Here is a 71,446-nt window from a genome sequence, read left to right as displayed (position 1 = left end):
ATTCTGTTAAAATAGAGTACTGTAGAGTACTGTTAAAATTCTATAATCGTTTAGAAAGGTAATTCCTATTTCATATAATCTTTTCCTCTGAAGATCACATATGGAATAATTTAGGTACTGCCTAGAAAATTATTTTTAGGGTGCCTTCCAACTCTAATTCTTTGAGTTCAGATTCTTATACGGGTATCTGTAAGAACAAGTTTCTGAAAATAATGTTTTATCACCCTGTCACAAATTACAAGTTTACCTCCGGTCAAGCACATTATCTCAACTCAATCTAAAGTAGACACAGAAACAGAAGAGAGGGAAGAAGTAGCTTATGAATAGCACCAAAGAGAAAAGAAACAAGGAAAAGAAGCATGAAGCCTTCAGATAGTATTGGATATTGGACAATTAACTAAACAAATCCATACTGGCATATTCATTTTAAAAATCCCTCCATAATGCTAAAATCGGCATGCAATCTGCTATTGGGTTAGTTGAGAAAAAAATTCAAAATAATATAAATGTATTATTTGTTTTAACACTGAACCCTTCTATGAATAAGAAATTAGCACCCCATGAATTATAATTTAAAGAAAACAAATAGCATGCTAAAATCCACTGGCAACATGTTTTAATTCTTAGGTACGTTCCATGTTTTTAAAACTTAAAGGATATAAAAGGATAAATCACAAGAAAGAAGAAAACTGTGAGATGTACTTAAAGTTCTTCGCTTATTAAAAAATTTGACAATAGACTCCGGATTTAACAAATGTTATAACATATTTTTAAAATACATTTTTTAACAACTTACTCTGGTTCAGGATTGTATTAGTCAGCTAGGGCCATAACAAAATACTAGATGGGGTGGCTTAAACAACAGAAATTTATTTTCTCACCATTCTGGAGGTTAAAAGTCCAAGATCAAGGTGCCATCAGGGTTGGTTTCTGGTCAGACCTCTCTTCCTTGCTTGTAGCCTGCGCCTTCTTGTTGTGTCCTCATGTGGCCTTTCCTCTGTGCTCACGTGGAAAGGGAGGAGGGGAGAGGCAGAGAGAGAGAGAGAGAGAGAATTCTGGTATCTCTTCCTCTTCATATAAGGACACCAGTCCTATTAGGGTCCCATCCTTATGACCTCATTTAACCTTGATTACCTCCTTAAAGGGCCCTATTGCCAAATATGCCTCACTTTGAGGGTTAGGGCTTCAACATATGAATTTTGGAGGGACATAATTCAGTCTATAACAAGGATTCTTTGGAGAATGTCCTCATACTTAAGGATTTCCCAGTTCTCCAATCCTCTCCCACTTACTCTCCCAGAAGATATAGGCATGTAAATTATAACTCAATGGCTGAATTGTTTTATATATATATAAAATAAAATTCAAGAGGACCAGTTAAGTCCTATTTTCCCTTTATGTTTTAAACTTAAATTAATAAAAACTTGGTTTAAATGTAAACTCAACAGTTAGGATCTGATGTTCTGATAGCACTATCAAACGGTACAGATTACAGACAGCCTGAGCAGCTGGGCTAGAAATGCAGCCTGGGAGGCTGTCAAGTGCATCCCTTCTGCTGCACGCATGACATAGCTCCTAATTGCTCATTTCACCTTCTCTAGTATGTGACAAACAGTTTTACATTTGCAAATAACTTCATTTGTTTACACATATTTATGAAAGGAAAAGGAATTCTGTTTCAATTTGGTTAAAACTTTAGTTTTCAGAAATCTAGGAATTAGTAAAGACAATGTAAAAAAACTGAAGCACTAAAAGAAGTAGAAAATAAAGGGAGCTCTGAAAAGAAAAGTTCTATATGACAAAAGTTGTATTCAGTGAGATTCAGGGTTTGTTCTGTCTCTCTGTTTTCCCTTTAGTTCCTTTGTGAAAAAGGAATACATTGTCTATCTGCTCTTTGGAGGACACTAAAAATTTTTTTTGTTTTATTATAATGTTTATCATTTATTCTGTTTTAATTTTTGCTGTTACTCATAAACTGGAAAAAAAAAAAACAACAACTAACAGAGGCTCAATTCCCCAAAGTTTAGCTGCTTATATCTCTATTTGTTTTTTTTAAAAAAATCCTTACAAAATAAATATATTTGGTTTCATTATTTGAATAAATTATTTTTTACATCTTTATTGAGGGGAAATGGTATTACAACTATGCAGAGTTGGACTCAGAGGGTCTCCTACTTCAAGAAGCAGACAATCTAAAAGTAAACATACAAATAACAATTCTTGGAATATATAAGTATAGGGCCAATTATGCCTGCCAGACTGTAAAGACACACAGTCCTTGTGGTGTAAAGCCTAAAATTAAGGCCCAATATTGTTACCAAACCAGGTTCGTTTTTGCCCATTGCCTGGAAAGCCAAACGCAAGATGATGAGATTGCAGCAGAGAGAGGGTTTTAATCACAAGGCAGCCAAGCGAGGAAGAGGGAGAATGAGTCTCAAATCCACCTCCTTGAAAATGGGGGCTCAGGGATATTTACGAGGTAGGGGGCAAGGCGGTCTAAAATGTGGAGATAGATGACTGGAGGTGAGGTAATTGATGATCTGTGCAAGCGTAGTCAAACTTCATGCCCCGTCATAGGACGCATGTTTGCAAAATGGTGGTGTTAGCATGATCTGAGGGTGGAGTTTTTAGCCTCTTGACGTCAAAAGGTCACTTATCCAGCATCTGCACAAGCCCACTTGATGGGTTGGTGGTCTCAACTAGCCTGAACTGGACAAGGGGGTCCTAATTCCTGAGAAACAGCTCAAGCGCCCATTACCATGGTGATCCAGGTGCCAGGGGGATGTTATCTATGGGAACCTAGTGGCAGTCAGATAGCATATTGCCTAAGCAGCACAGTTAACAATCAGCGGGTGAACAACTAAAAGCTACAATCAGTAATTGCAAAAAGGAAAAAAAAAAAAAAACTTTAGTTACTAGCTACTTAATCATCAATGGCTACCTGTTGACCAGTTTCAATATTATGTGCTGCCTTCACATCTGCGGAAACCAGTAGGGCCTCCAATGGCCTAACTGCAAATTCCCCTCCTCACTCTGCTCCTGCAGATAAAGTCCCTTAGGCAAACAACCCTCTTTATTAAAGGGACCAGGCATAGTTCCAGATGATCCCCTGGTAGTGGGTCTCAGGACCCTGCCAGCCTGTGGATCTCATCTGTCCACTATCAGGTGTCCTGCATTCAGCTGCCCCATAACCCTAGGGAGGGAATTCCTCCCTCACCAACAGAGTTGAACAGGAGACCATTAAAACAGTCCCTGCTGCTATCTGGTTTCATGTGTTCTCTTAAGATAAATTATATTCTACATGCACAAGTGCAAATTTCATCCAAGCTATTCTCACATCTTTTGGTTAGGATTCTAAAATAAGAAGCTGTTTGTTTTTTGACTAACACAGACTGGGGGAGAATCTTTGTGAAACATTTAACTTGGAGAGGTGGGTCTCCAATGTAACTCAGGGCTATTTTTTACTGTTTCTGCTCCCAGGCATGAAACCCTAATAGCTAACACGGAGTATGTATTATGTTCCAGGCATTAAACCATTACAACAACCCTAAAAATGTCAGCACTGTTTTTATCCCCTTTTTACAGGTGAAAAAATGATGCTTAGAGAGGTTAAGTAACTTGCCCAATGTTTTGACTTGGTTAAATTAACATTTGTTAAGTGGAGCACAGGATGCCAGATGGTGAGCTCAAGTTCAACAACAGGCCACAAGAGAAATTGAAATAGAGTAGTTTATTACTCACAGGTCCTGGAGGAAGTACACAGCACGCATCAAGGGGCCACACCGGAAGGTCAAGGCAGACTGCAGACAGAGGCAGGAGCTGGGGCACCTGCCTTTGTTAGGGTCTGTGAGTGGAGTACTTTGGAGTTCCCAGGCTAGGGCCAGATGAGTTAACTTAAACCAAAAGAGTGGGGTTTTGGTAAGCCCCACGAGGGTCTTATCTAAGGGGCCCACAAGGCATACAGGTGCTAGGAGGCAGGGGAGACTGTTGATCACGAGGGCTGTTGGGGAAGTCATAACAGGAACTTACAGTTGCTTGTGACTCTGAGGGTTGCTAGCTAGGGCATGTACTTGCATGAGGGGGCTAGTGTCAGTTTAAGGTCCCTGCAAGCCACTTGGGCAAACAAAATGGATGCCAAGGCAGCAATACCATGTAGTGGCTTAGCTAAACTCGAGACATCCAAGGTCACACAGGTATTAAGTGGCAAAGCAGTCTGAATCCAGCAACTATCCTCCTCCTCCATACCTTATTACCTCCCACTGGTGGAAGAAAAAGACTCAAGACATCTCCCAACTGCTGTAATTTCAACCTACCCCTCAATGCCTGTAATGTTTTTAAATTTTTCATTTTATAACACATTCAAGGCACTCAGTATGCTACTTGACACATTCAATAAACATTAGATATGAATACTCCCACAGCAATAACTATAACTCTTTTTCTTCTCCTTATTTTCCCACTCCAATACTCACTTTCATTAGAGGAAAACTGATCTCATCCTCCCCTCATTCCTCAAGATCAAGATTGAGACCACTTAATAAGACCTTTCTCAAGGTAGCATCATCTGCAGTTTGGCACAGCACTTTTCCTACATTCATCCAATTATGTCTTGGAGGAAGGTTTTCCTTCTTTCCAATTTAAACCCTTAATCTCAACCCTTTCCAACTCCCTACAAAGAATTTCCACTTACACATCCTGTCATCATCGAAAACTGATCTGTTCGTTCATTTGACACACAATGGTTGAGCTCTTACTAAGTGCCAGGCACTATGAATTCTGTGATGAATAAAATCGGGCTCCTCCTTTCCACGAACTCAGAGTAGTGGAGAATAAAAACACGCTCACAAATGAAAGGACAAAGCCAAAACTTGCTATACACAGGTCTGCGACCCTATACACATGTCCGCTACAAGACCAGAGGTGGAAACAGGTGGAGGGAGACCAAGACACTGTACTAAGGGGCCCAAGAATGAGTGAGCATGTAAGGGAGGAAAAGGGTGAATAAGGGGCTGCCATGGATAGACCGAAGAAAAAGATGGAAATGGGCGCGAGGAAGGTAGAAGGGAGTGAAATGCGAACGGTGAGAAAGCGGGACGCAAGATGAAGCGGATTTGGAAGGCACGCGGGCTCCTCAGAGCCAAGGGGCCCTCCCTCTCACTCACCTTCTCCCTCTCCTTGTCCAGGAGTCTACGCCGCGGCCTGTCACTCCCGTAGGGGCCGCAACAAGCAGACGAGGAGGCAGAAGGCAGGGGGTGCCCCGCGGCGCAGAGGGCCGCTGTCGCGAACGATGCCACAAGCAGGAGCGGTAGGGCTCGTCTGGGGAGCCTGGGCTGAGGCCGTTCCGGTCCCCGGACCGAGAGCAAGAGTGCGGGGGGAGCGGGCGGATTCGCTGGGCTCGGAGCTCTCGGACCAACTGCGACGCTTCCCCGGAACCCGAGGCCTCCCGCTCCGGGCTGCGGGAGCCAGACCCCGGAGCCATCCCTGCCGCGACAACAGAGAACACTCTCACGAGCCTGGGAAGATTTCGGTCGCTTTGACGACCAGAACCCGCCGCTGCGCAACTCCTAGAGCTGAGGAACCCCTGGAAACCGTCACCGGTACGTCGGCAAAACCCTTCCCCAGGCCTACGTGGCATCCAGCCGAAGTGAAAGGAGTGTGTGTATCCGTGTACATAAGCCGCCGCTGCAATCGGTTCCGCGCATCCTTCCGGTTCCGCATGAGGCTCACCAGATCTAACTTGGATCGGAGACAATGTCTTTCTTAGCCTCGTACTTGAAATAGCTGAAAGGAAGGATGACAGACCACAGGATACATTTCACAGAGTGGCCGTATTAACAACACAGTCAAGTCTGCTTCTGTTTCAGGTGCCTTCTGTGCGTGCGTGTGTGTTACATATTCTATAATATTGGGTGCTTACTGTCTCATATGTGTATATGTATATATGTATGTATACATAATATATGCACAGATATGTGCATATATATGTACATATAGAATATATAGGAATGGCTCAAATCGAATTACATATTTTTTATGAGTCTATCTTGAATTAAAAGAAAAATCTAAAGAAAAGGCACAAAGTATTTCCTAAGCAGCTGACTGTGTTTGTTTTCAGTTGTCAGATATAGCAAAAAGAAAAAATACAGTAGGCCCACTTACATTTGAATTTCAGATAAATAACGGATAATGTTTTAGTATAATACATCATACAATAATCATACAATAATAATGCAGTATTAAATTACTACTTTCTATTAAAGATGAGGAGAAGGCCACCATTGTACCTCCTCCCTCCTCTCCACCACCTCTAAAATTTATTCCTTATATTCTAAGGCTTTTCACTTGCTGTTTGAGAAGCTGGCATAGCACTCAGTTAGGCCATGTTCTTCTGTTAGACATAAACTCACAGAACATCAGCTTAAGACAAGGTCACGAGGAGACTGATGACGTGAGACGAAACAAGACCACTTCATAATTTCATCTAAGCACAGACAAAAAAAAGGTCACTGTGCCACCCAGAAGACACCAAACACCCCCTCTTTTGGCCAAAATGGGTGACTGTTACTTTACTAATTACAGCTTTTTTCTTGCTCTACTCTGCCCTCAGCATAGATAAGATTTATTGAGATGCCCAATCATACAATTGCCCTGCTTTCTGACAGCATCTGATTCAGAGGAAACCCCGCCTTCCTTAGCCCTGTCCCCCCACATCACCTAAATACTACAATAGGTTATTTCTAACATCCTCTTACTGGAACCCCACAGTTCTCTATGGCGTGCATTCCCCCTCCCTGCAAAGAATAATAAACCCAACTTGTCACCTATGGGTATGTTCCTGGTGGTCTTTGGTTAAAGGGCACTGACATATTCTACTGCCTAGAGAGCTCTTCCCCAGATATTTGCATGGCTCTTTCCCTTAGTTCATTCCGTTCTTTGCTCATACATCATCTTTTCAGAGAGATCATCCCTGACCACGCTATTTACAATAGCACCCTCATCATTCTCTATCCCTTTGCATTATTTTTCTTTATAGCATTCATGACTATCTGATATTATATATTTAGATAATATATACACTTGTTTATTGTATCTCTCTCCCATTAGAATCTAAGTTACATGAAGACTGAGACTTCATCTTGATAATGGCTTTATCCACAGTGCCTAGAACATTGCCTGGCACAGAGTTAGGTACTAAATGATATGTATTTAATGAAAAAATGAATGAATGGATTTTTATCATGTCAGGGTTTATAATAGTTTCATTTTGTCACATATTCATAATCAACCTTGTTGTTTGGTCTTAGTCCTCCATTTAAGTAGATTGGCTCACTGCAAAATGTCCATTCGTTTTTTTTTTGTTTTTTTTTTTTTTGCCGAGGAAGATTCACCCTGAGCTAACATCCATTGCCAATCTTCCTCTTTTTTGCTGAGGAAGATCTGCCCTGAGCTAACATCCATTGCCAATCCTCCTCTTTTTTGCTGAAGAAGATTCGCCCTGAGCTAACATCTGTGGCCAATCTTCCTCTATTTTGTATGTGAGCCGCAACCACAGCATGGCCACTGAGGAGTAGTGGATGTCCGTGCCCGAGAACGGAACCCGGGCCACTGAAGCAGAGCACTCCGAACTTAACCACTAGGCCACCGGGGCTGGCCCCAAAATGTCCATTCTTAGTTCTTTGTTTTGATTCATTTTTTATTTGATTTGATTTCATATTGCCAAGTAATTTTTCACAAAGGACTCATGGGTAGTATATTCCCTCAATTTTTTCTCATATTTGATATAAGCTACCTGTTGCATTTTTTTTGGTAGATTGTATTATTGTTAGCAATTATCCACTCCCTCTTCCCAGTAGGAGGGTTATATAGCCCTATCCAATTGACTCTGGAAGGTTTTAAGAAAAAAAAGAGAATCAGCAGTATCAAACCAGTCACTTAAAGAAAGAATTGGGATTAAACAGAAAAGGGGATAGTGATGAAAAAGCAAACATATATTTAGCACTTATTGGGTTCCAGACATTCATTCAACAGTAGTAACCATATCTATTTACCATTTACTAGGTCAAATCAGGCTTTACAAATAAGTTAGTGCTTGAGTTTCATCTTTCTGGAAGATCAGGCACTTGCCAAACACCAGGAGAGGCAAAGCGTGGATACAAATGGAATGGTTATTCCAGGCTCAGGGTTCTAGGCATAGACATGGAAGCAGTAAACAGCATGTCACAGTTTGACACTACAGGTAGTTAATTCATTTAATCTTCAAAACAACTCTATGGGAAGGTATTATTATCCTGATCTTACAGGTGAAGATTCAGGCTCAAGGTCATACAGCTATTAAGTGGCAGTACCAGAATCCCAACCCACCCGCATCTGCTCCTCCAGTCTTTGTTCTTTCCACTATAACTTACTGTGTTTTCTTCTTATGCTGGTGTCTTCTCATACCTAACTGGTTTCTTCTTGTACCTTATTATACCTGTTAAGCTAAGAATAACTCAGAGGAAGGGCTGTAGGAGTGAATAAATATCATTTTTTATCTTTTATCATCATCAGTTAATATATATTAAGCACCCACAAGATTTTTGGCATTGTAATACAGGAGAGGACAGTTGCTGCCTTCATCGAATTCATAATCAAGTTCAAACAAGGCAAGCAAGCACTCACAAAGTGGTTATAAAACCTAACTGATTCCATTATCAGCCAATCAAAAACCTGTCCAGAGCGTGAAACAATTGATACTCCAAATCCATTTGATATAGGTTCTTCTCTTTAAAATCTAGTGGGTTGTTTGAAGTAGGATTAAGCCTGCAGATAAAAAGAAAGTGAAAGGTGAAATAACTTGTTGAGAAACAGAATTTTAATGAAACTTTCCAATGGTCTTGTCCCAAAGGCAATTATTACGGCCACTCAAGTTTCTTGGGCTGCTGTGTTCCTACAAAAAAAATTCCTTTCCTGATCATTGGATCCCCTTTAATTATAGGTAGCTTTTTAATTTTAGTTTAGTTTTTGCTGGGTTAGGGGGAGAGGGACATGGACAAAAGGGAAGAGGAGGTTTCCTGCACTTTGATATAACAGGTTTTCATCAGACCTCAGTTAGGGCTCCACACATTTTTTTTTTATTGAGATCATATTGGCTTTTAACATGGTGTGAATTTCAGGTGTACATTATTATATTTCAGTTTCTGTATAGATTGCATCGTGTTCACCACCGATAGTCTAGTTTTTATCTATCATTATACACATGTGTGGGGCTCCACACTTTTAAAGCCCTTTTGGGAAAGGGACAAAGGCAAGGCAATCCTGTTAGCAGCCTTGGTGCTGTTATTGCTGCTGCAAAGAAATTGTATCGAGTCTTCCAGTTTACTGAGAGGTAACCAGCAAACCTTTGATTGATATCAAGAGTGGCATCTACTGCCACTGTGATCTGTATTTCAAAGATGTGTCTCATTTTAGTTTTAGTCAACTAAGCTACTGACAGAGAAATAGATCCTAAACTTTCAAGATATACTTTGTCTTATTTACTAAATTTTTTTTTTTGCTACTAAATTTTGGGGGAGGATGACTCAGAAAAATGGTCATTAATCTGCTAATTAGTTTTGTTAAGTGCTCAGTTGCCAGGAATATACTACCATCTGCTTTAGTTTCTTTTACAACAGAGCACACCTATTTCCCATGAAATGTCTTTATATTAAACAATGAAACTTTCATAATTTTAAGTCCTAAGCAAAAACCAATAATGCAGTAATTCCCACTAAGTTTGTTTTCCCACAATACAAAATCTTGAAGAAGAACCTAAGGAATTTCGTGTGAATTTCTTATTTCCATGTGCTAATACAACTGTATTATACGTCTTTGATGTTTTACTATGTGGCTTCACTTTATTGAGGAGAATGTAGAATACATTAGGGATGGATAGATGAACACACCCATGTCTGATTTCATGTTGAGGAAAATTAGATATAGTTAGATCTGTTTTCATTCTGAAATATCCTGATGAACATTTTCAGCGAGATTTTTATCGGAAGGAAGCACAGGGATTCTGACTGAAAGGTAAAGAAGTACAAATTCAAGGTTTTGGAAACTTATGCAATATTACCCTGTACATATTTTTAAAAATAAAATGAAGGTAGTGAATGGCTTTAATTGTTGAAGAAAAAAGCTACTTTTTTGGTTCCTTAGTTGAATCTTATCAATAACCAGCCTAAAGGGAAATATTTTGTTCTCCAAACACCCTTTCTGTTGCTTCATTCATCATGGTAGTCAGTTGGAAGTGTATTACACGAGGATTTTAAAAATTACCACAACTCATTCATTTATTCATTCATTAAACAATTATTGAACACCTACTGTGTCAGACACCAAAGTCCTCTGAGGAAATGCTATGTAAATAAAAATAGTAAATTAACAATGCACGTGTTAATATTATTCATCTTTCAAGATACAGCTCAAATGGTAACATGTGGTTTGCTATTCCCTTCTCTGTGTTCTATACCTTATACAAATATTTTTTCCATGTTTGTGTACCTATCTACTGAGATTTTTGAAAAGGTAGAGACCTTAGCTTATTCATTTTTGTATTCCACAGAACCCCACGTAAGATTTGGTACAGATCAAACAGGTGTTCAGTAAACGATAGTTGAAATGAAGGAATTAGCATACTGCATCATTTAGTATTCGATTAAGTAGATAGTACTTGTCTAAACACTAGATTTATTTCTTAAAAGTAGTTACTGTAATGTAGTTGTCATCTTGCTCTCCTAGAACTTGAATTATCATATATCATAATGAGTCGATAACTTTTATTTGATTATATATATTCTGATTCTATTTCAAGGTGGTTTATCATCTCACAAGCTAATAGAGCGGTTTCAAACTTGCAAAAGAAATGAAACTGGTATAGTCTCTCAAAGTTTTTACGCCTTAGAAGCTTACACCGAATTGAGATGGAAGCGACTAGCTTCCCTTCCCTCCCAACCGCTTGTGACTGCATTACCCCATCTTTCCCTTTCCTTTTTCCCACCCTTTCGCCCTCCGGAAAGGGCCGAACAAGCCAGGAGCTTCCCAGTCTTCCTCCGCCCCCTTGCGGAAGGAGCCGAAGGCAGAGTAGGGCGCCGAAGCGAGGCCGCCTGGCGCTCGGGCCCTTCCGGAAAGACCCGAACTGCGCTCGGAAGAGGAGGGCGCCTTTGACTTCAGCGCTTCGCCCCCGCGCTGTGCCCTCTGTCGGCGGCGTGGGGCAGCTGTAGCAGCGGTGGCGGCAGCCGCGTCGACGTCGACCAAGACTGGAGCGACGTTTAAAGAAGGAGCCGAATCGCGGTGGAGTCCGGCTTCTTCTTGTTGGAAGACTCCCACCCTTCTGCGCGGCCCGACGAGGAGCAGCGGCGGCGCCGGGAAGCAGGTGAGGACCCGGCCCCGATCCGGGAGGGGGCGAGGGAGCGCGCCTGCTTCCTCCGTCCCTGGGCCGCGCCTGCGTTTGCATTCTCCTCACTTGAACCAGGAAGCGGCGGAGTCGGAGACTCCGCTCCTCTGGCCCTTTCTTTGTGTGGGCCCGGGAGTGAAGGAGGGGATGAACCGGGAGGGCCGCCGCGCGATCCCCTTCGCGGTCAGGGGCTGAGGGGCTGTCGGTGCCCGCGGTAGGCCCGGAGCGTGGGGAGCCCACCACAGAGACCCCCTTGGCTTTTTCCGCGCCTCTCTGCCTTCCTTTTTGTGCATCTTTTTCGCCTCCTAGCCCCTACTTTGATTTAGAGCTTTTCTGCCGGGCCCATCCTCCCCTTCTGTCCCCTTCCCAGGGCATAACAATGCCGCCTGCTTGGCTTCATCCCCTCCCAACACCCCACCCTGCTGTTCGCCACCTTGTACTTTCCCTGGCTCCTCTTATTACCCCCGCCCTCGCTCGGCCGTTTGTACCTCCATCTGTATTGGCAAGAAGCTGCCTTTTCCCGTGAATCGGGGGTTAAAAACCTCGGTTGCAGCCGGCTGGGTGCAAATGGGGAAGAGGGGTGGAGGAAGGAAGATGGGGTTCAGCTGCCGCAGGGAGCCGCGTGTCGGTTTGTTTCACTCCCTCGCGGATGGCGTTTATCTCTTTTTCCACCTTCACCTGCCCTCAATCGAGGTTTGTCTCACAATGATGCGGAATGGCTTTTCCACAGTCAGGTCACAAATCTTGGAGTGGATTCAGACCGATTTGTGCTGTTCCTGGGCCCACCCTAACGGGGAGGAGGAGGAAACCTAAACAAAATGAAACCAAGTCCCAGTGTCACCTGGACACGTACATTTAACGCATTCTCCCATTGGAAAAGCCCATTTGCAAACGACAAAAATTGTGAGATGGTATTCAGTAAGCCTATCTATCCACTTAAAAGTGACTTCTGTCAAAACCCCCATATTTCGGAAGCCCTGGTTGCTGGCTCCCTGTCCAAAGGTCACCCTTTCTGATGAATGCCGTTATGGTAACCTGAAATTCCTTGGTACTGTTAAAGAGCAACACCTTAGAACGGAGGATGTTTAAAATCCTTGGTTTCTAGACTTTGCCTACTTTTTGTTTTGATAATTTTGAAAAATTGAGAAGATATTTGAGAGGCCCTGCCTTCCACGTGTATATAACTTAAGCACTGTGACAGTGGTATTATTTTGGTAACTTTAAAGGGAAAGAATATTAGCAATAAAACTGTTTCTTTACCAAAAGTACTTGTCAGCTAATTGTTATTCTCTCTCTATATATATGTATATGTTTGTTTGTTTTTTAACAACTCAGCATCATTGATACTGGGGGTATCTTCTGTGCAGTGCCAAGAAAATGTTTTAGGGGTGGTACACAGCAATGCTGTATACTAACATCCTCCCACTTTTCTAGAGTAATGTCTGCACTGTACCAATAAATTCATGTTTTCATTTTCACTAACACATTTGGTGTCAAAAAATTCTAATACCAATGCACATAAATCTTTACCAACAAAATGAAATATTTCGTGCAAATAAGCATTAAGAACTGGTAAACTTTCCTTTTCCTTTGTTGTGTTTTTTTTACAATAGCATCTGTTGACTTTGTTTGGCACTCTGTTTAACATTCTGCCTCTGGAGATTGTAAGGGTAGAGGCGTGAGGGGAAGGGGCAGGTGGATGAAGAAGGAGGAGAGGGTAAGAAAGGTGTTTCATAGTTTATCTAGATGAGGCACCTCAATTTAAATAAGAACAGAAAATAATGGGAAGTGTAGAGGTAATAATTGTCAGTGTTTAAATGTTGATTCAGTCATTGGCTGCAGGGAGTAGCCTTTGAGAATGTTCTTAAAGATAACTTAAAATTTAGGCAGAATATATATTTCGGACTCAGTATGGCACGCACCAAGCTTTTCTGACATGTAAATCATTGATTTACAAGTGAAATAACTTTTATGTGTTCACGATGAAGATTTTTCTTCAAAAAGTTTTAAGACAGTTAAAAATTAAGTCTTAGGGGCCAGCCCCATGGTGTAGTGGTTAATTTGGGCACGCTCTGCTTCAGCTTTGTGGGTTTGGATCCCAGATGCAGACCTACACCACTCGTCAGCCATGCTGAGGTGGGGACCCACATACAAAATAGAGGAAGATTGGCACAGATGTTAGCTCAGGGTTAATCGTCCTAAAGCAAAAAAAAAAAAAAAAAAAAAAACATTGGCAACAGATCTTAGCTCAGGGTGAATCTTCCTCACCAAAAAAAAAAAATAATAACTCTTCTTGCAGAGAAAACCCAAAATTGGAACTAAGAAAATTAATTCTAACCTTTAAAAATTGCTTAGTGGTGATGCATGAATCTGAGATTCAAAGGAAGACATATAGTGTTCAAATCTGTAGATCAGTTTAAAACTTGCTTATCTCTTAGGGGGAAGTCATGAGATTTGACACATGGTCCAAAAACCAGCCTGTATGAACAGTTGATATAAAAGCCAAAAGGTTATGACAAACTTTGGTTAAAACTTGAATCAACTATTTAATGGTGCGGTAGCTTAAATTCTGAATGATCAAGTACTTTTATTTTTCTTTCCTAATCTTCTCCCATCCCCTCCTCCTCCCTTTCTCTTATAGGCATGGAGAGTAGAAAACTGATTTCTGCTACAGACATTCAGTACTCTGGCAGTCTATTGAACTCCTTGAACGAGCAACGTGGCCATGGACTCTTCTGTGATGTTACCGTTATTGTGGAAGACCGAAAATTCCGGGCCCACAGGAATATTCTTTCAGCTTCTAGTACTTACTTCCATCAGCTCTTCTTAGTTGCCGGGCAAGTTGTTGAACTGAGCTTTATAAGAGCAGAGATTTTTGCAGAAATTCTCAATTATATCTATAGTTCTAAAATTGTTCGTGTTCGATCAGATTTACTTGATGAGTTAATTAAATCAGGGCAGTTATTAGGAGTTAAGTTTATAGCAGAGCTTGGTGTCCCATTGTCACAGGTTAAAAGCATCTCAGGTACAGCTCAGGATGGTAATGCAGAAACCTTACCTCCTGGTTCTAGTGACAAGAACCTTCAAATACAAAAATCAAAAGATGAAGCCCAAGATAATGGGGCCACTATAATGCCTATTATAACAGAGTCTTTTTCCTTATCTGCTGAAGATTATGAGACAAAAAAGATCATTGTTACCGATTCAGATGATGATGATGATGACGTCATTTTCTGCTCTGAGATTCTCCCTGCAAAGGAGACTTTGCCGAGTACCGATGCAGTGGCGCAGGTCCAGCCTACCCCAGGTGCTGTTGCTATTTCAGATGTTGCACCTTGTGTTAGCAATAACTCTCCCCCTTTAACAAATATCACACCTACTCAGAAACTTCCTACTTCTGTGAATCAGGCAACTCTGAGCCAAACACAAGGAAGTGAAAAATTGCTGGTATCTTCAGCCCCGACACATCTGACTCCCAACATTATTTTGTTAAATCAGACACCACTTACTACACCACCAACTGTCAGTTCTTCACTTCCGAATCATATGTCTCCTTCAATCAATTTACTTGTGCAGGATCAGCAGACACCAGACAGTGCTGTTTTAACAGGAAACAAGGCCAATGAAGAGGAGGAGGAGGAAATTATAGATGATGATGATGACACTATTAGCTCCAGTCCAGATTCGGCGGTCAGTAATACATCTTTGGTCCCACAGGCTGATATCCCCCAAAATACCACTTTTGATGGATCTTTGATACAGAAGATGCAGATTCCTACACTTCTGCAAGAGCCACTTTCCAATTCTTTAAAAATTTCAGATATAATTACTAGAAACACTAATGATCCAGGTTTAGGATCAAAACATATAATGGAGGGTCAGAAGATCATTACTTTAGATACAGCTACTGAAATTGAAGGCTTGTCGACGGGTTGCAAGGTTTATGCAAATATCGGTGAAGATACTTACGACATAGTGATCCCTGTCAAAGATGACCCTGACGAAGGGGAGGCCAGACTTGAGAATGATATACCGAAAACATCTAGCAGTGAGACGGCAAACAAACGTATGAAAGTAAAGCATGATGATCACTATGAGTTAATAGTAGATGGAAGGGTCTATTATATCTGTATTGTATGCAAAAGGTCGTATGTCTGTCTGACAAGCTTGCGGAGACATTTTAACATTCATTCTTGGGAGAAGAAGTACCCTTGCCGTTACTGTGAGAAGGTATTTCCTCTTGCAGAATATCGCACAAAGCATGAAATTCATCACACAGGGGAGCGAAGGTATCAATGTTTGGCCTGTGGCAAATCTTTCATCAACTATCAGTTTATGTCTTCACACATAAAGTCAGTTCATAGTCAAGATCCTTCTGGAGACTCAAAGCTTTATCGTTTACATCCATGCAGGTCTTTACAGATCAGACAATATGCATACCTTTCTGATAGGTCAGGCACTATGCCTGTAATGAAGGATGATGGTATTGGGTATAAGGTTGATGCTGGGAAAGAACCTCCAGTAGGGACCACATCTACTCCTCAGAACAAGCCAATGACCTGGGAAGATATTTTTATTCAGCAGGAAAATGATTCAATTTTTAAACAGAATGTAACAGATGGCAGTACTGAGTTTGAATTTATAATACCAGAATCTTATTGAACTCCTTTGAAATAGCAGAAAGTTTTGGTTTGGATTAAGGGGCAGGGCTTTCAGAAGACCTGTAAAACAAATTAAGGTGAAAACAAATTAATTTGATCTGCCACGTCATCTGAAGTTAGTCTAGTTGGATTATTTGTTGATAATTTTTAGAAGCAAATTATTCTGAAAGTTTGAGTAGAGATTGAGAAGTTTTCCCCCCGAGTATCTGTTTATATAGTTAAGCTTTCAGCTCATTTAAAAGAGGCAAAAAAAAAAAAAAAGCTTGGAGAGATAGTTTCCTGAATAGAATTTCAAGCAGTCTGAATGTTCTTTGAAAATAACTGGAGTTATTAGCATACCCTAGTATATCTTACAACTTTCCCCTTCCATGTTAGCACTTTACTGCTGAATTCTCAATTTTCTTAATATTGAGACTATAAATAATATGTGTTGTGTCTTGTATATGACCTAAAAAGTAAACAAGAACTTCTAAAGTTGTTCTGGAAAATTTCAGTGTAAGTTTCTGCTTGGTTGTGTATTCTGCTAGTCCCAATGGATAGCAACCTCCTGCCTTCCTCCCACCATGAGTCTCTCACCTGAAGAATAAATTAGTTTTAGCTAATTAGAATTAAATCTTGCTTTTATTGCCATAGTCTGGAAAAGACTTTGGTGGCTGAACTACTGTATATATACCTTTGCAGTGTGGTCTCTGTGGGCAAAAATACTAACGGAAAACAAATCTCCATAATGCAGACAGGAGGAGGTGAAAAGTTCTGTTGGCATTTGTTTTAAAGTCTGTGCTCTTACATGACAGAGACAGAGTGGAAGTGAATGGAGATTTCTTTTTTGCTCATTATGGTTAAAAATATTCCCATGAAAATTTTCAAATTTTGATTCTGAAAGCCACCAAATAGATATTTAATTATGTATAAATCTTTATAAATGATAGATTCCATAAATGAGACTCCTACATATTTTGGGCAGGAAGCTACTGGCATATATTTTTAAATGTTCATATTACTTAGAATCTCTAATAGGAAGTTTTCATTTGAAATAGTTGAATCAGTGATCTAGTATTTTCCTTTCAGCAAGACCTTTTAGGTTTTCACCCCTTCTAAAATAAGTTCCATTCCATCTGCAAATTGCTGCGATTATAGCAATCAGAAACTACGTATGGAATGTTATATAGGCTTGTGGATTCCCATTTATTTTGAGAACAATAGATATCACCTTTGTTCCTTTTCAAATGACACATATTTAAACACTTAGAAAATAAAGTCAAAACTTATTGAAGTGCTAGTACTAAAAGGAAGTGGGTTGGAAGAAATATATAGCCTAGCATTTATAGCAGGATTAACTTGTCGAACTTCTGTAAATGACTTTTTGCAAAGGAAAAAAATTAATAGATACTGAAAAAGATTGTTGTGCATAGTTATTAGTCATTTGTAACCTTGCTTAAGTATTTCTTAATTCAACATAGATATTTTCTTTCTCCTTAACCATATATTTTTTAAAATAGTCTATTTCTTGACTTTGAACTTAAAGCTTTAATCACAGTTTCTCACGTATACATCATTCTTCTGACGGTAAGCTAGATTGGAAGACAGTGGTTTCAGTGTTTCTTAAGTTGGTAGCCGAGGGTATCAGGCATCAGTATTTGCAATAATACAAGGAGAAGAAAAATAATATAATCCTTTGCTTACCAAGGACTAGAATGATGTGCCTCTGTTTTCTGTTCTGTGAGTCTAGACCTTCAAACCATTTTGTAAACTAATCCTTGGAAAATTTTAAATTACCTTATAACTGCAGTCTCTGGAATCGCAAAATCTGTTTCCTTTCTGTGTAGATATTGATAACATTACTCTTTGACTATAGGGTGCACTCTGAAATATTTTCAGTGGAAATTTGTTTGAGTTTCATTAATGCTATTTCACCAGTTAGACATAATTACTTCTACAAGTGTGAAGGATACTGATGCCAGCAGAGCTTCCAGACCTTTCAGACTTAACTGCTAGGTAAATTAGTTTGTCATAATAAAACTTGGTAATTTCTACAAGGCCATTATGACAAACCAGGAATTCTATAATGGAAAACTATCCATTCTGAATAATATGGGTATAATTATTTGCTGCTGCTGTGCTCTATGTAAATTCTGAGTATGAAATGTAAACTCTGTGCCTACTGAAGGTATCTTCTGGAGTTTTTGGGGGAGGAGGAAAACTGGAAAATCAACTTTAAATCGTATTTTTGCCAGAAGACTCTTACTTGCATGTATGTCAGGGTCTTCCGTTTTTCTAAAATTTTCTATATCCAAAGTTCCGAATTCGTGTGGAATACTCCTTTGGGGCTAAAACCTTTCACTCCCAGTATTTACTGGGTTGGAAATCTGTAGCAAGATGCTGTTTAAAACTTATCATGGGGTTTTCCTATTTTATACATAGCTTTCTGACTGCTGAACTTCCTTTTTTTCTTTCAAGTTGGCTTCAAATTTGTTCCTATGCTAAATCACCTCTAAATATTCTGGATAGGAACTGTTTGAAATAGCAATTTGTTAAAAGAGATGACAGAAAGTGAAAATGCTCGAACCAAGCAAAGATTTTAAATGCCATAGCAATCTTGCAAGATTCACTTTAAAATATATTTTAAGTGGTCATTATCATTTTGGTGGTAATGATCCCCCACATACACTATGAGGAATTGATGCTGCATTATTTCCATTGTACCAAAAAGGTAAAATGAATGGTAAAAATGATCAAGGTATTTTGTATTGTCAAGGCATGCATATTCTACAGAATTAAATGCTAATTCAGTAGCACTGGGTTCCTCACCTCTGTCAGTCATATGAAACCTTGTTCATTTCCACCCAATACTGTAATGTTCATACTTGTACAATCTTCCCTATCATGACTTTAAGTTCTACTTTTTACATTAACCATTACCTGATATTAGTTCGTAGAGCTTCTTATGGCAAAAATAAAATGTTTTAATTCTGATTTTTGAGTGCATTTTTTGTAAGATTATCTTTTAGAAATTATATAGACTTTTATATTCTGTTTTTCAATTTTGGTAGGAGACTGGAGCTGTATTTCTGATGACAGCATGACAGAAGTTCCCCTTAGGTTTTATATGTTGGTTAATTGCATGCCCATTGTATCTTGAACCATAATAGTCAAAAGTGAGTCAGCTGCTGTCCATTGCTTTAGAGCGTTTGTGATACTTTTGTAGATTCAATGAAGAGGCATGTAAGTGGATAAGGAGGAAGATAGGTTTATTAATTTGAAACATCACAAAAGCAGTCTGGGTTTCCAACATGGCAGTGATACAGATTTTAAGCAACATCCAGTTTATATAGGTTCTGGATTAATATTTTAATGTTTCATGCCCAGTTCAATACTTTAAAGCAGAATTAGGAATAGAGCAGTAAATATTACAAAATGCAGTCAAGGTACGTATTGGAAATACAAATTCCTTCATTACAGCAAATGTTTTGCAAAAGAGTAAAGCAGCAAATATTAATTTTTCTAAGGTGACATGCACTTATATATAATTCAATTTAATAAAAAAAAGCTGCTCAAATTAAGTGTTACAAAATCTATACTGTTTCAAGTTATTTTGTAAAGTAAGAAAAATACATAGAAATGAGTCATAGAATCTTAACACTTTAAGAAATGTGATAAATGTAGGATATACTGTGTAATGGTGCCTTTTAAAAAATTAAATATTCACTAAAGCGAAAGGTCAAGTGTAAACAGCAAAAAATTTCATTGAGTATTACAAGTTGATATTTGTATAGTAAGTCAATTGGTTATTAGCCCCTCTTTGAAATCCAATAGAATTTTAATATGCTCAGAACTGTAGAAAATAATTTTATATAACGCAAAAGGGTTATAGTTTTTCACAGTTGAAATCTGGATGAGACATCATTTGTGATGCTGTAAGGTAAACTGAATGTTTTGCAAACTTTTACTGTGAACAATGAGTGCACTTATTGTGCCTTGATAATTCTTGATGGCTGGGTGTCTACAAGGTAGATGGGAGCACCAGCATATGCCTGCTACCTCTAATCCATCAAGTCGGGAGGTAGCGAAATTGGCTGGAAATTTTTCCAGTATGTGTTCTGTGTTTGCAGAACTGTCTAATTAGGTACCCTCCTGTAGCCCTGTATTTTTACATTATGCAAGTGTAGGATTATCAGTCTTCCTTTAAACCAAGTCTCAGGTTAACGTAAGATCACAGTGCAAGTGTTCATTCTGAAGTGAAGGCATGGGTGCCAAAGTGTTAAATTCATCAGGTTGGTGGTTTAAAGCTATGTATAATTAACTGTACAAATGCCTACCACAGTGTGCCAGATGGATTTTAAATCTACGATAACACTTAAGAAGTTGTCAAGTTGGCTACATTTGAGGTTTTGTAGACTTAAAGCGGCATTGTAACACTTTCATAATCTTGAATGCTGTCATGATTGGTCTCAACAGAAAAAAGGACCAATAAGAGCAGTCGCATTAAAATACAGATGATTCTTTTGAGGTGGGGTGCAGGATACGTGCGGTTTGCTGGGGTTGAAGCACAATATTTGAAGATTAAGTAGTCACAAAGATTAGTAACAATTCATATCACGACCCAAGAACCTAATCTAACATTTTTCAACTCTGAATTTTAACCGTATGATTTCTCTCTCCTGTAGCAAATGTATTTTGTAATACTGCAACATGTGGTAGGACCAGTGTCTCCTAAGTTATCAGATGTATAACTGAGATCTGCTTAAAACACCTCACATGTTGCTCTGTGTATTTCAGTGCTTCCTGAACGATCAATCCTGTTCCCCACTACTCGAGGGAATATTGCACTTTTCCCTTTGGGAGGTACCGATCACAAAAGCTGTGCTGGATGATCACAACAGCCATTTTTACAATACTCACAGAGAAGAAAGGATTAAGAGATATGGGCAGCTTTTTTCAACATCCAGACGCAAGCAAACAAAATCTTAGCCAGAACTCTCCGTATTGGAACTACCATGTAGCCCCAGCATCTGGGAAATTTATTCCTTAGGGACTGACTTTAGTGGTAGGGAAAGATAGGGCCTAGAAGCCAGGTGCTTCAACCAAGGTGCTAGGGTGGCAATCTGCCAAGGGCCTGAGGACAGCACTATTTACACGAAGTGAAACAGATGGCAACCACACTTCTGCTGAATACAGAGGTGGAGCCCTAGGGTAACGCAGGTCCAAACGTGACAAGCTTCTTTCTGGGATAGTTCCCCAGCCTTGCTTAGAGAGTGTGCGCTGCCCTTCTTGGAAGTGCTGGGTTTGGCCTAGCCACCCCTACTCTGCACTGGTAACGAATAAGCATCCCTATCTTTCCCTAGCTGGGCAGGCCTTTGTAAAACTTTATGCATAAGAATCACACTTTAAATTTTGCACCCTACACACTTCCACTAAAGCAGAAATACAAAAGCCACGATAATCTCAATAGCCAGCAGGCGTTCCTCTTTAGGGGCTGTAAGGTGGCGGCTTTTCAAAAGGCGGATAGTAGGGTGGGGAATAACGGGGTGGTGCGCTCGAGGACCACATGTAGCTGGGCGAAGGAGAGGCAGACTGGGGCTCGTCAGAAAGTCCAGAGGGAGGAGAGGATGGAAAGACACTGGAATGCTGTGTAATAGAAATAAAACAACATCAGTTTAGGCAATGACGTTGCAATTCCCCAAAGTCAGTCAGTCATTTAAAAATGAATATGGACCAAGTTTCTTTCTGTTTGGAACGACTAAGAGCTCCTAAACCTCACCGAGTTAATGAGGGGCATGAAACTGAGCTGGTCCCACTTTCTCCCAGTCACTTAGGCTGCAAAGCTCACGCAGCGATACCTTGGAATCCTCCTCCCTCTTCCTTTGAGCCCCGCATCCAGTCAGTTACAGAATCCTGTTGCTCCCACCTCTGTGTTGTCTCTTGAATCCATCACTTCCTTTTCCATCTTTATAACTCAAGCCTTCAATACCTCTCCCTTGAAGCTATGGCAACAGCGTCCCAGCTAGTCTTCAAAAAGGTAGTTTGGGCCTTAAGAACATTTGAGGTTAAGCCATTAATACCTGGGGAAGTTTTTGCTACAGGAATATATCACAGAGCCCATCTCATAGGTAAACAAAAACTGAGGTCAGAGAGGTTAAATGGCTTTCTTGGCTCTTCTAACTCTTCTAAGGTCTAACAATTTCTATTTCACCTTAACTGTGGCCCACCACCCCCAAGCGCAGGGTAGGTTGGAGAGCCAAGAGGAAGAAAGGCATGGAGGTGAGAATACCAATGATAAGAATGAGGAGCACTGTGTCAGGTTGCAGAGACACTGAGGATTCAAGTTTACTCTGTGTTGTCTGACTTTTGTAGTCTTTGGGAAGGGAACGGATTTGGATTGAAGGAATATCCAGTGAATCGGCATGTTAGGAGTCATTTGCCACTTCTCTTTCCCAGGCCCATGTATACCCTAATGATTTTACTGCTCAAGGCCAGCTGGCCTGTTTTGTTCATTGCTGTATCACCCCAAGCTCAGAAGAGTGCTTGGCAAGTAGTAGATGCTCAATAAATGTTGAATGAGTGACTATAACTTCAGGAGTACATAAGATGAACTTCGCATGTTTTTTAAAAATAAAACCTACTTTCAAAGAGTATGATCACACCTTGTGGATACCATTGCCTCGCTCAAGTGGTAGAGCATGGCTGAAGCCTGAAGACTGGAGGGGGCTACAGGGATGGCAAGAGAGAGGAGGCCAGTTTTAGGCTCTCAGGAAGAGCAAACATAAGCCAACAAACAGGGGTGGAGAACTGCAATTTTCTGTTGTGTCTTAGCTCTAGGAGGAACTGGTATATTAAAAAAAAAAAGACCCACTTACACCAAAATTTATTAAGAGTTTAAGTGCTTTTTGGAGAGGTCATGCCTTTACTTTGTTCTGCTGGCCTGAGTCCAAGTAGATCATGTCATTTTTCCAGGCCTGGAGCAATCTAGAAGCAGCCTTGACATGAGGTTTCTGGAGCCTGAGACCAGTTGGCTGACTGTCCTTATCCCCAGTCCTGACCTCTGCACTCCTTAGAAAGGGATGTCCAGGTTTCTAGGTCTTGCTTCAGACCCTGAAATATCTGTCCCTTACCACATAATGCTGGGACCGAGAAGAGACTGTAGATGCCATCATCCCCCATCTTCCCCCACCGCATCCATTATTTGGCCCTGAGTGAAGGAATGACAGGGTGGTAGAAACTGCAGGGCCTTTAAAGGCAAAACAACTTGAGGCAGTGACTCCAGACAAGCCAGATTCCTTCCTAAAGTCTCCATTTTTTCTCCTCCCTCCGGGAAGATATGCTTTCTTAAGATATCAGTATCGTGATTTCCTAGTTCTCCACTCCACACCCCAGAACTCTCTTTGTCCTTCTCTCCTTCCCTCCTCTTCTGTTGCTTTCCTCAACTAAGAATGCTCTCCTCTTCACCAGAGAGAAGAGCAAAAACCCAGCAGGGACAAAATCTCTCTGCCCGGGGATGTGGTACTCTGCCCTTCTAAATCCCGCTACAGGATGGTGAGAGTTGGGAAGCCAGTTTTAGGTGTTCCCAGCCACAGAAGGGAGGGGCATGTTTCCTACAGTGGAGCTAAAGGCAGTTCTGTCCTGAGAGGCATCAAAAGGCTTCTGCAGGCAGCAGCTGCTGTGGGTGGCAGTTGTACACTTTGATAATAAAAGGGGTCCTACAACGGCCTTCGGTTTTCACTTCTCAGTTTTGAGTTTGGGACGTATTGGGGGGAAGGGGGTGGGATGATTCTCACTTCCCTTTGAGGATGCTGGGAGTCTTAAGGATAAAATTGAAGGGCTCCTGGCAGAGCTAGGGAGCTAACTGGCTGCAGTCCACACACTCTTGGGGTTTGGGGCAAAAAAAGGCCCACAGTAGCAGTGCATAGTTTCCGAGCAACAGGCAGGCACCTTGGGAAAGATTTGGCTTTGTTGCAGCTGGGGAGCTGGCCTGGTGCGTTTTGGTTCCTGCTTGAGTCGACTTGACTAATGGGACAGGCAGCTCAGAAGAACAGAGCTTTGAATCCTTGCACACCACAAAGCATGAAAAGCATCTAAATAGCCTCCTGCTGGGTCTAGTCAGCTTGAGCTTCCTGAGCTGCTTCTTAGAGGCTGGGGTGGCCTACAGGCTGATGGTTGCTACAAGAGGAGCACCACGTTTTCAGGACACACACAGGTCTCCTCTCCCACCTTAGCCTGCCCCCTCTCTGCCAGATGGCTGACCCACACTCTTCAAGACCAATGTGCATTTCTGTCACAGTGTGCTTCTCTCTTCGAGAGTACTGTGAGGCAGCAACTCTGAAGAGAGCCGTGGAACTGGCCAGGGGATAAAGGTTACCAGCAAAAGATGCCGTGTCCCAAGGGTAAAATCCAGGATCTCTTGCTTCTTAGCATCCCCTTTCTGTTTCTGCCCCAGACAGCAAAGCCAGGGGAGATGGAGAGAAGAGTGGATAAAAGGAAGAGGAAGAAAAAGGGGGGGGGGGATAAGAAACAAGGGAAAGGAGGAGAAGAAAGGAAAAACTTGGCAGGGAGGGGAAATAAAGAGAAAAAATTGAGTGGCAGCAGCAATAGCCTTCTAAGGCTTTCAGTATAACCCGTGCCATACACTGCCTCCCCCAGCACTAAAGCAATCCTTTCATGAAATGGGCTCAATTTATAATGGGTCATTTTTCGTGGCTAGGATGAAACCTGGTGTACCCTCATGTGATTTCATAAGGAGCATAAACAGAGGCGCTTGCATTTTGCATAGGCTGAGACTTTTATTTTAGGCTAAACTTGGCAATTCACCAAATGGACAGGAAAAAGAACCAGTCCATGGTTAGAGTGAAGTAGGGAGACTGGCCTAGTCGATCAGACTGGGAAATATGGCTGGAATCCTTAAGGGGTTTACATAGAGCTACACAGGGTTCAATTTCCCAGTAGAAGTAGAAACTGATGCTTTATACCCTACAGAATTTGGACTACTTGGCTGAAGCTGAGGTACGGGTAGTGAGGGAGGACATGAGTGTGAGGAGCAAGAGAAGTGAGTGTTGGGGAGATGAGCAAGGAGGCAAAGATAGTCTTGGCTTATATCTTTCCTGCCTTGGGGGATGGGGCATTCATTAAAAGCAAGGACACCTTGGAGTCCAATATTTGAAAGAGTCCTGTTTCTCCAAGCTCAGCACTCACAATATTCTTAGGGCCAGCTGACCAGACCCAAGTCCTCGCTCAGGTCTGACCACCAGAGATGTTTCCCAAGCTTCCTACTGGACAGCTACCCAGGGGCATGACTTTGAGGGGTTAAAGAAAACCCTATAAATCTCTTTCCTCTTCCTTCTATCAGCCTCAGGGTAAAAAGGAAACAGAAGTCTTTAAACGGAAAGTCACAGAAATAGTCCTATTTGGAAATGAACAGAATGCGGAAGTCATTCAGAAGAAAGTCTAGAAAGGGCAGTTTTCCTGCTATAATTTGGGTTCTTTTACCATCTGAGAAGAGCATAAGGGAGCTCTGGCTTTTTTTTTTTGGCATGTCTGTGCTTCTGGTGATTTTATTGTCGGAGCTGTTTTGCTGACTGCTTTCTATTTGTCTAGGAACATAAGCAGATGTTCCCCCATCCTCTTGGCTTTCCTTGGTGAAGACTGGTATTTCCTCCTATGAAACTATAAGGGAATGGAAATTGGTAAACAAAAGAAAGCTCAACTCAAATACTAAAACGAAACGCTATTTAAGTTCTAGAGGGAAACAAATCACTTAAAAACACATCCCTCAAAAGCCACACCATACAACTATAAAGTCTCCAAAAAGAAATACAAAAGACAGCTTGCACCTAGGGAAAAAAACAGGAGAGGTATAAGAAGTGTCCCAGTAGCCCCTGGAGTGGGGAGCAATTTAATAATGTAATAAGAGAGAGTAAAGAGACACTATCTGAGTCGATTCGGAAGCCCATAATTTAAACCAGTACAAAGTACAAATATCCTAAAATTAACTGGGAACAGATCTATGCTGTGCTCAGATTTACAGCTTCTCCAAAGACTTCCTCAAGCCAATCTCTGGAGTCAGACAGACCTGGATACAAATGCTTGCTCTTCCCCTTACCATCGCTGTGACTTTGGGGAAGTCAATTTCTCCATGATTTAGTCGTCTCAACTTAAAAACGGCAATGCCAAGAGTATTTCCCTCAAAGGACTAAATGAGATGATATATGTAAAGCACTTAGCATGATGCTTGGTACATAGCAAGTGCTCAATGAATAGGAGCTGTTATTAAAAAGTAGAGGCTTCCACACATCCCTGCAGTCCCTGCGAGAAGCCCACAGTGCAGGTTTGGGCCAGGTGGCTAGACTTGGATCCCTTTGCTGACTTAGGTACCTTGTTTCGGGTTTCCACAGCACTCTGGGTAATAGTCTATTTACTTTTTTGTCCCCACTGCTGTCCCCTGACCACCCTCACTCAAGTCCCAAGACTGTTGTCTTAATGCAGGGCCTATGTCTCATTCAATCTCTATATCCACAGCTCCTAGCACAGAGCCTGGCACATGGGGACACAGAGCAAACATTGATTGAACTGAAACCAACAGCCTGAGTCACCATTGGCACTGTCAGTCTTGTTTTCATCCCTGGGGTAGTGTTTGAATGAGGAATGATGGAAAGAGAGATGGCTCCATACCCTAAAGAGGGGCTTCCTATCTTAGATTTTTCAGCAACCATCACTACTTCAGGAATTCATTTTAAAGGGAAAATTCCTAAAATCAATATAATAAGTATAATTTATTTTGATAGAAAAAAATGGAGGCAGCCTCTTAGGCTGGACCCATGTGTGGTCCCTCTGTCCTAGGATGTTTTTTATTATAGGGGCCCCAAGAGAATGGTGACCCTCCTTGTGTGAGGGTTCAACACTTTTGTTCGTTCAACATCCTTACAGTCTCTTAAAGGATTCCTTTTTGCCTCTGTCACTACTGAAACTATCTATGCCTGTTTGGAACATATTGGTGTTTTCCAGTCTATACCACCTGTTTAGGTAACAAGTTCCCTGAGTTGTCTACCTGTGAATAGAGTAGGCTTTAAAACAAGTTCTAACATTATTTTTTCCAAGCTTTAATGGTCACCTCCTTGTTCTGGTACTGTATTTTATAACAGTGAACAAGTCCATGTTCACACTATATATATTACTATTGCAATATAGAGTCTTCAAGCTCCCCAAACAGTATCCAAACCAAACAAAAATGCACTTCATTCAACTAAATAAGATTTTTCAGTTTCAATTATTTTGTTAATCTGCAGCTGAAATTATGTTGCCCAAGGGCTTTGTACTTCTAAACTGGCTGGTTAATTGGAAGCACACCCAAACAGTCATGCTTTTATGTCCCCTTGGAGCATTCATGGGCTCTTAGTCAATAGAAGCAAATTCATTATGAGCTTCCCTCCCTGCAAAGCTATTTCCTTTGGTCCCCAAATTTTGAATTAACCAGATTTTAGTATGATCCCTCTTTTCCGTGGTCAAGGATTTGTGATCGCTGTAAATACCTAAAAGACCATTTTGTTCGTTTTCCTCAAGTGCCTAGTTCAGCACTCTGCACACGATGAATCTCTTTTAATTAAGTGCCTTTTTTGGTTCTGTTTTTCTGTGCTTAGTGTCAGCTCAAAAGGAAATGGAGAAAGTGCAAATTTGGTAACACTATTTCTGACCGATGTGATAACAAGGCAAGAAAAGAGGACGGGGGTGGTATAAAAAAATATTTTCTCTGTGTAGTCCTAGTTAGGAAGTCTAGAGAAAAGGCAGGGACTTCTTCCTCATCACAGATTTTATTCAAACCCTTGTGTGGCTCAGAATGCCCCAGTGCTACGGAACAGGACTAGGCCTCTCCCTGTGGCAGAGGAATGGAAAAAGCCACTGTTGGACAGGGGTCCATGTGATGTACTAGTGAATAACATCTTCTCTTTAGTGTAGGTCAAGGCAATTTGGGATACCTTGATCCTGTCTCCTTCTTTCCCCTTTTCGTCCATCTCTCTGTTCCTTCTCCTCTTGTGTCTTTCCCACCCTCCACATCTCTCCCATCATTGTCTGCCTACATAGTCCATAAGCTAGTCACTGGTACCCATAGGCTGCTGAAGGCCATCAGGGATAGAGAGCCTGGCTACCTCATACATATTAGTGAAGTTCCACAATTAGGGAGAGAATAAGAAAGCATGAATGAGAGCAAGGGTAATGGAGAGTTCTTTTTCTCTCAAAACCTACCTGAAAGTCATAAGCAGAATACGGTGGCAGGTGAGGAGGGCTATGGTAGTAGGTATTGTAGGATGCCACTTGAGGACGAGCATAGTAAGAAACAGTTGGATGGGCATTTTCAACTGAACAGTTCAGTGCTGGGAGAGTTGGGTTCTGTAGAAAAACACAAATAAGAAACAACATAAACGTTCATCCCTAGGAGAATGGTTAAATAAACTGTGGTACATCCATACTATGGAATACCATGCAGCTATTGATAAATGATGATGTGGGCCTATATTTAGTGAGAGAGAAAGTTGTCCAGGATAAATTGTTAAATTAAAAACAAAAAAACCAATCAGGCCATCCCTGATGGCCTAGTGGTTAAAGTTCAGTGCTCTCCACCTTGGCAGCCCAGGTTCACTTCCTGGTCGCAGAACCACACCACCCATCTGTCAGTTGCCAAGCTGTGGCGGCAGCTCACATAGGAGAACTAGAAGGACTTACAACTAGGATATACAACCATGCACTGGGGCTTTGGGGAGAAGGAACAAAAGAGAGGAAGATTGGCAACAGATGTTAGCTCAGGGCGAATCCTTCCTTGCAAAAAAAAAAAAAAAGAAGTTATCCATTAAAAAAAAAAAAGCCACTGGCAAAACTATGGAGACAATAAAACGATGAGTGGTTGCCAGGGGTTGGGGGGAGGGATGAATAGGTGGAGCACAGAAGACTTTTAGGGTAGTGAAAATACTCTGTATGATATTATAATGATGGCTATATGTCATTATACACTTGTCCAAACCCATAGAATGTGCAACACTAAGAGTGAACCCTAAGGTAAACTATGAACTTTGGGTGATTATGATGTGTGAATATAGGGTAATTCTTGGTAACAAATGTACCACTCTGGGGGGGGATGTTGATAATGAGGGAGGCCATGAGTGTGTGGGGGCAGGGAGTATATGGGACATCTCTGTATCTTCTTCTCAATTTTGTTGTGAACCTAAAACTGCTCTAAAAAAAATAAAGTCTTTAAAAAAATAAGCCACCATGTTATACTAACATAGCATGATCCCAATTTATGTAAAAATAAAGCCCTGAATAATTACATATGTATGTATGTTTGTAAATGAAAAGAAATTAATCTGGAAAGATTTACAACAAACTGTTAACTGTGGTTATCTCTGGGGAGGGGAGTAGTATTAGGAGGTAAATGGGGACTCCTCACTTTCTATTATATAGCCAAAGTTTCTACAACTAATATGTATTACTTGTGTCATTTCCCCCCAACTTATTATTTTGAAAAATTCAAACCTATAGACAAGTTGAAATAATTTATTTACATAATTTTTAAAAACAAAAAAGAAAAAGAAAAAACTAAGATCCAAAATACAAAATGTCAAATAAACAAGGCTGAACACGCTACTGCTCTTGCTGTGGCAGAAATGCGATAAATCACAGTTTGTAAAAGTCGTGAGGACTCTTGCAAATTCCAACCTTGCTAAGGAGCTCTCATGCAAACATGAAGGGTATTTATTCTCATCAGCCCTGCAGGCTGGAGGCAAAACCCTAGTAGTGCATAGAAACCAAGAAAGACCAAGCAGAGTATACTGCTCTTTTTTTTGGCAAATAAAACAATACAGAAAGAATTTAATACCATTTTTACAACATGGTGGTATGTGTAGCCCTTTAAGAGTTAAAGCTAATCTTGTCCAGCATGGGAGTTCTGCTCTCAACAGGGCCAAAGCACTACTAAAGGAAGTCACCACTGCTCATTAGTTCCCAAGCAGGACTGTGCTTTTTACCTTATGAGTGCCACATGGGTCACGATGTGGGCTAAATGTTTTTTCCATTTTCCATGTCATTGATGCGTCCTCCATTCATGTGGATAACCGAGAGCTGTCTGCAAAATCAATGTGTCGTGTTTCTGGTACATATCTACTCTGCATTAACAGAGAGCAGAAGCTTCCTCTCAAGTGATGAAAATGTGTGGGCAGGCTTTGGCAATGGCACAGGCAACCATGTTGGGGTGTTGGCAGGGGAAATTCCCTTCCAGCAAGTTACAACACAGTTCTGTTTCTCTCTTCCTGGGAGTGGGTTACTGTTTACATCTCTAGAAGGTTTGAAGAGCTACAAAACCTCAGTCATTACGATGCAGCTTACAGACAACCAGAGAAATATTTGTCAGCCTCTCTACTGTGTGGGAGAGGACTGAGATCTTGACCATTCCAAGAGCAGTCTCGCTTTACAGAGGAAGAGTGCTCAGAAATGTTCTTACCTCTCTACCAGAATTCTAAGAAAAAATTTCATCCCTGAGGAAGTCCCAGAAATCATGCTCTCTTGGCCTTCTGTCAATTAAAAACACACCCTCCAGCTCTTGCAAAATGAAACCAGTTCTTCTATGCAAATAAACTAAGCCTAACCATAGCTTTGTCACTTTCCCTGTTTTTTCCTTGTAGTTGATTTCTAACTTCATGGCATTATGGTCTGAAAAGATGCTTGTTATGATTTCAATCTTCTTAAATTTATATAAGCAGGCCTTGTTTCCCAACATATGGTCTATTCTTGAGAATGTTCCATGTGCGCTTGAGAAGAATGTGTAATCTGCTGTGTTTGGATGCAGTGCTCTTTATATGTCTGTTAAGTCCATCTCATCTAGTTTTTTGTTTAGGTCCATTATTTCCTCATTTATTTTCTGTCTGGATGATCTGTCCATTGATGAGAGTGGGGTGTTAAGATCCCCTACTATTATTGTGTTGTTGTTAATATCTCCTTTTAGGTTGGTTAATAGTCGCTTTATATACCTTGGTGCTCCTGTATTGGGTGCATATATATTTAAAAGTGATATGTCTTCTTGGTAGAGTGTCCCTTTTATCATTATATATTGCCTCTCTTTGTCTCTCATTACCTGTTTTATCTTGAAATCAACTTTGTCTGATATAAGTATGGCAACGCCTGCTTTCTTTTGTTTGCCATTAGCTTGGAGTATTGTCTTCCATCCTTTCACTCTGAGCCTGTGTTTGTCTTTAGAGCTGAGATGTGTTTCCTGGAGGCAGTTGGGTCTTGTTTTTTAATCCATCCCACCACTCTGTGTCTTTTGATTGGAGAGTTCAGTCCATTTACATTTAGGGTAATTATTGATATATGGAGGCTTGTTGTTGTTATTTTATTGCTCTTTTTCTGGTTCTTTTGCATTTCTTTTGTTTCTCATCCCACATGTTTCGGACTACCAATTTAGTTTGGTATTTTCTGTATGGTGGTTCTCTTAGTTTTCTTTATATTTATCGTGTGACTTTGTTCTGATTATTTGGTTGGTGGTTACCGTGAGGTTTGTATAAAAAAATCTCGTGGATGTGATAGTCCATTTTCTGATGGCCTCTTATTCCCTTAGACTAAGTCGATTCAATCCCTTTCCTCTTCCCCTTCTAAGTTATTGTTGTCACAACTTATTTCATATTGTGTTGTGAGTTTGTGTTTCGTTTCAAGTGATGAGGTTTTATTTATTTTTGGTGTTTTCCTTCCCTTGATCTTTGGTTTTATAATTAAGTGTTTGCTAATCAATTCTGATAGAGAGCCACAATTTTTCTGGTATTGTCAACATGTTTTCCTCCTTGTTCAAAACTTTGAATCCCCTTTCTCTTTTTTTCCTCAGGGATGAGGGCCTTCTTGAGCACTTCTTGTAGTGGGGGTCTTGTGGCAATGAACTCCCTTAGCTTTTGTTTATCTGGGATAGTTATTATTTCTCCATCATATCTGAAGGATATTTTTGCTGAATAGAGTATTCTTGGCTGAAAGTTTTTGTCCTTCATAATTTTGAATATATCGTTCCACTCTCTCACAGCCTGTGAAGTTTCTGTCAAGAAATCGGCTGAAAACCTGATAGGAAATCCTTTGTATGTTATTTTTTTTTTGTCTAGCTCCCCTTAATATTTTTTTCTTTGTTGTTTACTTTTGCCAGCTTTACTACTATATGCCTTGGAGAGGGTCTTTTCGTGTTGATATGTTTAGGAGATCTATTGATTTCATTCACTGGTATTTCCAGCTCCTTCCCCAGGTTTGGGAAGTTCTCAGATATTATTTCTTTGAACAACTTTTCTGCTCCTTTTCCCCTCTCTTCTCCCTCTGGAATACCTGTAATCCTTATGTTGGATTTCCTAATTGAGCCAGATATTTCTCGAAGAGTTTCTTCATTTCTTTTTAGTCTTAGTTCTTTTTCCTCTTCCATCTGAAGCATTTCTGCATTGCTGTCCTCAATATTGCTAATTCTTTCCTCCATATTGTTAGCTCTGATGCTTAAGGCTTCCAGATTTGTATTTATCTCCTCTATTGTGTTTTTCATCTCTAAGATTTCTGATTGGGTTTTTTTAATAGTTTCAATCTCTTTTTTGAAGAAACTCCTGATTTCATTGAATTGTCTGTCTGTGTTTTCTTGTATTTCATTAAGCTTTTTTACGATGGCTATTTTGAATTCTCTGTCATTAAGGTTATACATTTCTATGCTTTCTGGGTTGACTTCTGGAAACTAAGCCTAACCATAGAAAAACAATCATGCAATGTAAATTATATCTACAAAAGTTTTGGTGTATTCAGCAAGGCCTGGGGTCCAGGATAATCTTTGAAAGGAAGTTGACTATTATAGAGAAAGAAACACGAGAGGAAGATTGAATAAGCACAGGAAAGCCACAGAGGAGAAGGGAGTCAAGGGCAGAGGATGTAGAGAAAATGGACAGGGGAACAAGACAGGTCCAGGGAGCAAAGGGAGATGAAGTGAAGAGTTGGGCAGGGAAGGAGCAAGAGAGATGTCCCCAAATAAGGGTCTGGTTATGTCTTAAGTCAATAATTCTGATTTTACAACAAATTTGGGCTCTGTCTCTATTTGTCTGTGTATATAGGAGTGTGTATTTCTGTTAAAATTCTGGGCCTTAAGTTATGAGACACCCCCCATTATTGATCAGTAGAATTCTGAGCTCCAGTGAAACAAAAGGTTACTAGGTAGCACAGAAAATGGTAAAAGCAATCTTGTCTTGACAAAACTGAGTCTATTCTGAGACAATGATTGCATACTTTGGAAAGAATGTCACTTTTATTCCTCCCCATTTTACTCCAAACCAGAGAAACCAATTAGGAGAAAATTGGCAAGATATAATCACTTTTTACAGATTCACCTCAAATCCTTATATTGTTGGTCAATAAACACTTCATCAAACATTTCTTAAAGATCCTTTCACCAAGTGTCTCTGGTTGGGGAATGAAGACGCCCTTGTTCCTTTCAGGATCCCACAATTCTGGAAACAGTGGCTCCTAGCTTACCCTACTGAAGGCTGCCAGCTCACAGCTCTTGGCTCCTGTCCTCACTCACTAGGAATGGCTTTCATCAGCCAGCACCACTGGGCCTCCCTGCAGACCCCAGGGCATTCTACTCAGGGAGGAGGCACACCACAAGTCACCAGCCACATCCGGACCTAGGCCAAAGACTTTATTTAGGCTCACCTGGTTGATGTTCCAGGATTTTCTACACCATGTAGAAATTTTAATAAAATGATCTAAGTAATGGGTCCCCCTTGGAGCCCCCATCTTATACTCCCATTAGTGTTCTCTCGCCTCATGAATCAAATATCTTGCCCCTTGATCTTTGCTTTCATCTTTCATTTTCCCCACTGGTCCTCGATTGAGTTCCCAAGCTTGGCATTTGATGATGCTCAGTGCTTCCCTTGCTCTCCTTCTTTACTTTTAAAGAAGCTCCCAACAGTTGGAAATATCTCACTTTTAATTTTTTTTAACTAAAGCAACTAAACAAAGGAGGTAATGTCTGTTGAGACACTTGTACAACTAGAAAGGGCTATCCAAATGGTAGTTAGGGGCAGCTGGAATGGAGTCAAAAGAGCAAAGGCTCTGGCATCTGACAAACCTGGGCTCCAGTCCCAGCTCTGCTATTTAGCTCTTGGCAAGTGACTTGACCTCTGTTGGCCTGTTTCCTCATCTGTTAAATGCGGGCGGTAATACTTACCTCACAAGGTAGTAGTAGTGGTGAGGACCGAAGAAAGTAATTGTGCAAAAGCCCTTTACAGAGAGTAAAGGGACATTACTGCCACTTCTCAGGACAGATCATCAACAAACCCCTTTTTCCACTAAAGATCAAAGGTCACAGTGAAATTAAGAGTCCAGAAATAAACTTATACATCAATGGTCAACTGATTCTTGATGAGGGTCCTTGCAGGAACCCCATGGAGCCTACCAAGTAGCCACCACCCATTTCATGTGTGCATCCATCTGCCCAAGTCTGAAAGCTCTAGGAACAATTCAGAGAACTCTTAACACCCGTCCTGATGTCCTGTCTCCTCAACTGGCCAACCTGGGAGCTTCTCTTCCAGCCAGAGGGGCTCGGATTCTACATAATGCCTCTGCTTTCACCTGCCCCCCACCCAACATCTCCAAGAACAAAGGGCATTCTTTTCTACAAAGAAGCCTCAACCCAGAAACAGCTTTTCCGAAGTTCTCTCACCCAAAAGCTCCCTCAGGCCCAAACTTACAGGAAATCCTTCTCCCTTTGAGGGCCCCACCTACAGTGATGCTTCCCTCACTCCTCAGTGCTTAGGCTTTCCAGAGGGAGAGGAGGTGCAAGGGAATGAGAAATGTGTGTATGAGAGACGGAAAGAAAAAAGAGAGAGAGAGAGAGACAGACTGGGCCTGAGCAGGGAAGGATTTCTCTTGACTTGGGGTCACCAACAGGAACACTGAATACTTCCAGTCAGCCGGGTTCTGCTGGGGACTTGCTGCCCCAAAATGCAGTTTTTTTCTTTTCCCTTGTCCTGCCCCACCTTTCACTTTCCATTACTCACCCTTTTGACAGTCCAGGGTCAATTTACAAACTGTCTTTCAGGTTTCTGTTCCTCAGGGAACTCAAAATGGGACAGAAACAGCCAAAGGCCTAGGGGCTATCTGCCTCATTTCTAGGGTCAAAGGAAAACCCCTTTTAGGCACAAAATAATTCCCTAAACACATGTGGGACATTCCTTTAAAGCAGCGATGCTTACCCCTGGCTGCAGATCAGAATCACCGGGGCTTCAATTTAGACCAGTTAAATCAGACTCTCTGGAGGAGGGATCCAGGTTTTTTTAAGCACCCCAGGCAATTCTATTCTAATAGGAAGCCAGGTTGATAAACGTAGCTCTAAAGCTATTATCTCCATAATTCAAGTTCAATGTTTATTAAATAAGCAAATAAATGATTAGAAATGCTTTAAAAGCAAAAGAAAGAAGGAGCCCACTATTATGGAGCACCTACTGGGTGCTGACTCCTGGTGTGTCTTCGCAGACAAACACACACAAATATGGAAAAGAGTTGAAAGGGAGGATAGCGAATGTGGGGAGGCTGAGATTGAGGTGGAGGTTGAGGACAAGACCTAGCAAGCTTAGCCTAGAACTGGCCCTTCAAATGCAGGAAAAAAAAAGAGTCCAGATGCTCTTTCTGGAGAAACTCCAGGGTGAAATTCCTAGGGAGAGGGAGACTAGCATTACTTTTACCGGTAGCTAAAAACCCTCTTTCCTTCCATTTCTCCCAAAGTCTGTTAGGGAAAAAGCTATCCAAAAAGGTTTCTACTAAAAGGGTCGGGGTAGGGGGGAGGGAGCATGAAAGGCTATGTTTATATAACCAGCGTGAACAGGAGAATTGAGAACACCCCTCCCTCCCCCACTCGCCCCCAGAATGTGCCTCAAGAACACAAGCAACTCATGGTAACAAGAAATATTTGCAGACTGATGGCATTACCTGGCTCCTTCAACTTGAGATGTTTGAAGACGGCTACATTCTTGAAGCAATTGCTTCTGACTCCTCTCTTCAAAACATGGGTCCCCATTGCTCCCAACCTCCTAGCCTTGCCCCAGACCCCGACAGGGGCCTCTGTGCAATGGGAAGTCACTTCCTTCCTTACCATGTCCTTAAAGCCTCCAAGGACAGCGGCAGTGATGATGCCCAGGAACAGCCCGACGATGTTGAGGATGGTGGCAGACCAGAGCAGGTGGTAGAGGTGGATGATGTCCTGGCAGCTGCTGACGTCGATGTATTCATAGTACCCACCGGTGATCTCCACCCGGCTGGACAGGGAGAAGCACACTCCAGTCAGTCCCCAGGGAGCAGACTGTCCCCTAGGGCTTTGGCTACCATGCAGCTCAGCGATAAGACAGGTGGGCATGTGGGGAGCTATCATAAGGGACATCATAGCCGTGAATGCACTCAGGGAGCAAGACACTATAATAAATCCAAGTGTGATTGCTGTTTATCAAAAAAAAAAAACCCTCCTACCAACCAGAGAAACACTTATCATCACTAACACTAATCCTAGATAACTTTTATTGATACTTGCTATGTGCTAGGCACGGTGCTAAGCATTTTACATATGTGAATTCATTAAATTTACACGGTCTAATAGAGTAGCTACTAGTCACATGTGGCTATTTAAATTTCAATTAATTAAAATTAAGTAAAATAAAAAATTCAGTTCCTCAGTCTCACCAGCAACATGTTAAGTGCTCAACAGCCACACTTCTAAGGGCCACACTAGTGGCTGGTTACTGTACTGCACAGAGCAGATTACAGAACATTGCCATCATCACAGAAAGTTCTATTAGACAGCACGACAAATCCTTACAATAGCCTCTGAAGCAGGTACTATCACCATTCCATTCTACAGATGAAAAATCTGAAGCACAGAGAGGTCAGGAACTTGCTCAAGTCATAAGTGGTAGAGCTGGGATCTAAATTCAGGCTTCAAAGATTTCAGTGTTTCCTCTTGCAAAACAAAACAAAACACAACAGCAACAAACAAAAAACAATGTCCCAATAAAGACCTAAGCTGAGTTGCTGCAAAAAACCTGGATATCGCCTCCTTGGAGAGGTCTTCCCTGACCACTCTGTCAAAGACCCCTCCACCCCCCACCCAGCACAGTCACTCTCTATCACATTGCTTACTATAGACTGAATTGTGTCCCCCTCCAAAATTCATATGTTGAAGCCCTAACTCCCAATGTGACTGAAATTGGAGAAAAACTTTTAGGAGGTAATTAAGGTTAAATGAGGTCATAAGGGTGGGGCCCTAATCTGATAGGATTGGTGGCTTTATAAAAAGTGGAAGAGATTACATCACTATGCAGAAATAGAAGTATAATGATGTACACCTGAAATTTATACAATGTTATAAACCAATGTTACTGCAATAAACAAAAAATGTAAAAAAAAAGTGGGAGAGAGAGAGATTTCTCTCTCCATATGCACACACTGAGGAAAAGCCATGTGAGGACACAGGGAGAAGGAGGCCATCTGCAAGCCAAGGAGAGAGCCCTCACCAGAAGTCAACTATGCTGGCACCCTGATCTCAGACTTCCGGTTTCCAGAATTATGAGAAAATAAATGTCTGTTGTTTAAGCCACCCAGTCTATGGTATTTTGTTATGGCAGCCCAAGCTGACTAATACATTTCCCTTCTTTAATTCCTCTGTAGCGCTCATTCCTTACTAATGGGTCTGCTTCATTACTATTTCCCCAACTTGAACGTGAGCTCCATGAGGGCAGGGACTTGGTTTTGTTTACTGCTGGGCCTGACACATAGCTGGTGCTACATAAATACCTGTTGAAAGTTCCTGTCCTCCTGGATGTTGCAAACTAGTTTACAACTTCGCCCCTGGAATCTATAATGAATCTCAAACACTGTGCATCTTAAAACTAAAGTCATAACCAGACACCCTAGCATTAGGATGGCTATTACATGTGACTGCCCTGCTATAAGAACACCAAAAATGAAAAAGAAAAAAAATTAAAGGATAACCTCCAAAATGAATCAGGGAGGAATTGATTCACACAAGAAAAGACTTTTAAACCTTACAGATGAATTTATCTTAGGATTCTTTAAAATCAATGTTTCTTTAAGGAATTGGAATCAATGTGGTTACAGGACAGACTACATCAGAATCATCTATGTTTGTGTATATGTGTGTGTGCCTGCCTGTGTGTGTCAGTGTATTATTTGTGTGTGCCTGTGGCTGTCTCTTCGTGTGTGCACGCATCTTTGAGAAAGATGTTAAACATGCAGATTCCTAGGCTCAGCCCCAGTCCTACTGAATTTGGCAGAATCTCTTGGGGTGAACCTCTAGAATTTGTGTTAGCGAGCTCACTGATATTGGAGACTCACTGTTTTAAATAGTAAGCTTCCACAGTAGAATTTTAAAGGTGTTTTGATTCATCAGAATTTGAACCTGATTTCAGTATTTTCAAGAACATAGCTGAAGAGACCACCCATAAGCATACACCGAGTGTCTCCTATTAGTTGGCACTGTACTCAGTCTTGGGGATGGTGCAAGGAGGATACACAGGTAACTTATTGCCCAAAAAAGGCCCAGCTGTACAGACTATCCCCTGCAAAGGGCAGGCCTGTGTGCAAGGCTGAGTGTGGGATTGCGGGGGCACAGGAGAGGCTTGAGAGTCAGCTTCTGACTTCCCCCAAATTATCTTTGCCTACCTCCCAATACACTGAGGATAGGCTAGTGGTAGAAATATACAGGCAGCATGGCCCAGCAGACTCTGGAGTCGGACTGCATTTGAACCCTGGCTCTGTCACTTATTTGCTGTCTGACTCTGAGTAACTTTCCTAACCTCTCTGAGCCTGGGGGATTTAATGAGAGAATGCATGAAAGCAGTACTCCAGCACATAATAAGAGCCCCCACCAAAACTTGTAGCTATATTTTTTCTCTGCTAAGAGGTAGTCTCTGGACATGATTCAAACCTTTGAATCTTGTTCTTAAAGGCATTAATGCTTTACAGGCACAGAACACAACATGGAGGTAGGTTAGCAGTTCATTTACAAATATTCAATAATTGTAGAGAATACATGTTTGGTTTCAGTTTGAGGGGGTTCAGCAGCAATTGAAATATTTTTTACTGAATCGTGAAGCAAAAGAATGTTAACACTTAGATCTGGTTCAGGGTTTAGCAAATGAATGTGGTTTGTTTCTGTTTGAGATTCACAAATCCATTTGGTTCAGTCCCTGGGCAGAGCTTTCTCTCAAAGTCTGTCTTTTGCATTCTCACTGCTCCCACCCTTAAGCGTCCGTGACTGCAGGGTTCTCCTGCCAGACCCTACCACTGCCTGACTAAGCTTCCTAAGACATTTTTAAAACTAAGTTATTCCTTTAATCAAAACCCTTCCATGGCTCCCCGTTGCCTTCCAGAAAAAGTGTCCAAATTCCTCGATCTGCCATAATCTGACTCCAAAATGGAGTCCACACTCTAACCAGGCTGGAGTCCTCAGAAGCCCCAAATTGGCCATGCTGGGTACTTATCCCAAATCTTTGTTCAGATTTCTCCCCCCACATGGAAGGTACTGCCTCCTGTCCTCTGCCTGTCCTAATCTCTCCCACTGCTCAAAGCTTCGATACTCACCTCTCTAATGCCTTCTTCAGGGACTCCAGTGCCCATTCATTAGCTTTTCCCCTGGACTCCCACAGCCTCAGACAGTCTGTTCTTAGTTTGGCACTTTGCGTATGTCAATAATTCAGTAATTTATTTAATCCAAAGTTTATTGAGAGCCTACTCAGTGCTGAGTACTGTGCTGGGTGCTGAAGCTACAACCGGGGCCAAGGCAGACATGATGTCTCTGTCTAATTGTAACCTTTTAAGGGCAAGAGTCATCTCTTACACTTTTTTTATGTCTCCCTCACTACCTAGCACAGTGGTAAAAACATTATAGGTCATCAATAGATACTTGGTGAATGAGTAACTGACTTCAAAGACTGATCATTCCATCGATCATGAGATTGATTACCCAATATGGGCTTTCGCCCCCTTGCTCTCAACTTACTGGGTGTGCCTGGAAAAACAGACAACCTCTCTGTGTTTCAGCCCCCATTTAACAAAGTAGGAGGCAACAGATCTTGAATAAGGCAGAAGGGCATCCTTGTGCTTTTTGATAGGGACCTGGAACCATTCACTGACTCTTGGTGGATAGGCAGTGGCAATGGGAAACCTCTGTGCACGTCTCTCTCTATATATGTATTCTGTGTATAGGTCTAAATCCCCCTCCCCACAATCCCCCAAGTAAATTGAGTTCCTTAAGGGCAAAATTATGTTTTATTGGTAACTATTCTTCTAGAACAGTCCCTGGCACATAGTAGGAGCTCAATAAATGTTTGTCAAAGGGAGGAATGAATGAAAGTAAGCTTTTTTTTTTTTACCATTTTATTACCAGCTGAAGCAGTTCACACTTCCTTTCACTTCCTTTAGGTCACACACTGAAAACCAGTGATATTGACTTGAACTCTCCAAAGCTGAGTGAAGTACTCTGAAAGGCAGCTGCTGAGGAGCTGTGTCCTCAAGAAAGCCACCTTCCTGCACAAGGCTAAATGGAATAATCTATGTTTGGTACTAAAACCTCACTGTCCCTGACGTCAAAGAAGGTCTGCGGGTTTGAGGGGACAGTAGAAACTCTGTTTCCGTAGCACTGTACAAATGACTGCCTGGTGTTTTTGTTCCCACTTTTTTTTTCTTGGCCTCCTTTCCAGGAAATGGACTGGAGGAGCTGGCAATTGATTAAAAATAGGCTTCGTGTGAGGAAAACAAATACGCGTTCGGCAAAATTAAAGTCTCCGAGCCTCAGAAAGCTTGCTGCTAGCTATATTAAGGCCTGGAGTTTAGGTCTCTCCAGTGCTGGCTGGGAAAAGCCTCGGGTCAGGGAAAAATTGTTCTCTCTATTGTAGGATCATTGCCTTTTAAGTCTCATGACCTTGGTTTATGACTTAGTGGGATTATTTCCTGATGAAAAGCTTAGGAAGTGTTTTTTTTTTTTTTTTTTTTTTGCTAAGGAAGATTCACCCTGAGCTAACATCTGTTGCCAATCTTCTTCTGTTTGCTTGAGGAAGATTCCTGTATTTTGTATGTAGGCTGCCACAGCACGGCTGCTGATAAGTGGTGTAGGTCCGTGCCCGGGAACCAAACCCGGGCCAACGAATCAGACTGTGCTGAACCTAACCACTAGGCCACAGGGCCGGCCCTCAGTAAGTGCTTTTCTAGTGGCTTTGCCCTTGGAATCTTAGCACTACAGACTTGGGAAAGAGCCTTGATTGCTGCCCGAGGCTGGCCTCCAAGCATCAGGTAGGGGAAAACCTTTTCCTGGCTTGAAGATCTTTAGGGGCAGTGTCCTCGTGATCCCTCTTAGTTGCCTAGTCCAATATTTTATTTTCCTGGTGAAAAGGGCGTTGCTCTTTTTGTTCCTTTTCAACAAATGTTACTCCTTTTTCATTAGGTCTTTACTCATGCCCGGTCCTGTGCTGGGGCCTGGGAATACAGATAAGATTAAGTCATGTTCGCTGCCTTTAGGGAGCCCAGAGTTTAGCACAGCGCCTCATAAAATTCCTTTAGAGCCTTGAAGACAATACTGGCATAACTTGCTTTAAGAAAGTAAGAAAGTCAGTTATTATGAAGTTCAGATTGACAGGAAGATAAATTGGGCTTCAGCCTCCACTTTCAAAAAAAATTCACCTGAGGGCTCAGCTAGATGAAATTTAAAGTAGGATGTAGTTTGTTCAAACCTTTTTCAGAAACACACCTAATTGCAGAGAGAAGGTGTGTCTGCAAGGAATCACTTAGCCCTCTCAATGAGCCTCCTCTCTCCTTCTCAGATCTCAGGCCCCAGTTCTGGCCAGCTCCCAGCTCCCAGCTCCCAGCCCCTGCCCCAGGAGGCCATGAAATGGGAAAGGAGAGGGGAGCAGGCCAGAGGAGACAGGGAGAGCAGCAAGAAGAAGGGAGGGGGATGTCAAGAGGAGGGGGAAAGTAAAAAGAGAGGGAAGGATAGAGCAGGAGAGGGGAGGCAAGAGGAAAGATAGCAAAATAACCCCAATTCCCCTAGGACCTATTTTATATTCCTTTGATCATTTTGGAAGGATGGGCTCAGGAAGTACAATTATAGCCAGCTCTCAATCACCGCTGCTAAGGAGGGAAGTCCTTTACAAGTGTTAGTTATTATTACAACATGAATAATTGAACCTCCCAGATAATCCCCAAACCTCATTTGACTCTTTAAGTTGCTCTTCCTCCACTGTGAAACCTTTTCACGAAATGAGACTGGTGCTAGCGAAGAAGGCAAAGGACTGGTGTGAGTACCCACTCTTCTCCTCCCTGCCTCCAGTCTGCCAGGTGTTAATCATCAAACCAGAGAAACTGGCCCCCCAATACTGAGAGTAGGGAGTGTGAGTGAGGAGGGGGCTGTATCCATCTGACCTCTTTCGATCTAGCTCCATCCAGGCCCTTCTACCAAGTCCTCTGTTCCTCCCTCCCTCTCCTGGCCCTCAGCACTCCTGCACTGAGAGTCTTAAGAAAATATGTGCATGGGCAGGCATTGGGTCACACACCCCACATGCAAGGCCGTTCACTTATTCTCTGCATCACCTGCTCACGCGTTCCTGTCCATTTCACCTTCTAAATTGCTCTTAAAAGTATTCCTTGCATTCTGTTGTCCCCAAACTAACTAAATCTAGGCTCCATTCTCTTTGGCCTAGCCTCTCGCAGTGGTCCGCTAGCTGCCTCCAGTCTCTAATCACTCAAATCCGGCTTCCATGCTATACTTTTCAATGGCTCCCAATTGCTTACAGAGTCAAGCCCAAAGGTAGTCTTATGGCCAGTGAGCCCTCCATGATCTGACCTGTGACTATAGCTCTGCCTCACCTCCTACTACCTTGTACAACTACCCCCTTATATAACTACCCCCACCCCCACAACTGCTGGAAATACCCTCCCATACCTCCATCCCCTTTTGGTTTGGGTCCTAACTCCCTACTTATCCTTTAAGTTTCAGCTCTCACATCACCTCCTCCTTGACACTGCCCCTCCAGCAACTCTGACTTTCAGTCATTTGGGTCCCCAGGGTCCCCAGTAAATCCACTGATCCCCACCACATTTATCACACTATATTGCAATCAATTGTTCACATCTGTCTTCCCTACTAGTCTGTGAGCTCTCAGTAGTAATATCTATATCCTAGCACCTAAATATGTTTTGAAGGAAAGAATAAATGATGTTTTAACAATTAGAGGGCAGAGAGCCAGAATGGTTGTAGCAGAACTAGCACCAAGCCTGATCCCACCTCGGGGCCTTTGCACTTGCTGTTCCCTCTGCTTGAAACACTCTTTCCCCAGGTATCTACTTGGGTTGCCCTCTCACATCATTCAGGTCTCTGCACAAATGTCACTTCCTCAAGGAGGCCTTCCCCAGCTACTCTATCTAACATAGCACACACACTCCTCACCTTGTCATCATCTATCTACCTCTCTCACTTCAATTTTTTTTCAGAGCTCTGATAAACACTTGGCAAATTACATACTCATGTGTTTATTTACTGTCTTCCCTAATAAAATATAAGCTCGATGAGGGCAAGAACTTTTGTTGCATCTGCTGCTGAATCTCCAGTGTCTAGAACAGGGCCAGGCACAGAGAAAGTGCTCAATAACTATTTGTTGAATGTTGTTGAACTTGGACATAGACAGAACTGGGTTTGAATCCTACCTCTACCATTTGCAAGTTCTGTGTGACCTTGTGCTAGTTTTCTATTTCCTCTGTGCCTCACTCTCATCATCCATAAAATGAAGATAATAATTCTACATACATCATAGGTAAGAATTAAATGAGATCAAATATTTGAAAGCACTTAGCATGATGCCTGACACAGAGAAGGCAGGTAATGCATGTTGGCTGAAATCTGTTGACAGACCAATGTCTTCTACTTCTCTGATCCCTACCATGTGCCCTTCCCCCACCCTAGCCCTTCCAGTGCCTATTGTGATCAAACCATTATTCTTGTGTCTGGGGGCTCAGCACTTACTTGCCGCAGTTGTAGAGGTCACAGCAGAAGCAGGTGTTGCCCCGAATGCGAGGTGTGCAGAATCCACGGCTGAGGTGAGGGCAGTTCACCTGAGGGCACACAACAGTGAGGAGATGAGCTGGCACTGCATGGGAGGCAGGACCCTCTGGGACTGGAAATGTGAGTTAGTGACTGATGGAGACAGTAAGGATGGCTGTGAAATGAACACACCAATGCCTGAGAGGGATGGGGCTGGGCAGGGGCTGGCTGAACTTGTTCATGAGGCAAGTCATTGTGTAGCTGGGCTCGCGTCCCACCTCAGCTACAGCCCTCAGTGCCCCATCCCTGAAGCGTGTAGATGGAGAGGAGGAAGGACGGATGGAAGGACGGACGGAAGAACAAATGGACGGTAGGAAATAAGGATACAAGGGGAAGGGGAATCTGGGCACAGGAGGAAAAGGGATCGGGTGGGAAGGAAGACAGAGGGGCCATCACATGCGCTCTGAAGTACAATAGTACCTCTCTAGCTGCCTGGGTAAGGTTCCTCATAACCCTCGCGGAAGGAGAATTTTTGGTTGAGGAACTTATGACCTTATATAGGAAAAATAGGGTTAGGGGGACCAGGGTTACAAGCGAACCTATGGAAATCATTAATATTTTTACAGTCACCAAGTTAACACAAGAAAGCGACCATGACAAAATCAAGAGAATAGCAATGACATTTTACACATCTTGAGTTTGCAGAAAAATTTTTTAATTAATTTCCATTTCCCTTCTTCTGCTTGTAAGAAATTTTCTACACTCTCTTCCCCATATGGATGCAATGAAGTGCTTGTAAATTTGTTTTGCTGTGTTATATAGAATATTCGTGGTAAACAGGCACTTTTTTCTATATTGGGTCCTTCGTTCAAATGCTCACTGCCTTTCTGATAAGCTGTTGGTGCACACACATTTCTGCCCCTCCCATCTAAGCTGAAGATACTTAGAAAAATGGTCAATTTGTGATTGGGGAAAGAAAAAGAGGGTACGTGGATGGCAGAGCCATAACAGAAGCATTTGCCCTGATGCCTTGGGAGCAGGGCCATCACTCTGCCCAACTCCAAGGGCACCATTCACATTATAGTTTCCGTAGAATGGCTTCCCTTGAAGTTGCGCAATGCAGTGGCCATTTTATATCCACTTGCCTCTCTTTTCTCCCAATTACAAGTTTACCGTTTTTCTAACTAGTCTCAGGGGAAGTGGGTTGACTTTCAATTTGAGGTTAATAGAGTACCAAATTGTCAGGGTTCCTAGAAGCAGACAGTAGAATTTCATATTAAAGGGATCTCTGGGTTGGGGAGGGATTATTGTGTACTGAAATGAAAGCTCTCCAAAAATGACCTGGAGTAGTGCTTCACCTCACTGCCTACCGCCTCTAGTTCTGCATGAGGCGACATAGAACACAAGGAGAGCTGTGTGGGGCAGGAGAGAGATACTCTCAGGTGCCCACTCAAGCAATATCACACTGGCCTCATCAGGGTGTCATGAGAGCAGCCAGGTTGACAGTCCAGGCCTCCCCGGAGCCTCAACGTGGACCAGTGGTAACTTCTCAACTACTTTCATTTGGCTTCCTGATCCCTCCTGCATGTGGGACTCAGGCTCTGCCTCCCTAGTCCAGGCCTAGTGTCTTGGTGGGGCTCCTGCTTTTCTTCTAGTTGGGCACTGAGACCAGGCAACTGAACCATCATCCACAGAAATGGGGGAGGGGCCTGCCCTGTGGCCTCTGTACTGTCATCTGTCCCTCTTGGGATCAAAGCCACACACTGAGAGGCTGCCTGCCGGGGTCAGAGGGGCAGCTTGTGGCCACAGAACAAAGTAAATCTGATTAGGCCTCATGAGGCTCCAACATATGACCATGGCCTCATTAGCACTGTGCTCTGACCCACTGAACAAATCAACCACGGATACCTAGCAGCAAGACTTAGGCTCATGAAAAGGGGCAAAAGAAAGGGGTTTTCAGGCAGAACAGGAGATTTTCCCAAAAGGTAATACATGCAGCCTCATTCTCGCTCACCTCCTCAGCTTCCTTCTGGGATGTCTTGGGGACATAGTGGCACCGGTTAGCATAGAGTGGTTTCAGATCCTGGAAAGGGAAACACCAAACCAAAGGAGTTTTGGCTTTGGAAAATAAATCAGCAAGTGCTCTGTTTGATAATAAAAGATTGGAACACACATACAGACGCATTCACACACACACAAACACACACCACAGCAGGCAGTGGGTTGGGTTAATTTCTGAAAGTTGCCTACCTAGGGAGCCTGTGAATGTGAGGATCAGATAAAAATGTTCTAATAACTGCTTTCTATTGGGCCACTTGTTTAATAAGAAATTAGGAAATTGATTGAGAAATGGGTTTCTCAAAACTTCCTCTCTGGTTTTCTTTTATTTCTAGTCTTTGTCTTCTTGTGGAGTCCCCAGGGAACAAGATTCAAAACTCCAGGTTATGGCGACATCACACTCTGAAGCGGAGGGAGCCCAGCTCCAACAATGAGGTCTCATTATCACCTGGGGACAGGACCAGGGCTGGCTGATGGGTACCCCCTGCTGTCATTGCCACAGCTTTTCCAGAAGGAAGAAAGCCTCAGGAAGCAAGCCTCAGGGGGATAGACAACTACTGAGATTTTAACTCAACTGAACTATGAGCCATTTTCGCTCAATTACACAGATTAGATAAAGACAGTGAACTCCAAAAAGACTGCTAAAGACCAGAAAACTAACCTGGGGCTCAAGGACAGTTGATTTACCCTGCTGAATTGGCCAGCTTCCTGGTGAGGGAGCTCACAGGCATGGGGGTTGGGGTAGAACAGACAGACACATGCCAGTGCTGCCTGGAAGCTTGTAGTCAGGGGATGTTGTTCACTTTCAGGGTGACACTAAACATCCCCTAAGCCGTAGAAGGCCTCAGTCAAAAGCGGGTTAGGACTGGACAAGCAGTTTACGCCAACTGACCTTAGGGGTTTGGCCAAAGCACCCTGGCAGAAGGAGTTTAGCTATTGCCCCCCTCTCTCCTGCCCCCACTTCTCCGCCATTTCCAATAATCCTGGTGGCTGCTTTTTCCCACACAGGCCATTTAGCATCTCCTGCACCTGGCAGCCAAATACCTCCTGCCTTCCAGCCTGCTGCCCCATCAAGGACCTGGGACTTTCTATCAGCTGCTTCTACATGAACCTCCCGGCGGCTCAGTGTTGTGAAAGTACATTGCCTGTTGCCTTATCCTGGAGTCAGGTTGGAAAGGAATGAGGGTTCTCATGTTCACACTCAGCAGGGTTTATTTTCCATGTTTGGGGAATGACAGAAGTCATTTTTATCCTGTGGAAAGGGAGGCTTGATGTGCTGGTCAAAGCGCTCCTGACCTCCTGGTTCTGCAAAAAGCATCTGGCCACCAACTGCCCTAAATGAAGACAGACGTGTGGTGGTTGCCCATTTGCTGCCTCTGGCTACTGTTCTGCATTAAGATCCCAGAGGAGGAACACCCCCATGCAATTGGGAGGTATGAAAAGGTCACTCAGCCAGGGCTCAGCAATGTTTTTATTCTGAAGGGCTACCAACTTTGGAGTGAATGGATGGAAATGGAAATTGCTTTATGTTGAGTGTCTGCTCTGTGCCAGGCCCTCTTAGGGCATTTCACACCCATTATTTCATATCGTCCTCAGGCTAACCCTGAAAGGTAGGTTACTATTATATCCATTTGGAAGAGGACAAACTGTGGCACAAGAAGGTAAAGTGACTTTCCCAGCTAGTTAATGGCTATATTAGGGAGGGGGGAAAGGAAGGAAATAGGCTCCAAGAGAAAGAAGGAACAAGATACATTTGGAGGGATGTGTAAGAAGGTAGGTCTTGAGAGGAAGCTCATATGCCCTCAAGCCAAAGGACATGGCAAGATGATATTAAAGGTCCTCAAAAACAGGAAAGGCTGGCTCTAACCCACTCAAGTGGTGCTAGGGTACAAATGTGCCTTTCATTTACAGTGGCCAACAGATATCACCATAGATTAATAAAGCTTCCTTCCTCAAAACTCTCTGGGTGTCAGGCAGGACTGGCAGATGTCTTAGAACAGGTACAATGTAAGCAGAAATCTTTCCTAGAGATTCATCCAGCCTTGCCCCAAACCCCTGAATCAAATGCTCTACTGCAAGTCGCTAACTGCAGGAGGTACATAGGGCCTCGACTCAGAGGCAGGTAGATGGTCATTAGATGAAACTTCCAGTAAATATAATTTGGATTTTTCCCCATTGCCTTTAACTGAGGCCAGTGATCAAAAGTATTAGGAGTATCAGGGAAAAGCAAATCAAAACCACAATGAGATACCACTTCATACTTACTAGGATGGCTAGAATGAAAAACTCAGATAATAACAAGAGTTGGCAAAGATGTGGAGAAATTGGAACCCTCATACACTTCCAGTGGGAATGTAACATGGTGCAGCCACTTTGGAAAACTGTCTGGCAGTTCCTCAAAAGGTTAAACATAGTTACCACATGACCCAGCAATTCCACTCCTAGGTATATACCCAAGGAAAATGAAAATGTCGACATAGAAACTTGTGCATGAATGTTTACAGCAGCATTATTCATAATAGCCAAAAGATGGAAACAACACAAATGTCCATCAGCTGGTGAATGGATAAATAAAATGTGGTATGTCCATACAATGTAATATTATTAGGCCATAAAGAGAAATGAAGCACTGATACATGCTAAAACATGGATGAACCTTGAAAATATTATACTAAGTGAAAGAAGTCAGGTGGAAAAAGACCACATATTATATGATTCCATGAATATGAAATGTTAATTAATATAGGGAATCTATAGAGAAAGAAAGTAGATTAATGGTTGCCTAGGACTGGGGGGAGTAGGGGGATAGGGAGGTGATAACTAAAGGATACGGGGCTTCTTTTGGGGATGCTGAAAATCTTCTAAAATTGACATAGTGATAATTTGCACATTACTATGAATACACTAAAAACCACGGAATTGTACACTTTAAAGGGGTGAATTATATGGGATGTGAACTACATCTCAATAAAGCTGTTAAAAAAAAAATTTAGGAGTGGAAGGAGGAGGGAAAAGGAGGAAGCCATTTTAGCTCATGATGCCGTCAAAATCTACTGCAGGCTTCTTGGCCACTAGGCCTATGTTGCCATGGAGACTGCCTCAGAGTGAATACTGCCTGTCAAATGGGGATAATAATGCCTGCCCTACATATCTCACAGGATTGCTATGGGTCTCAAATGAGATAATATATATGCTAAATGCACTACACAAAAACAAGGAATTATTGTTATTAAGATGACTCCTGTTGAATACAAAATAGCATGCATACTATGATTGACTGCAACCACGCTACCAGAACAGGTCTATACTCAGAAGGTCATAGGCAAAAATGATAAGAATTGCTATATTAGGGTGGTAGGATTGTGAGTGTTACAAGTTCCTGATGTGTCATTTGCCTTTTTAAAAAGAAAAAGATGGCAGCTCTCAACTAAAATCAGAAGGGATGGGTCTAATATAGGGGCCTACATTTATGTTCTTGGCCTTGAAAGGAAATTGGGCAAAGGGCCTCTCTCTCCCATCCCTTACTTTCCCCTGCCCAGAAATTATCTCCTGAGATACCATTTCAGAGACTTCTTGGGTAGCAACACTGACCATGTGAGTTCCCCTAATCTTGGCAAACAAGGGACTGACCCTTATGTCTGGGAGATGGGTCCAAGAACAAGTTGAAATTGAAATAATAAGGTCACAAATCATCCTTCCCCAGATCCAATCATACCCATGACACTCCCTCAGGATGACTGCACTATTAGCCAATGACTGAAAGTGAATAAAATATCATTGACCCACAGAAGATTCTCATAATACAATTTTGCTCTAATTCAATTGTTTTAGAAGACAAGAAATTTCCAACTAGTTCATGAAATGTTTTCATTTTCAATGTTGGTTCAGTTGGAATAAAATGAGTATTTGCGTTTGTTGTAGGGGCTCAGGAACTTGCTGTGGCTCACTCTTGATTTTGGTTTGTGGGCCAGATAAGGGCTATGTTATGATTTCCCTTGAACTTATGCATTTTTGCTTTTGTGGGCCACTTTCTCCATTAAAATATATTGAAAATTATATTTTATTTTAATTAGATCTAATGACTGCATTGGTATAAAGACAAATATATTTATATTCTATGAGAAAACTTTTCTTCAACCTAGAATTTCATCGTTTTTCTTCTGATTTGAAAAGAAATGATAGCATTTTTATGGGACTCTGAAAGTACTATGAGTTGTAGGCACTGTGCCTAATGGAGAAGTCAGCCATAGGGCCGATGTCTGGAATAGTATGAAATGGAAAGCCCTGGAAGAGGGGTGAGGTCTCCTGTAGAGAGCCACATGGGAATGCCCTGAATCCCAGGCTTCCCCAGAGAAAAGCACAGGTTTGGGTTTCAGGAGTAAAATGGCCTTTCTCGAGGCACAGCTTCTCCAGAGTAGGAAGCATTTGGCACCTTAACTCCAGGACTGGGCTCTGAGTGGAGGCTTCTAGCTCTGGGGCTTTCTCCGGACTCCAATCACATCACTACTCTCCAACTACTGGTGTAGGGACAGCAAAGTGCAGGTATCTGAGAAAAGGTGACTCTCTCCTCACGGTCTGCTCTTGTTGCTGTTGAAGGGGAGAGAGGTCAGCTATTGAAACCTTCAAGGCTCTCAGGAAGTCATGTGGCTTCCTGCTCCTCTCTCCCTACCTCCTCACTCCCAACATCAATTCCAAGCCATTCCCTGGCCCCAATACCCTTGTCTTTGCCTTTCCAAATCTCACCCACGTGTCAAAGGCTTAGCTCCAACCCCACCACCACTAGGAAGCCTGCCCTGACCTCTGGAGTCCAAGATAAACCACTCTGGCTCTTAGAGTTTATACCCCCACTTAGACCCAGTTCTCTAGATGCCTGTGTGTCCATCAGTGTCCTCATCTTGACTGTCAGCTCCTGGAGGCAGTGATCCTGTCTTTTCCTTCTTCTGCATCCCTCACAGCACTTAGCACACATCCAGCACACGCTCAATGAAGCCTTGCTGTACTGCACATTTACTTTAACCCAGGACGAAAAATACTCACAATGTGTCTGGCAGCAAAGACCCCGTCAACTATGGCACAACAAAAGGCTGCAATCACACCAAAGCTGATAAAGACGATAGAAGCCACCAGCTGTGGGGGGAACAAAACAAAAGTGTCTGTTAGCCTTCCACTCTTGCTTCTTCTAGAGACTAGGCAATCCCCAAGAGACTGCCAGCCAAAGCAGAACTCTGGCCTGCCACCCTATGAGGATTCTCTTTTCAGTCATGCATGATGAGTGGGAATGGGGGCACGGGGAGGCAGAGAAGAGGCCACTGAAGGCTCTTTTACATTTTCAGGGCAAGCTAAGAAGTTCACCCTGTGAGTCTGTGAGCACCAAATGAAGAGGAGGCTTGCTGGTATCTAGCATGCTGTCCATGGAGGAATTTGACCACGTGACTCTTCCAATTCTCAGACTCAGAAAAATGTTGGACCATTCACATCATGTAATCCAACCCCCTATTTTATTTATTGTGGAATTAGAGGCTCAGAATGGGGAAGTGGTGTGCTCAGGGTCACCATCTAGTCTATGGAAGAGCCTCGTCCAATGTTCTTCCCAATCCCACATACTGCTACTTGATGGTGTAGTGAAGACAGGGATGATTCTGAGGCCCCATAGAACCCTACATGCCTTCTGCATCATTGAAGAAAGAGAGCATGCAACTTATTAAGACTTAAATGTCAAAGACATTTTACAAGGGTTGAAGTCTCTGAAACTGATCAACTCTGTCTGGCATATATGAAAAATTTGGAGTAAGAAAAATGTTTGCTTGAACCAGACTGCCCTATTTTCTGATCATGTCAGATAACAGAAATTTTCCTAATAATTTGTCTTCCATTACAAGGGTGATACTACAACCCAGTGTGAAGGTAAGTGTTTCAAGGTGTTTCCAGGGCAGGGTTAGGTGCTGCCTGAGCCCACCATCTGCTCGTGTTGACCCTCAGAACTAGATGGAATCAGTGTTTTTCTTCCTTGAAGTGTTTGGGGGACAAGAGAGGGAAATAGCATGGCATTGAGCTGCTCTCCAGGGAGAAGGAGGAAATCAAAGTCAAGTCCACCCTAAGGTTCTCCCACCTTAACAGGCTAGGAGGAAATACTGATCTCCTTCAGGAGTTGTTCAGAAACCTCTCTCCATAAATCTCACTTCACAGCACTACAGAGAATTGGTAAATAATGGATGAACGATGTCATGAAATTGGCATTATTAGCTACGCTATGATCAGCTCTACAATTAAAACTCCCCTGTTATCCTGAATAATTTAAGCCCAAAGTACAAACACAACTGCAGGGGGGAATCCAGGTGAAATGGAAGAAGAGAACTATTAGAACTCCCCTGAGGGTGATTGCCTATGTTGCTGGGGGAGAACATATGGCTGGAGTTCTCTGTCCCTGGAGCTATTATGTTATCTGATTAAACTTGCTGTTAAATAGACCCCATTATCAAAGTCTCGATGCCACAGAGACTAGTACTGGGGGAGCCTAATCAGTCCACCATCTGACCACTCACCAGGCATCTTGATTTACTAGCCTATAAAACTGCAATATGCTTGCAATTCAGTCTGTACCTTCTTCTCTTGCCCTCTAGGAAACCTTCTCAGACTGAACCAGGAAAATACAACAGCTTGCCCTTGTGGGTCCCCATTAGGACACAGAACTTTCTAAGTTTTACCTCCTGTTATATGCTCATCCTTCCTTTCAACCTTACAACCTACTTAGCTTTGAACTATGGCTAATGGAAATACTTTAGGTTGGCTTCATAATTTTATTTTGTCTTCTGTGTGCCCCCAGTATATTTGTTCTCTTAATCAAAGTCCCCTAGATTGGAATCTCCTAAAAGGCAGGAACCCTCTGCGAAAACTTCCCCCCAAAATTATGCATCAGAGAGGAAGTCATGAGGGTCACCAATAACCCAGGGCCGCGGCAACGGAAATCACAGAAGCAACGGCATTCTAGGTGAGGACAATAGCCTGACTGGATAGGCTGGAGTACTCCTTTGGGAGTGAGGAGGAAAGCAAAGGGCAAGATCCAGAATATTCTATCCCTGTGCCTTAAGGAGACTAGCTAGGCCACTGAGGGAGCATCAGGCAAGATGAGAACAAGTCCCATAACACAGGGTCGCTTTAAAACAAGTTCCCTAGAGGCTTAGGAGAAAAGGCAAAGTAGCAGTTTCTTTTGTGGCCCAATTTGGGCAACCTTAAGAAATGTGTTACTTATCCATATAAATGTTGAGCTTTTTCAGATGAAGAACTTGATTCTATAGCAATGAAAACTTACCATCTGCCGTTTGTTCTCAACAAGGTTTGATCCGATGATTCCAAGGAATGATCCAAAGCCGAGCTGCAAAGCAACGTGGCATACATAGCATGTGGAAAGATGGTCAGCCTGACCACACAATCATTCCAGCTCCTGGATATGATTCAGGATCATGGAAAATAACTGGGGTATAGATGCTAAAGCCACATGCAATTGTTACTTACACAAATACAGTATGTGCAACGAAAGTATTTCTCCCAACATTTGCCAATTTTTCCTTGTAGATATGAATCACACCTAAAAAGAAACTCATGTGCCCAAAAACTAAAAGTAAAGGTCAACCATAAATTTTCAGAGCCTGCTTATTTCAATTTCAATATCCATTATCTAGCATGTGACTGGTGAGTCAGTAAGACATATAATGGTGAAAAGCACGCATTATATTCTGATCTTTATCTTTTTTTTGAAAAGAGACCTTCCACTCTGATGCATGGATTCCAAAATAAAGGTTTGAAATAGCAATTTTTGATACATCTGGCACACTAATCAAACCCAGGAAGTACTTTAGAAATCAGCAAGCACCTTAACCTAGACTTAAAAAAACCCAAAACTTTCTTTTTGAAAGCCTGTGTTTGTGGTTGACCCACTGCAATTTACATTAGCATTTATTCACCTCTTCTTCCATCTCTCCTTCATTTATGGACAGAAAGCATTCATTAAAGGGTGAACAGAAATGGCAGTGTAAAACCCTGAAAAACAATTTCCCTGTCTAAGCAGCCGGAATGATGGCTCGGTGTAGCAGATCCAACTTTCCTCTTGGTTCTGCCATTAGTGGATTGAGTCTGCCAGTCTCAACTGAAAACGGTCACTAACTGATGGCCATTGACGAGGATGAAAACGGAAGAAGTAAAAAGTGGTGAGAATGGACCAATAAATCTTAACACAAGTTCAGTGATGTAGTTACATTTCTCTTTAGCCTCACTAATGGTTTGGGTTTCCATCTACAGCCTTACCTTGGTTCAGAGGGGCATCTATTTCAGTCCGAGGCCCCCAAGCCTTACACCTAGGCTTGAAAATGTAATGGACCCAAGTGCTGGGAAAAAGCTTGGTGGGGTAGTGTAGGGGGACTGGGTGGTTGTCTCCAAAACCAGAGAATGAAAGGAAGGAAGGAATGCAAATTTCCAAGGACTCATTCTGCAGAGCCACTTAGCCAGCAACCTCTCTTGGGAAATAGAAGCTGAAGTGCATAAGGGTATATCCCATGCCATCCAAGATGCTACCGAGAACATCCTCACTCAACAGTTAAATGAAGCCTGTCTCCCACTCGGTCTTATTTTAAGTGTAATTAAAATGTGTTGCCATAAAGTATACAGATTAAAACCTGATTATCATAGTATCCTGGCTTCTAACCCCAGCTCTTCCACTTACATCTGTGCAACCTTGAACAAATTGATTGACCTCTCTGTACCTCAGTTTCCTCATATGGAAAGTGGGGACTATAGTAGTGGCTATCTTATAGGGTTTTTGTAAGATTAACTAGGATGATACATTCAAAGAAATTTGCACAGTGCCTGGCACACAGTAAGTACTCAATAAATATTATTTATTGTTCCAGTGATTATTATTAGTATTTTTAAGGACACTTAACTTTTAAGCAACTCTAATCTGAATTAAGCTGGAAAATCCTATCATTATTTGCTTTATTTCATAAGAGAGTTTCGTGTTCTATCTTATCTCCCCCTCCAAAATATTCCACAGCTTTTATTTTTTAGGAAGAATTCCATGAATAGTCTGTGCTTATGGCACTCTGGGCCACTTGTGGAGATTGAGAGAAAGTTGGAGGCAGCTTCTTAAGTGGAAAATAAGTCCTTTTATTGAACAGTTCATCAGTTTCCACAGTTATTCACTGATTGCCTCCTGAACCCCAATAGCAGTCTTTGCTCTAGGGTAGGAAGCAAAGACAGTGGCTGTTCCTGGCACTTTCAAATAACTCTCTGATGGCAGTGACTAGAAAAGGTGGGCTGAAGCCTCGTGGAATTGACTGGAAAGACAAGGCACTCCAGGACTGGAAATCCCAGGTGAGCCAGTTACTTTATCCAGTTCCCTCCCCTTTCCTTCCATTCCATTCTATCCCACTCCAATTCATTCAGTTTTCTAACATTCACTAAGTACATTTGTCAGATAAATAAAAAGACTTGGCCCCTGCCCTCCAGGAGCTCATAGTCCAGTGAGGGAGAGACAGACTGTGGGTTAAGGACCACAAGTGAGGTATAAACAAAATGCTATTGGAGCAGAGAATAATTCATTTTGTATTATATCTCAGGCTCTGCTACTTATAAATTGTATGACCTTGGGCTAATCCCTTAACCACTCCGTGCTTCAGTTTCCTCATCTATGAAATGGGAATCATAATGGTACCTACCACACAAGGCTGCTGTGAGGATTAAATGAGATAAATTATGTAGAGTGATCTGCATAAGGTAGGCTGCTAAATACATGGTAGCTCTAAGATTTCACAGAGGAGGAGACATTTTAACATGGGCTCAAAGGATAGGTAGAGCTCACCAGGTGGAGAACTAATATCTATTGAGTCATGGCTGAAGAATTCACTCACCCGGATGACAGGTTGATGAACTCACCAGTGTCGCTAAAACCACCTTACATTCGAAAAGCATTTTAACTTAAAGAAGCACTTTCTTTCCATTTTGGTCACAGTAATGCTATGGCGTTTGGTGGAGCTGATATCATTCCCATTTGATAGATAGGAAAATAGAGGCCTAGAGAATTGTATAGACTTGTCCCCTCTTACAGCAAGTTAATGGCAGGGCCGGGACTAGTTCTCAGGTCTCCTGTCTAACAGCTGGTGTTCCTTCAGCCATACTTTGCTGCATTTGTGGCCAGTGTTAGTAGAATAGAATAGTGGCCTTTATCGCTGTCCCCCCAGGGAAGAAGTTCTCTGCAGGGATGGAGTGAAAAGTCCTATTTGAGGAAGAGCTAAGGGGTTGGAAACAGAGAAGGAAAAATCAACAGAATTTCCTGAAAATGGGCAGCTGCTTCTAATCAGCTGTTTGCTCTCCTGAGGCCTCAGAAAAGTAAGCTCTGTGGTCACCCCTCGAGAACTGCATGGAATCATGAGATATTCAGACCTTTGGACCTCCATCTTGATACCCCTTACCCCTTACCTAAATAAATAACCAGTTTGCTTTGTTTTGGCTGCCATTCAGTGTAGAAGAAAAAGACAAATCATTAGAAATCGAAGTCAGATTCAAGGGCTCTTTTTGGACTGGGCCCTATAACCTTTGCTTATTCCCATCTACTGCCCCAGACACCCAGTGCTGAGGCTCAGGAGGACTAGTCATTCAATAAATATTAACTGGACATCCACCTTGTGGCAGGCACTGTGCTAGATCTGTGATGTGGAGGCCAGAAGGTAGAGTGGAGTATGATACCAAGACCCATGAGACTCAGCCTCAAGGAGCCATAATTAGGTAAACTGATCCACAATTCCTTTCCATAATCCTGAAATCCACAAAGCTCTTAAAACCAAAAGGGTTTTTTTTGTAACTAACTTGGTGGCAAAATCTGACCTTGAACTGATGTGAGGTTATTTCATAATCTTTATCCACTTAGTGTAAAAATTCACAGTTTATTATAGAAATATGAAGGTGCTTGATTATGGGATGTTTCTCAAGACCCCACTGGGATGTTAGATAATATATGATATATGCCCTGTATTATCTTTCTAAAATAAAAAAAAGTCTAAATTCTCAAACACATTTGGCCCAAGGGTTCACATAAGGGATTGTGGACCTGTATAAACAAAGCTAAATGAGAATATAGTCCAACAGAAGCCACAAAGCATATGTGAATATTTTCCATGAACCATGAATAGGAGGAATCTATGGTAGGGAGTTCAAAGATGGTAGACACCACTGTGGACCCCAGTAGTTGAGTAAAGTCCCAGCTGTGTCTTTAAGTTGGGATAGGACAGAGCATTTGGATAAACAGAGAGAGAGTGCAGGGAGGACATTCTAGGCCAGGGGGAACAAAAAGAGTGACAGCATCAAGGCAGAAAAGCCCACGTTATGTTCAGGGGACCATGAATTGACAATTTTGGCAAAAGAGAGGTAATGAGAGACCAGGCCAAGGGCATCTTCAGGGAGCTTTGAATGGCAATGCTAAAGAGGCAGCAGAGAGCCAATGAAGGTTAGAACATTATGGAATTTTAAGTCTTATCTAGCAAATCAAGATGCAAGTCTCATCTTTGAAATGTACATACTAAGGTAGGAACTTTATTTTATTTTATTTTTTTAAATAATTTTATTTATTTATTTATTTTCCCTCAAAGCCCCAGTAGATAGTTGTATGTCATAGCTGCACATCCTTCTAGTTGCTGTATGTGGGACACGGCCTCAGCATGGCCGGACAAGCAGTGCGTCGGTGCGCGCCCGGGATCCGAACCCCGGATGCCAGCAGCAGAGCGTGCGCACTTAACCGCTAAGCCACGGGGCCGGCCCAGGAACTTTATTTTAGAATGATCTTATATTTTAGAAACATCTTCAACAAGAGGTGGACAAAATTTCTGCCTAATTCACAGTAAACCACAAAATCCCACTATCCAGAGCTCCTCATATTTTCTGAGCATTCAAGTTAGTCCAAACATTGTTGGATTTATCAAAAGAAACTTTACATGTGAAGCTGAAGCCACACTGGCCTAAAGAAGCTTTCTGGACTATTGATTGTTTTGAATGAGCCCTCTTGTCCCTGTCTCCTACTATCCCATGGTAACTCGGATACAATTTTCCATTAACTGACTTCCCCAGGAAAGGGGGCAGAAACTCCTAGTTTCTCTCGTGAAAGAAACCTCAGGGTGGTATTATTCCTAACAGTACAACAGCTGGGGAGAAGGTGCTAGAATGAAAGTCTTTCCACACTGATCAGGTGGCCAACTCCATCTTGTGGGTTGCTTGGGAAACACATTTAGAGGCCTCATTCTCCTGGATCTAAGGTTGGAGAGGTACAGAGAAGGAGCAGGCTCTCTCCCCTGCCTTTTTCAGCTTCATACAACAACTGAGGCTCTTGTTTTTTTAGGCCTCCAGAGTACAAACCTCATCGGAACTCTTCTGGAATGGAATATATCTCGAATATTCAAGGACAGTAAAAATCCTAAGCCAGTTTGTCTTTTTTTCGTCAGCTTTAATTTTTAAAAAATTTTACAGTTCAGCCTGTACAGATTAGCACATCTTTAAAGATGTATGTGTGTGTATGTGTCTCAGGATGATGATCCTACATTCTAGCTCAGGTAGAGTAGCTAACACCCTGTCATAATGCATCTCACTGTACAAGGGCATCTCATTTGGCAAAATAAACATGACTCAGAAAAGTTTCATATGACTTAGAGTTATGCAAATAAAATTATATTTTAAAATGCCTAAGATCTCAATATTTAAATACATTGTATGGTAATTCTTCTTTTAATCCAATAACTGCTCCCTATTTTGTCTGTTTTCAAAATTTAACTTCTCATGTATTGTTAACACATTTAACCAGAGTCCAAAAACAGCAGAGTTCCAAATAACCTGAAATTTTTTTACAGTTCTATATAATGGTAATTTCTATTCAAAGTGACCAATTTGACAGTCTGGAATCTTAAAATGGCACATTATGCTCAGTCTGGTTTTATTGCTAAGCATACTTTATTTACTGTGTTTTAGTTCTCCAGGTGGTTGCTGGTCCAGCTGAATTAGATTCCCCTGGGGTGTTTATGAAAAGGCAAATTCAGCATGTATTACTTTTTCAATCAAAGGTTAGCTCATAAAAAGAAAATTCAGGTTCCTGGGTCCCACCCAGACCTACTGAATCAGAATCTCTGGGGTGGGGAGCAGAGCTCTGCATTGTCCACAGGTTCACCAGGTCATTCATATGCGCACCACGGTGGGGAAGCCACTGGCTTAGAGTTTATATAGTAATTCTCTAATAACCAAACTATTCCATTAGTGGAAGTACTTCATTCCTGGGTAAATCTGGATTCTAAGGTGTTTACTGTTTCAGAGGTATGAGTCATTATTGTATTTGTTACAACATGATCTGACCTATAAATCCAAATGGATTTTTCAGCTTTTCAATCTTTAATCTTCCCCCTTCACTTTCTATAATTAAAACCCATTTTAAAGAAACAATCTACAGGAACTGTAAGAGCACATTTTTAAAGGTTAAACCATGGGGCTCACTGTCAGCTGGGATGGCTCTCCTATTAACACTTCCATTTTAGCTTTAAGTGAAACACACATACACAGACACACAGACGCACGCCCCCACTGCTTCAACTTCCAGTGCTAGCTGAACATCAGGTACTCGAATAACAGCAATCATGCACCCTCTTTCCTTTGTTAATGTATTCCAACCTAGCCACCCACAGTCAGATATTCTACAGAGAAAGTTCGGAGCCACCGTTCATGAATAGGAGTTCCTACTCTTAACTGACATAGAATGTACCTTCCCCTCACCCATGGAGAGTCTGAATCTTGAGCATTTTCTCATCAGTCAGAAATGTTTCACTAAATGCAGCTACCTGAAGCACACAAAGTCACACAGACCCTAAAAATTGCTTTTCCAAGCCACCAAAATGCAACCTTACCCCCACCTTTCCTCCCCTCCACTTGTGTTTAAAAATAAAATTCAATTCTGCTGACAACTGGTTTTCTTGCCTCACCACAGGAAGTGGACTAGGTGAGTTCTCACATCACATGTTTAAACAGAGGGCACCAAACGGTGTGTGTGGGACATCTCCCCTTGGCTGCGGGGAGCCCTGCCGGCCCGAGAGCTGCGAAGGAACTTCCCTTGGCAGCCTTCAGCTCATGGGACGCCAGGTCACGTCATGCCCCAGCTTTCCTAGGGCTATTGAGAAGGCTGACTATGGAATGGGTGACCTAGGCAACAGGCGTCAGGCTTGGTCACTCACAGCGCTGGCTTGTCAAAGGCATCCATCTTTAATCCCTTCCCCTCCCTTTGCCTCTCTTTCCAACCCCCATCTATCCAAAAACAGAGAAAAAAGAAAAGAAACAAAACAATAACCAATACATCTGGCCTCTTTGCTATCCTAAAATATATAAAAAAATGAACCATCCTAAACTTCCTTCCTGCTCTCTAGCAATTACAATTGGGAAGTCATTTAATTGATATTAAAAATATGATCCAACTTTCAGAGTTGGATTTTTGGGTTCAACAGCAGTGTGTGTAGATCCAAATGAGGTTTTTGTTTTTCTTTTCCTCCAGATTTATTGAGGTATAATTGACAAATAAAATTGTATATATTTAAAGTATACAACATGATGATTTGATATAAAATGAGGTTTTGTATGCAAATAGTTCAGCAGTTTCCAAAATGGATTGCATGCACCCTGGGGGTGGGTAAAACAATTCACTGAAGTATGGAAAGAAACTATTCGAACTGTTGTTTCCTACATATTGTTTATTTAAAATAGTAAGAAAGAAATTAAGTGTTACAAATATTCAATAAACAGACCATCCCTGTCGCCATCTCTCGGTGTGAATGTCAGATGAGCAGGCAAGCTATCCTGTGGGAGAAGGGCAGTTCCAAGCAGCAAAGGGTTGAAGGTGGGGCATTTTACATGTGCCCAGATTGTCTTATCTAGTTGTAACTAAACTAGTCCCGACAAAATGGACAGGTGGTTTGGAAAGACTCCTGTTGAGAAACCACGAATTGAAGATGACCCCAATAATGTAAGCACAAGTGAGCAACAAGAAAATGGCAGAGTTGATACTTCTAACTCTCAGGATGAGCCTTTTGTCAGCCACATTGTGAGATCGACATTAGAAAACAACGATGCCAATGACGATCTAATTATATCTGATAAGAAGTCAGTCAAGGGGGCGGGCCCCATGGCTTAGCGGTTAAGTGCAGGTGCTCCACTGCTGGCGGCCCGGGGTTCGGATCCCGGGCGCGCACCAACGCACCGCTTCTCCGGCCATGCTGAGGTGGCGTCCCACATACAGCAACTAGAAGGATGTGCAAATATGACATACAACTATCTACTGGGGCTTTGGGGAAAAAAAGGAGGAGGATTGGCAATAGATGCTAGCTCAGAGCAGGTCTTCCTCAGCAAAAAGAGGAGGATTAGCATGGATGTTAGCTCAGGGCTGATCTTCCTCACACACACACAAAAAAAAGTTAGTCAAAAATATTCTAAATTACCTAGTGGGTATTTGAAATAAGGATTTATAGTCACTATCTTTAATGACAGACTTCACATGAAGTGCGTATCATTCTTCGAAATTTTAGTTAGTGTTAGTATGAAGATATTCAAAATTATTGTTTATTTCATTTTTATCTAATTTTTGAATTTCCATTTTTGTATGTTTTATGAACATGTATATAATTAATAAATTAATAAATATACATATTTTAGGAGTAAATATTCCACATAGTTTTCCTGATAGGAGTGCAGGATCACTTTGGAGATCAGTGCTGTTGGTCACAGAGTGTCAAGCTGCAAGGATCCTCAGATTTCAGGTAAGATCAGGTGACCTCTATTATATATAGGAAGGCAGATGTCCAGAGAGGAAAGGACCTTAGCCCCAGGTTAACACTGCTAGTTAGTAACATCGCCTAGACCAGAAAACCAAGGTCTTCAAGAGTGAGCTGACTTGCTCAGGATCACACTGCTAGTGAGGGATAGAGCTGGAATTCTTCTGAGTCTCAGTCCAGTGTTTTTCTTAAAGGGCCCAGCATTGCCTCTCTATATAAATATCAAGATATATAAAGGAGGAAAACTGAGCAAACGTTAGACCCTCAAACAGAATTGAAAACCATCAGAGTAGAACCCGAATGTCTGTAGCCAGTAAGCTCCTGAGACCTACCTATGCCTTTCATACTTACAATAACTCCTGGGTAATAACCTCCTACGGTCACATTCTGGGTCCTGGTGGTGGCAGCAAGGCCCACCGTGAGAATTAACACGGACACAATAAGCAAAGTCACAGTGACATAGATGGAGTTTCGTTTCCTCCGATTGAAGGCTCCTGAAAGCACACAGAAAAACTGAAATTGCTCATTTCGGCTGTAGAGGGGATGGACTTAAAGAAAAAATCACTAAGAAAGTTTTCCTTTCCTACTCCAACTGGTAACTGGGGTTATCTCTGGGGAGTGGACTTATGGGGAACAGATGGAGCTTTAGTTTTTGCAGTCATCAGGTGCCATGTTTACAATAATATATATATATATATATATATATATATATATATATATCCAGTTTGAAAATAAACAACAGAAGAACTCTTACCAGTTACATAAAAACAAAACAAACCAAATTTTTGTGTTTTTGGCATTCCATAAAAGATGTGTCATACCCACTTAGTGGAGTGGTTTTTTAGGCCAAATTATAAGGCATTTGATAAATGGGAAGTGTAGGTGTGGAGGTATTAAATGAAAATATTTTAAAGCCAATATGCAACTAAGAAGGGTTTTTTATAAACTGGAGATATGAAATTTCATTTTCAGTGTAAATATCAGAACCAAACCAGGTGCTGGGATTTCTTTTTTCATTTATTTCTGACATTTGCCACCTCATGTATAAACTTTAAAATGGTGTGTTGGCAAGATTTGTCACATAACAAATGTGTGTAATAAAGCAAGTGTTTGGAGGTCATTAGTCCACAAAGATATGTATCGGGGGAAGTAGATGGGGAGGATTATAACTTTTACACATTTGGGCTTATGTGAGGGTGACATCAATATAAATGACAAGAAACGGGTTCTCCTACTCAGTGCTTATCAGACATGACCGCGCAAAACAATTTTTTTTCTCGAAAACAGGCTTATTAAGTCAGATAGAAAAATGGTATCTCGACTGGCTTTTCAACTTCATTTTTTTTAAAGGAATCAACACAGTCTGCGTCCATTTCTCTGGCAGGAGGAGGGGGCTGTCAACAGGAAATACCAGGGATGAGTTACCACCTAGTAGTTCTCTATAAATAAGCAAATGGGGGAACGCTAGGAGAGTGCAGTTCTCCAGTGGGAGGATGAAGCAGTGGGGAGCCTTATGGGGGGTCGACCACCCAGGTGGCTTGATTGCCATTTATGAGCCTAAAGAGGCCACTTGGGTCTGTTCATAGGACCCCGTCATTCTGGGAGGCCTCACTGCAGCCTCAGGAAGCAGCTGCCTGCCGATTGAAGCCGCCCAGACTGCACCACTGGGAAGGAGGGGAGAGGGGATGAAGGAAGGGGGAAAGAGGCGAGAAAACCAGCGAGACCCAGGAGGCCTGGTGGTGGTGAAAGGGAGGGGCTGTGGCTGGCCATACAGCTCCCAGCAGATATCCCCTCCTATACGGAAGAAATGCGTCAGGAGTGCCACCCTGGGTTAGCCCCACCATCCATCTTGTCTTCCTCAGTGCGGTCCCTGCCGAAGGCTCCAAGGGAGGTGGGAGGGGCTGGCGGTCTTCCCTGACGTCAGCCTCGAAAGAGAGGGACGTGACTCATCAGGGTCATTTCTAATACGGTACTATTCTAAGACTATTTTACATTGAAATGTAGAGGTGGCTAGAGCCTTTATAGGCAGCCACATACTAAAGCGCCGTATCGCACCCTGGGAGGAGAAGTAAGAAGTGTTGGGAAATAAGGCTCACCTCCTGTGGGGCCTGAGTACAGCCTCCCTGGGAAAAACATAAAGGACCACTTGAGACACCTGTGACATTAGGGCCCTTTGTGTGAGAGGGCTATTTAGGATGCAAATAGCGAGCTGACTGGTGGTTATCGGGAGGAGCAGAGCCTGGGAGATGCAGACTGCAAGGGGTGGAGGTGGGACAGCAGGATTTATTTCCCCAGTTCACATAAAGGTTAGTTATCCTTCCTCTTGATGTTGAGGGGCCCTAGATGAATCTCTAAACCAGAGTCCCTAAGTCCATTTGATGATAGATACTTCTCAGTGAATCTGCAAATTGGTTCTACAGAGGGGCTCTAACATAAACTTACCAACATCACCTCCCATTTCAGTCTCCCTTTCTCCTTTGTCACTCACACCATCTCTAGCCCTTTCCTGCCCCAAATTGGCAAAAGAGAGTGAGGGAACATCTGGAGACACCAAGAGTATCTTTGTGACACATGAAAGCGTCTCAACACCTCACACAGAAAACATGTAACCTTAGAGACTAAATTAGGGGAGTGTGTGTGTGCATGGTTTTTCTAAATTTTTTTTGCATCATTCTCCTGCTCCTTCCCCAACAAATGGCTTTTGATCCTATTCACTGCTCTTGGGTCTCCTTTGCAAATATCACTCTAACTCTTAAAAGCACAGGAGCCAGGTCAGAAAAGTGACTCAGCAAACCACATGGTGTCATTTGAAAATCTATTTTTTTTTTCCTGCTTTAGAACCTGAATTGAAAATCCAGTCAGTGGAGAAACCCAAGCAAAAATCCTATAGCTCCACAGGGGCCTTGCCTACAGAGAGGATTTGCTTTGGATAAAATTCCTAAGAAAACTGTCTCACCACTAGATTGAATATCTATTCTCTGTCTCCTCACGCCCCGCCCCAAGTCACCCGTTATTTTACACTACACTATAAGGACCATAACTGGGTAAAATGAAATTATTTCTAGTTGCACTTGAGGAGTTGGCCATTTTAAGGAACCTTGGGTGAAAAGTGAAGAATCAACCCTCCATTTATGGTCAGTGTCAATTTGGCTTAAAAGTCACATCTACTTAGAGCAAGACACACCTGTTCTCTGAAGGTGTGGCCCAGGCTCCTAAAAGGCAGCTTGTGTGTCTGCTTAGGACATTTTCCTGGTGGTTGTTTTATTTTAGAAGGGAGAAGGAGAGCTCTGTTCTTATTAGAGTACAATTTAGGGCCTGCCTTAGATGTTCCTGTAAACACAGGAACATCTTATTCTGATTTTGTTTAGTAAATCAACATATCAAAAAACCTTGGACACCCTGAGGTAGTTAAATTAAGCAGCACGTACTTGAAAACAGTGCCTCTCACAGTGTTTGATATCTAGTGAGCAGTCAATACTTGTTGAATAAACAAGAGGCAACATTTCAGAATTGCTTCCCTTCTAATCAAAAAGGGTGTGGGGGGAATTGTGTGAATAAATATGGGCTACACTGATAGAACTCATTTTTTAAAATAGGGTTCACCTGAGGGCTCCCCAGAACTGAATGCCTTCTGGCCAACTAGCGTCACAATCTCAATTTCTCTCACTAGCCTGTCTGCTTCGTGCCCGCTATATTTCTGTTTAAACAACCACTACCACCCCTGCAACCAACAGCAGTGGGAGAGTCTGGAATCTCATCACTGGCATTGCCAGCCCCCCTCCACCCCCAGCAGCTTCCCTGCAGAACCACTGCAGACCTCCCTCTCTGCAGTGCCCCACCTCCACTCCAGATTCCTGATGTACAGGATGCTCAGCTCTAGAAGCTCCCATTATTTGCTGTCTCCACCTTTCCAAATACAGCCAGCTTCTCCCTCCTCCGGAGTTCCCCCTGGTCAGAGCCCCTACCTACCCTGTGGTCTTTGAATCTGAATCTCTCCCCTCCTTTGAAACCTGCTCCAAACTCACCTCCTCCAAGAAGTTTTTCTTGATTAAGCTCACCCTACTCTAATCACTCATTATTTCATATCTCTGAGTTCATATATACCTTATCCAATAAGTATATTAACTGTAACTGCTACAATTATAATTGTAATTGTGGGTCTGGTCCACAATAAATATGATGTCCACTAGCTCCAGGATTCTGTATCTGACAGGAACCCAGGTGTGGGCTGCCAGGAGGCAGGGTGATTGTCTCTGCTCACCTGTGTTTTTCCGTGTACATGTTCTTGACTACCCCCTTGATTATAGGGTGTACTCTCTATCAGAGGGCATCAAGGATTGGGGCCCAGGATCCTGTCTTGTACACTACCTTGTTGATGACTAGCAAATTCTTGGGGCTGATCTTTTGAACCTATTGGGATTTGCTTACCTGAGTGAGCTTTGCCACACAGGGAGGGTCTCAGGAAGTCCCAGCCTTGAGCGTCCGTGGAAACAGGTAGCTGCCCACACAAGAGGCTCAAAGCTCTACGGATCTCCCAAACACTTCCTGAAATCTCCCCCTTTGGGCAATTTTTTGACCAGAGACATCCAAGGCCACCAGTGAATTACAAATATGTTAGTTGGGAGGGAAGGAGTGCCCTGCTGTAGTAGAGGTGCCTTAGCGCCTGGGGGCGGTGTTGCCAAAAGAGAGAAGGGGGTTGCTGGCAGGGGATGAAGGGGCGCTGGAGTCACATTACCATCTTCAAGTTGCCATGCAAGCCCCCGCTCCGCTCCAAGCCTTGGACTAACCACACAGCCCCAGGCAGCCAGCAAGCAAGCAGAGAGTGCAGGCACTTTGGTGCAGTGTGTGACTGTGTTTTAAATTTTACTGTTTGGGCTGCGGTTGTGTGTTGCCTGTAGAGGGAATCCCCTCAGAAATGCTGCCCTTGGAGGCTGAAACACTAACCCCCCCACCCCCCCACTTCTCTTCCCCCCATGCAAGGGAAAGTGGCGTTTCCAGAGCTGAGTTAAGAAAGAGTAGTTCCTAAGTAGCCTAGACGCTGATTCAGGCCTGGGCTGTGCGGGACCAGAGCCAGGGAACTCCGGGGAGACTCCCCTGTCCAAACTGTGGAAACCTAGGGTTACCACTCGACTCAGGAATTTGCTAGTGATCTGCGTCTGCGGACTTGACAGAGCGTGATGCATGGAGCAGGCTCGCGCGTCTATATAGGATCTATGATTCTTTTCCCGCAGTGTCGAGTCTGGGCTGGGCTGGGTGAAGCCCACTTAGCTTCTTGTTGCGCAGACCTTTCGGGAGACGCAAGGTTGGTTGAGGGCTCCTGAGAGCCCAAGAAGGAACTCTCTTCATGTTATTCCCCAACCCACAGAGCCGTATGTAAGTAGCAACACTTGAAGCCCTGGGCCACTAACCTGCCCACTCCCCCACAGGCAGACGGCCCTGCGCGGGAGGCCGGGTTTGCAGGTGGTTGTGGCTCCCTGCGGGAATGGGCGCTGCGGAACCCTCGCACTCTTCTACCCAGCCCTTCCTCGGGCAACAGCCTGGCGTCGGGGAGCCAGGGCTGCGTTGGCGCCACAGCTGGCCAAGGTGAGGAGTGCATTCTGTGTGTGTGTGTGTGTGTGTGTGTGTGTGTGTGTGTTAGGGAGAGAGAGCTGGGGGGGAGGTAGGATCTGGTACTGCTAGGTTCTGGATTCAGACCCAAGTCCTTGGCCTCATTTGTACCACTTTGCAAGTAACTACGCCCTTAAAAATAATAATAATAAAAAGCTAATCTTATACTGAATATGCAAACCCATTGAAAATATGGATCTTTCCACCATCTAGGAGATAACACTTTCTGGGGCCCCTCGGGTGAACGAATTCTGTTGAGACTGAGTCTTTTGCAGGCAGTAGGGAGCTCACATAGGGGGTCCAACCATCTCCCAGCCCCCTCCCCTCGAGATGTTCCCGCAAATTCATCGGAGAAGACCTGAGCAGACTGGATGGCAGGAATTCGGGACGGAGGGATTTTGCAGAATGTAAAGTATGTTGGAAAGAGATAATTCAATTTGGTTAAAGTGTATCCGAGGCGAATTTTGAGATTAGGTGGGATCATGGTTTGACAGTCCCCTCCCGCTCTCCTGGGCTGCAAATTAATTTCTCCACCCAGTGAAATCATAGGGCTTGGGAAGGTGCCTAACAGCTGAGGGGGACTGGGTTTGTTTCTTGTTTGTAACTACCCAAAAGCAGCTTCGAGGGGCAGCCAAATTGGTGCCTGGAGGTATCTGTCCCCCAGTTTTGATGAGGAAAGGTATTGAACCAAATCAGGCTAGTGGGTTCCCCCCTCCCCCTCCATTCCACCCAGAGAGGAAAAGCGCGACTTCAGAAGATGCGCGGGCTCGCGCTCGCTCTTTCTTTCTTGCGCTCTCACTCGTTGCCCACCCCCACCCCCACCCTTTTTTCACACACACGCACATTCCGTGCATTTGGAGCAGAATAGGAATCAAGTTCAAGGAATGTTGGTCCTGCCGCTGCAGAAGGCAGGGCTGGCTGTCTTGAGCGATTCCTCAGGAATTCCCCTCCCGCCAGCCCGCCCATCCCCCAGGGTTGCGCAACACCCCCCCAACAGCGAGGTGCAAGTCAGCACCCCCTCCACTGCAGCCGTGAATTTCAAGGCAGCTTCGACAGAGTTGGGAGGGGGCGAGGACCCTGCTTCTAATTATCGTTAGTCATGAGCTCTGAGAAGTGATGGGGACTTTGCAAAGAAGGAGCGTCGAATAGAAAGCGAAGGCGCAGGTTGCAGGGAAGTGTTTTGATCCCCAGACAACTGGGATTTACCACTGGCTGCAAGTCTGTCGACACACGCACACAAACACGCACACACCCGCACTCCGGGACGGGGATACTCCGACGCAAGCTTGGCGCTCCAATCTCCGCGCGTCGCCCCCGCCCCCGCCGGGCCGCTCCCCTGGGGCTCTGGTCCACGACCCAGACGCTGAGGCGCGCGGACCCCCCTAGCCCCACTTCCCGCTCCCTGGCTCTTGGGGTGGCTAGGACGCTCACAGTCCAGAGGGCACCGCACTCACCCCTTGCCGCCGCCGCCCCTAGGAAGGACGGCTAGACTTACCCATGGAATCGGGCAGGGACATGTCGCTGGACCGCTGCTGAGTCAGGGACTGATGCATGGTGAAAGCTGCCCTGTTGCCCCGGCCCCGGAAGCTGCTTCACGCGCCCCGCGCTTAGGGCGCCCGGCACAGCATCCTACTCCGCGGCTGCCGCTCCCGGTGCCTCCGAGAGCTGAGAGACACTGCTTCTGGTTGCGAGCTGCAGCCCAAGTGCCGCCTCCCCCTCCCTTCCCCTGTTCTCCCTCCCTCCTCTCCTGCCTCCCTCTGCTCCGGGAGGCAGCAGCATTGGCAGTCCGAGCAGCGGCGTGCGCTTGCGCAAGACCCCCCCTCCTCCCTCCCCCTTGGCCCCCCCATCCTAGTTATCCACCTCCCCGCCTCCCAAGCCAGACAGGGAGCCGTTTTAGCCCCTTGGGGCCAGGGCTGCGCAGAGAAAGAGGGGGAGGCTACAGCCTGGGGCCAACCGGCCTTCTCTGTAGTTTGGAGAGAGGGTCTTGGGCAAGCATCCTGTTCTAGGATTTATAATTGGGGAGGAGGCAGAGTCAGAGGTTCAGAGCTGAGGAACACACACACACACACACACACACAAACATTTGTACAGGTTTGGTCTTAGTGCTTCCAGAATGACATAATGGAGCTGGAGATGATCCAGAGAAGGGCCACTCCATAATCAAGGGGATGGGGGAGGGTAGAGGGGCTGCCATATGAAAATAGATTAAACAAATGCAGACTCTTTAGTCTAGAAAGATGAAGGCTGGGAAGGGATGTGACCAGAGTGTAAAAAATTATGCAGAGATGGAGAGAGGGAACACAGCCTTACTCACCAGATCTGAGAATTCTAGAACCAACAGCCCCCTAAGAGCTAGAAGGAGATTCAGCTAAAGCAAATATGATTCTGCATCAGCACTCCAGTTTGTGCTTTTGTTCAAGGTGCTTTTATGTCAAGGATCTCATTTTCTCATCATAGCAGCCATACAAGGCAGGAAGAGGAGGTATCAATAACCCCATTTTACAGATGAAAAAACTGAGTCTCATAAAATGGATGAAAATTTCCTGGAGTCACTCAGCTAGTAAGTGGCAGAGGTGGGATTTGAATCTAGATCTATTGGACTCCCACATCAGTGCTCTTCCCACTATGGCAGCTGAAAAGAATATTATTCTATATAGCATATTGAAAACCTAAGGAATTCATTAGCCCCAAGAGGTGCAACAGGAGGAAAACACAAGTAGCTTTGGAAAGAGTGAGGAAGTCATGGCTGACAGATCCACTGTGGATTGCTAAGGGAAACTGGAGATGAGTTGGGAATGTCCCTGATCTTGGAGAACAGCCAAGTCCTTCCCCAACCCTTCCTTCTGGACCCCATTAGGTATTAGGCTGCAATCACTATGTTGTTGGCTCAGAAGGGTGGTTCTGATGTGCTCAAAACAGCAGGAGAACAGGAGGAGACCTCCTTGGAGTGCCCCAAGACACCTGCCTGGTGGCCAAGGGAGGTGGACAGTGAGGAAGCGGATAACAGTGGGCTCCAGCTCCCTCTGGAAACTCAGCCCTGGGGGCCTGGCATCCCAGGGAATTTACGTGTTTGAAGGAATCCATTCTGTCGGAGGAAGAGCTCCCAGCTTCTGCTTGCCAGGTCTCCTTCAAACCACCTCCCCCTGATGATTGCTGCAGCCCTCTCTCCACGTCCCCCCGCCAAAAAAACAAAACCCCAAATCAAGTATAAAACTCTCCTGAGAGGCTATGGGATGAAGAAGAGTACTTGGTTCTTTCCACCTCTGGCTTGCTAATCTACTGTGAGCCTTCTTTTCCTTATCCAGAAAATGGAACCAAGGGCCCTTGCCCTTTCCCATCTTCCAAAGGAAGAAAAGATGCTTCCCGAAGTTTAAAAAGGTAGCCCCTTGTGGGGGCCGGCCCGGTGGTGCAAGCGGTTAAGTGCGCGCGCTCCCCTGTGGCAGCCCGGGGTTCGCCGGTTAGGATCCCAGGCGCGCGCCGATGCACCGCTTGGCAAGCCATGCTGTGGCAGCGTCCCATGGGCCAGTCTTCCTCAGCAAAAAAAGAGGAGGATTGGCAGATGTTAGCACAGGGCTGATCTTCCTCACACACACACAAAAAAATCCCTTTGTAAAGAACTTGGGCACCCCAGGGGCCAGGCTGAATGCTGTGTCAGGTATTATTAGCAGCCCTACTGTGGTTTAGAAATCTGTGATATATGTCCTAGATAGAGACAAGATGCCCACTATTGTAGAGGTGTGCGTCTTAAGCATGCTTAGCTTATGTGTCAGAGTCTCCCTAAGCTCCACACAGGCAGAGA

The 71,446-nt window shown here is 43.0% G+C and overlaps 3 protein-coding genes across 4 annotated transcripts in view; 2 read left to right on the top strand and 1 right to left on the bottom strand.

Moving 5' to 3' along the window:
* The window catches only part of LOC147911787 (uncharacterized), a 15,250-nt gene extending 9,508 nt beyond the window's left edge, over nucleotides 1-5,742 (top strand). Inside the window, 2 exon segments of the mRNA XM_087426412.1 lie at nucleotides 5,184-5,651; nucleotides 5,654-5,742. Coding sequence (XP_087282538.1) covers nucleotides 5,184-5,651; nucleotides 5,654-5,736 — 551 coding nt within the window. The 3' untranslated portion in view covers nucleotides 5,737-5,742.
* A 5,463-nt stretch (nucleotides 5,743-11,205) lies between these two features.
* On the top strand, nucleotides 11,206-19,044 carry ZBTB33 (zinc finger and BTB domain containing 33). The gene is made up of 2 exons (XM_004437340.3): nucleotides 11,206-11,389; nucleotides 14,052-19,044. The coding sequence occupies exon 2, from the start codon at nucleotides 14,054-14,056 to the stop codon at nucleotides 16,070-16,072; it is 2,019 nt and encodes a 672-aa protein (XP_004437397.1). The 5' UTR covers nucleotides 11,206-11,389; nucleotides 14,052-14,053; the 3' UTR covers nucleotides 16,073-19,044.
* A 235-nt stretch (nucleotides 19,045-19,279) lies between these two features.
* TMEM255A (transmembrane protein 255A) lies at nucleotides 19,280-69,297 on the bottom strand. 2 transcript variants are annotated; one of them, XM_004437338.3, is made up of 9 exons: nucleotides 69,143-69,297; nucleotides 62,392-62,534; nucleotides 53,514-53,576; nucleotides 51,242-51,331; nucleotides 46,161-46,229; nucleotides 44,129-44,217; nucleotides 36,200-36,362; nucleotides 28,300-28,443; nucleotides 19,280-21,696 (listed from the first exon to the last, which is right to left on the bottom strand). In XM_004437338.3, the coding sequence occupies exons 1-9, from the start codon at nucleotides 69,198-69,200 to the stop codon at nucleotides 21,538-21,540; spliced, it is 978 nt and encodes a 325-aa protein (XP_004437395.1). In that variant the 5' UTR covers nucleotides 69,201-69,297; the 3' UTR covers nucleotides 19,280-21,537. The 2 variants fall into 2 exon arrangements, with proteins under 2 accessions (XP_004437395.1, XP_087282624.1); XM_087426498.1 differs by lacking the exon at nucleotides 19,280-21,696 and adding an exon at nucleotides 24,445-25,725.
* Nucleotides 69,298-71,446: the final 2,149 nt, after the last annotated feature.

The sequence above is a fragment of the Ceratotherium simum genome, chromosome X, assembly GCF_057802395.1.
Source record: "Ceratotherium simum simum isolate JZ-2026a chromosome X, ASM5780239v1, whole genome shotgun sequence".
In the NCBI taxonomy this organism is placed as follows: Eukaryota; Metazoa; Chordata; class Mammalia; order Perissodactyla; family Rhinocerotidae; genus Ceratotherium; species Ceratotherium simum.
This window is presented reverse-complemented; position numbering and strand designations above follow the sequence as displayed.

What these genes read in the sequence shown, in the direction of transcription:
- ZBTB33 (XM_004437340.3), top strand. Translation starts at nt 14,054, where the DNA reads ATGGAGAGTAGAAAACTGATTTCTGCTACAGACATTCAGTACTCTGGC.
- TMEM255A (XM_004437338.3), bottom strand. Translation starts at nt 69,200, where the DNA reads ATGCATCAGTCCCTGACTCAGCAGCGGTCCAGCGACATGTCCCTGCCC. An exon ending in TCTTTGCTGCCAGACACATT is followed by an intron (nt 46,230 to 51,241) that starts GTGAGTATTTTT and finishes TTCCCTTTCCAG; the next exon opens with GATCTGAAACCACTCTATGC. An exon ending in GACCTCTACAACTGCGGCAA is followed by an intron (nt 36,363 to 44,128) that starts GTAAGTGCTGAG and finishes CTCCCTGTCCAG; the next exon opens with CCGGGTGGAGATCACCGGTG.